Raw genomic sequence first — 59,139 nt, 5'->3', positions numbered from 1 at the left:
CCCCAAACACTATCCATGGTTCCCATTTCTCCTCTGGGTATGTTTTTCTATGCTCAATCCATTTTCTCTAGGAACTTTGAAAATAACCACTCACATTTGCAATCTGAGCTTTCCAGGTTTGGCTGAAACTCAGCCTCCTTTAAGCCTTTATAGATAATAGACTAACGTCCTCAGATACTGCAACATCTACTGCAATCATACACGTGTCCCTTCTCTTCAGTATTGTTTCATCACCTTTTCATGTTTTGTTCTTTAATGGGTCTAGTACTATTTACAAGTCACTTGAGATCAAGATTTCCTCCAGCCTGATTTCCCATCATATGACCTATTTCTGTTGAAAGAAGTAGCTTTCCAGACCACATTTCACACATGTGTTCTCTACCAAAAATAATAATAACAATTATATATGTATGTATATATATGTATGTACATATATATGTATATATATGTATGTGTGTATATGTATATACATATGTGTGCATAATTATGTATGTATGTGTGTGTGTGTATATAAATATATATATATATATATATATATATATATATATATCTGTAATTTTTTTCCTCTTCTCCAGGCAACTTCAAGGTTTTGCTTGGGGAGAAGGTTCAAACTTCAGTTCATATACCACCTTCCCTTATTAAAAAAATTTTTTTTAAGTTTATTTATTTATTCTGAAGGAGAGAGAGAGCATGAGTAGGGGAGGGACAGGTAGGGAGAGAGAGAATCCTGAGCAGGCCCCATGCTGTCAGCGCAGAGCCCAACATAGGGCTCGAATTCACCAATCTGTGAGATCATGACCTGAGCCGAGATCACGAGTCAGACGTTTAACCGACTGAACCACCCAGGTGCCCCCAAATGCCACCTTCCAAAAGCTTTCTGTAACTGTTGCCTAGGAGGGAAAAGACAACTAACATGTTAACCCCTTACTGTACTATTGGATAGGCACTTGTAAATGTTTCTTCACAACCTGAAAAGGTAGACCTTACTGAGCCCTTTTAACAAATGAGGAATCTGAGGCTGGGGGAAACTGGATGCAAGAACACACCTATGAAGTTGGCAAAGCCAAGATAGGAAACTTGCCTACTTCTTTCACTTGGGTTGAGTTGGCAGTAGTATGTGCCTTCTATATAGTCAGTATGGCTGTTTAGCACCTGCTGTACGAGGGATCTAGCAGTTAACAGTTGTTCAATAAATATATGTTGAATGTACAAATCACTAGAACTCAGGAAACACTGCAGTAAATGCAGTAAAGAATGCTGGAGCTGGAAGGGACACAGATTGTTGTCATACAGAAAATTCATGAAAGGGAGGCTTCAAGATATTAGAGTCCACAGCTACTTAGTTGCAGAGATAAGACTAGAAAGAATTCATTTATACACCCAATAAATATTGAATGCTTGCTATGGGAGAGTGCTAGACTCTGGGGAGACAATGCAGCTGAGGAAAGGCACAGGTTTCCCAATTCCTCTCCAGAGCGCTGAAACAGCCCTGCCGGAGACTAAGGTGGGTCTAAATTCCCAGAGAAAAGGATGTGAAGGGAGAACCGGAAGAGATTGTTCCGGACCCCAAGTGAGTAAGGAGAAGGGTAAAAGAGGAGCCACCCTTGACCCCCACGGGCCGTTTGTCCTCCAAGCCACAAGGGGGCGCTGCAGCCCTCCACGTCCCTAGCCCCGCGGGCGCCTCCAGCTCGCCTGTTCCCGGCGGAAATGCCCAGGCGATGACGGAAACCCAGAGGGAGGGGAGAGAAAGAGCGAGAGAGGGGGCGAAAGAGCTGGGAGAAGCGGGCGGGCGGGTGTGAGGCGGCGGGTGGTTAGCCTCTGTAGGGTGTTGCGCCGAAGACCCGCGCCTCACTCCCCCCTAAACTTCCCTCGCCCTTCACCGACTCCCGGAGCGCGCAGCCGGGCGGGCGAGGGTCTCGAGGCCCTGCGCCCGGAGCCGCCCGCTGGCCTTGGGCGGGGCGAGGGGCCCGCAGCCACCCTCCCCGGCTCCCTCCTCTCCCGCTGGGAGCTGGCGGCGGCGTCGGCAGCGAGAGAGGGGAGCGGCGCCCGGGGTAGGGGTGGGTAGGGGCGGGGAGGGGGGAGGGAGGCGGCAGGGAAGGGGGATCGGGCCGCCATGGACGACAAGGCGTTCACCAAGGAGCTCGACCAGTGGGTCGAGCAGCTGAACGAGTGTAAACAGCTTAACGAGAACCAAGTGCGGACGCTGTGCGAAAAGGTAAGAGAAAAAACAAGAAATGTGGGAGCGTTTGGCTGGGTGGGGGCGGCCCCTCCCCTCCCGGGCCCGTCCGCCCTGTGCCCCGCGTAGCCGGTCCGGGTCCCTGTCGGGCTGCGTCTCCCGGCTGGGACGTCCACCCGGGCGGCGGGACGGGCCATTCCATGACCTGGCTTCAGGGGGCCTCCCCGGGCTCCACCTCTCCTCTGGGCCCACCCTAGGGCCCCATTCGGAAGCTCACTTCGCTGGCCTAAGGAGTCCGGTGGAGATGGGCGGGGAAACGTGGCATCAGGAATCCACGCCCTAGATTTTATTGGGGTCACCGCCGCTCTTCTGGGGATTACTGACCCTAACGTTTCACGTGGGGACTGGCGATCTCGGCGCTTTAGAATGCAGGCAAATTAATGCAGTCTCATTTGAAAATGCACCAAAAGTTAACCTGGATGTTATTACTATTAATGAACTTTTTAGTAGACGTAGGAATTTTCTCAGGTGAATCAGGGCCTTCAAAAAAATCACTAACCTGGGATGTGTCACGCGTTTGTTGTGGAGGGATGGCTGTAATGGCGGGCTGATGTTTTAAATAGAGGTTGACTGTGGTTGAAACAGTTGGGTGACTGGTCTTCGCACTGAGTGGCCTTGGAAGCAAAATGTTTATTGTCAAAAACAAGACAGCATGTCTTAGGTTTGGCAACGGTGATTACTTGAAATGATAAATGGGAACGTGTTTTGGTGCACAATAACCCTTTTCAAAAAGTTATTTCCGTTTCTATTCTATCTAAAGTGTTTGGGTTTGTTTTTTGTTTTGTTTTCCCCCTATCCCAAAGAATAACAAAATATGCAGGTGGTTAACTGCTGACAGTTGTTCTTAATTGAGTGATCTTGGGCAACTTTCAGAATTCTGTATCCATTGTTTTCTTAACCACTGGGATCATTTCGCACTCTACATTTTAAAGTCTGGGATTTTTCTTATTCAGTTTTTATAATCGAGACTAAATTTTCACACGTTTTTATGTAGAAGAAGTCCTATAGGAAAGAGTAACAAAGTTATTTATTCTTACTGCTGTGGGGTTTGTATTTTTAAGGCATAATCTGTAAGAGTTGTTTGATCATTTTGTTTGGAAATCAGGACTCAGAAATGCATTGAAGAAGAAAATAATAGGGCACTCTTAAAATTATGCAACTTACGGATGGAGGAGTAATAGCTAATAATCTAGAACAGTGTTTTTAACAAGTAAGGTTGCCAAGGACTGTTATGTATTAAATAATTATAACTCTTAACACGGGAGAATTTCTGTAAATAGAACTGCCAACCCAGTGGTGTTTTTTTTTTTTTTCTTTCTGAAACAAACATTACTTGTAGCTTCAAGTCGACATTGTTTTATTTGATAATCTATAATTTCACGAGTCTTAAAATTTCCATTTTAAATTGCTCTCTCAAGGCCTAGTGTCAACATTCAATTTTGAAATACCTAGTTTTGAAATTAGTTGAGTCGGTTAACCCTGCTGTGAGTATTAGATACAGACTTGAAGTTGTGAACAGAGTTGGTGTTGAATCAGTTTTTCCTTTTGACTAAAATAATTTTAAGATACGTTTATAGAGAAGAGTATTGTACCACTTCCCAAGCACACTTAAGTCACTTTATTTTATTTTACTCATTTAAGTAATTTCTACATGCAACGTGGGGCTCCAACTCACCACCCCGAGATCAAGAGCCACAGGCTCCCCCTGAGCCAGCCAGGCACCCCTCAATCACCCCCTCAATCACGCTTCAGTCTTAATCATCTGAGGAAGTTTTCTGTATTTGTTAAGAGAGATTATTTGTACTTCAGCACTTAAATAAATTGGACTACAGATCTCTAGGACCTTATAGGTATATTTAAGCTTATAAATTCCTCACTCTTTTTAATTTTTTTTTATTTTGAGAGATAGCGAGCACATGGGCAAGAGGGGGAGGGCAGGGAGAGAGGGAGACAGAGAAACCCAAGCAGGCTCCATGCTGTCGTCACGAGCCCAGTGTGGGGCTCAATCCCATGAACCATGAGATCGTGATCTGACCGGAAATTAAAAGTCAGATGCTTAACTGACTGAGCCACCTAGCTACCCCACTACTTAAAAAAAAAAAAAAAAAAAAAGCTCATATCCACTAAACATGAATTTTTAAGTGAAAATAACCCAGCCTTTTATCTGTGGCCTCTACCCCTTAGGTGGAATTGCCAATGGACTGGAGAAGTGTAATATAGTATTTCTTTCTCACCACCCTTTTGAGCAATGCTTACTCTCATGGCCACTGTGGTATTTCTTGGTGGCATATGTATTCTGTCTTCTAACCTTAGTCTTTGGTTTCCACTTTATATCTCTACCCCTAACATTCTTTTTCCTGACAGGTGTGCTGTTTACTTACAATGAACTCTGGTAGTCAGCATATCTGAGTTTAAACCCAGTCTCATTGCACCTCTAATTCCTTTTTTGTAAGACAAGAGTAACATTAAAATACTACCCGGATAGGGGCGCCTTGGGTGGCTCAGTTGGTTGAGCGTCCGACTTCAGCTCAGGTCATGATCTCACGGTTTGTGGGTTTTAGCCCCGCGTTGGGCTCTGTGCTGACAGCTCAGAGCCTGGAGCCTGCTTCAGATTCATTCTCTCTCTCTCTCTCTCTCTTTGACCCTCCCTTGCTTGCGTGTGTTCTCTCTCTCTCTCTCTCTCTCTCTCTCAAAAATAAATAATAAACATTAAACAATTTTTTTTTAATTTTTTTTTCAACGTTTATTTATTTTTGGGACAGAGAGAGACAGAGCATGAACGGGGGAGGGGCAGAGAGAGAGGGAGACACAGAATCGGAAACAGGCTCCAGGCTCTGAGCCATCAGCCCAGAGCCCGACGCGGGGCTCGAACTCCCGGACCACGAGATCGTGACCTGGCTGAAGTCGGACGCTTAACCGACTGCGCCACCCAGGCGCCCCTAAAAAATTTTTTTAAAGATACCACAGATAAAGTACTGACAAGCAAGAAGCCCTCAGTGAGTGAATCTTAGAAAAAGCCAAGTAAAAATAGCCATTTTATCTTGTTTTATTTTTTATTTATTTTTTTAATGTTTGTTTATTTTTGAGAGAGCACGCAGAGAGGGAGACAGAGAATCCGAAGCAGGCTCCCAACCAGGGCTTGAACTCACTAACTGTGAGATAGATGGTGACCTAAGTCGAAGTCCGTTTTACCACATTTTAAATCTGTCATCTCATTTTCTTTTGGGAAAAGATGCAAATTAAATAGCTGTGTTGATGTGACTGTGTTGATGTGAGGTTTTATGTGTAGTGGTTGTATAACCCTGAAAAATATAGTTTCTGTATTTCATGTAGTCTCTGTTATCTGAAGCACAAAGTACTAGAATTAGTAACAATTTTGTGAAGTGACTTTAAACTCCTTGCCTGGTCTACTTAGTACTTCCTCTACCTGTCCAGGTCAAGAATGGCAGGCATAAAGAAGGAATATAAAAGAAAAATAAAATGTTAAACCTAGTTATACAGACCATCTTTTGGTTCAATTCTTTGTGACTACATGGTTTTTTTTGTTTTTTGTTTTTTAATAGGAATCTTTTGGAGTCTAATGAAAATACTCTATAGGACATTGCTTTATATAGTGGTGATTTTTTTCCCTCAAAATTAAATTCCTGTTCTAATTCAGGTTGCCTAAACACTGAAGGAGTCAGCTGAAATTGAAACCAAAGCGGAACTGGTAAAAGCCCTATTTTGAGAGAATGGCAAAAGTAAGATCCATCCATCCAAAAGTAAGGCCATCCAGTACCAAATGGGGAAGAACTACAAAAAATGTGGTCTGGCCTTCCAGGTTCATTTTTGTATAGAAAGAAAATTATTTGCATAAAATAGTAAGGTACATCTTCTGAGAGGACTAGCTCTTAAATTAACAGTCCAGCTTTTGAAGCTAATTGCAAATTTGACTAATGTGCATAGAGAATCAGTTTCTGTGATTCATTTCTGCAACAGCAGTGTGTACAGTAATTTTAAAAGATAGTATGCCTGGAGAGCCAGTCTGGCGCTGTTCAGGACATTGTGTGACTAGAACTATATTTAATTCTTGGTAGCATCTCAGGAAGAGAAACTTTTTAGGCTCTTTTACCCAGTAAGCTTTATTTTATACTGAAGAACCCGGGCAATGATACTATAAGTAGGTAAGGAGATTTAGCTGTGTGCTAGCAGATCTTTATTCTGATGATTACAAAGTGCCTACTTAGAAAAATTTTGAGGCTTGGGGCACCTGAGTGGCTCAGTAGGTTAAATTTCGGACTCTTGGTTTTGGCTCAGGTCATGATCTCACCATTTGTGAAATCGAGCCCCACAGAGAACAGGCTCTGTACTGACAGCAGGGAGCCTCCTTGAAATTCTCTCTCTCCCTCTCTGCCCCTCCCTCTCTCAAAATAAATAAGCTTTTTTTTTTTTTTGAGGTTTGTGTAGGAGTGTAAATATGTAAATCTTATGTTAAACTAATGGATATGTTTCTGGGTTGTGGCCTCAGCCTTGAAATAAACATAAATATCATTAGGATATTACTTACCTCATTAATGTGAAATAGTGTGCTTAAATTCCTGAATGCTTAAAACCATCTTAATGAAGATTAGAGTCTCATAAAAATGAATGATTTTTGTGAGCAAGAAAAATCTCTTGGATTACTTTTTTCTTTGATAGGTTGTAGCTAAAAAATAGTGGTCTTAGTAATCAGAAAGCCTAACTGGTGCTTCATTTTAACTTCTCTTAAGCTCTGGTGGTCCATTTGATAGAGTCTAAAATGCAGTGATGTAGAAAGTAGCTCCTTCCCTTCTAACTGTAACACAGAATGACCTCATTACAGTGGACTATGAGGTTAAAACCCAATTTTGCTGACCGAACCAGTCATTTTCCATGCTTATCTAAGCCAGCCTCTCATAGCAGGCAGGTAAAGAAACTAAACCAAACTAGACTAGCACGAAATGCTAATGATTAGAAAGCAGACTTTTTAAAATCAGTTCATTTCTCAACTCTATATGATGTGTAAAATCATCTCTGTAGGTAGACAAAATGAAGATGTCTACATTACATATTTTTTTCGCATGGAATAGTTTTCTTTGTAGTAGGTGCCTTTTATTCTAATGTGAAGAGCCTGTATGAATTTTTTCTTCACAGTCTTTTCTTCAGGATAAATACTATGAGGGACTTGCTGAATGAAGTCCTTCTTTGGTAAAAGGAAACCAAATACCAGAAGTTGAAGATAAAATTAATGCCAAAACAATTGCTGTGTTTTAAAGTGTATCTGTTTTCTGAACTTAGTTGTTCTAAGAATGGCATTAAAATCATAGATGTAATCTATTGCGTGTAAGAATTTGAGTCTACTTTAAATAGGAATTTTGTTTTGAAGTGATTCCCTTATACTGATTCTTCTTGATGTGAACATAGTTAAATGTGATCCTAATCTTGGTTCTTTAAAATAACTTATATAAAGAAATATTTTCTTCCAGACTGTTCCTTTACTAATGATTAAATCTTGTCTATGCTTCTTGTATGTTTTCAAGTCTAAATTTCTTTAATAATCATATTAATCTAGGGAATGAGGTCAGTTTATTACAGATTTGGTTTCTTTTCTAGGGAATGGTGGGGAGCTCAAGCCTAGACTTGGTTTGCTGTCTCTTATAGTCTGGGACAGTTGATTATGCCTTGCAAACTGCCCTTTTTTGAGCAAGAGTTAAATGATAATCTTGAGGTACAGTCTAAGATAAGTGACTTGCACTACAATGGCATTGTGATATAGCACAATGAAAGCATGCAAAGTTCCATTGAAGATCTGTTAAATAATATTTTATACAAAGGCGGTCATTTTATTTTGGGAATAGGATGGGAAGGTGAGATCGTACCCTCACCTCTTCCATCTTATATGAAATATTTTTTGAAGTGACTTTTTAGCATGTAATTTTTTTAATGTGCCAAAGTAATATGTGGCCTATTCTTTAATTTTTCTCTTTTCATTTCTAGAGAGGAAAATACTTACAAAGTGTCTTCTACTTTTGAAAGATTTCCCACACGACCTAGATAAGGAGCAGAGTTGGCTCTGCAGTCTTGCCTTTGCTTTAGTAGCAATAGAGACACTTCTTCGAGAAATGAGAAAGAAAAGAAAAGAATGGTCGAATAAATGCTGGCATTGTATTTTTTATACCATAGATTCAGCAAATTTTAGTTGCACTCCTGTGTGCCAGACGCTGTTCAAAGTGCTGGAGATTCAGCTGTGAACAGAAGAGGAGACTGATGATAAACAGGTTTAATAGAATGCCAGACGGTGATTCTTGGTAGGAAGAAAAGCAGAGGATAGAAGAGAGTGATGGACTTGAGCTTAGGAGGCTCTTTGAACAGACTAGTCAGAGAAAGCCTAGCAAATTATTCATTAGATGATTTACTTTTGTGATCTGAAAGTGTGTTGCAGGAGTTAGAGGGCACATTCCCAAGACTGCCCTCGTTTTTGACACCAGTTACACGTCCTGTGGGTTCCACAGCCGCTCTCTCAGGTTCAGTAATTCACAGGAAGGCCTCGCAGAATGTACTCGTGATTGCAGGGAAAGAATACAGATTAAAATCAGCCAAGGGAAGAGACACACAGGGCAGAGTTCAGGAGGGCCTGATGTCTTGTCTCCAGAGGCAGAACTGGCACCAGGTCACCCAAAGCCCTCATCGTGAATCACCTTGTTAGACCGTCCAGTGGTCACAGCCCCCAGGCAAAGACACTCTCATGAAGCAGGACATTCTGGGGCTTAACAGTCACCTCCTAGTAGGCAAGAGCAGATGTCAGACCTCTCTTTGGGGAAGGTTCTTAACATATACAGATTTTTACTTCGTAACAAATTTTAGGTGACAAGAACTTGTAATAAATAATTAGGGGGAAAATAATGCCAAAATACATGAAGAAAACATGGGTAGATTTATCAGAATCTTAGAGTGTGTAGGATATGAGGTATTTTCCTACAAATTGAGTTGGTATGTTCTTTGTTGTAATTTCATAACATTTTCTTTTCTTGATTCTGTAAACTCTGAAAATGCAGAGTGTTGACCATTTAATGTTTAAAATCTTCTTTCCCTATTCTTGTAATTTTTACTGGACATTTTAGCATTTTTGTGTAGTCAGATGGTTCAGCTTTTCCTTAAACTTCGTACATAAGAAACACTCGGAAAAGAAAAAAATTCAGATTCCTTAATTCCATCCCAGAAACTGATTATGTTTTGGCATGTCCAAAAATCTGCATTTTAAAAAAAAATATGTATTTTTTTAAATTTATTTATTTTGGGAGAAGGGGGTGAGGCTCAGAGGATCCAAAGCAGGCTCCAGACAGCAGACAGCCCCATGTGGGGCTCAAACCCACAAATCATGAGATCATGACCTGAGCCAAAGTGGGATGTTTAACTGACTGAACCACCCAGGTGTCCCTGCATTTTTTTAAAATGTTTATTTTTGAGAGATCGAGTGAGTGGGGGAAGGGCAGAGAGAGGGGGAGAGAGAATCCAAAGCAGCCTCCACACTGTCAGCACAGAGCCTGACGTGGGGCTCAAACTCACAGACTGAGATCATGACATGAGCTCAAATCAAGAGTCAGATGCTTAACCAGTTGAGCCACCCAAGCGCCTCTACCTTAAGTTTGGATCAGCTACCAACATTTTTTCCTTTGTGTTTTCCATGTTGCAAGATGTCTCTGAGAGCTTCTTTACTGAGATTTTTGCCAGCATCACTTCCTCTGGGATATATTCATTCTCCTTATCACAACCACTTTCTTCATATATGTCAATAAGTTTCCTTATTTATTTATGTCACTATTTATTTTCTAGCTGCGTATTTAGAGCCTCTCCAGCAGCAGCAGTATCCATATCTCATAGATAGCCATTTCTTTGATATATTTTTTATTTGAATTTCATTTTGAGTTTTACCACTTTTCATTTCTTTGCTGCAGTTTCATCATTGTTGACCAAATCCCTCTTTTTGAGTATCCATTTTTGTAAAATGTCACATGAGTTTATTGCTAGAAGATAAGGAGGCAACATAGCTGTACATTTTGCTCTCTGGGTGTAAACCTAATAACAAATGTGCAATGGCCGACCCATCCCTAAAAGTTTTGAAAGAAGTGATGTGATTGTTATTGATCGTGATGATGCACCTCTTGCTTATATAGTAACTTGTATACCAGCAGCAAAAAATAATAAAGTTTATTTATTTTGAGAGAGAGGGAGAGAGCACATGAGCAGGGGAGGGTCAGAGAGAGAGAAAGTCCCAAGCAGGCTCCTCACTGTCAGCAAAGAGCCCAAAACAGAGCTTGAACCCACATACCATGACATCATGACCATAATCAACTTGGACGCTTAACTGACTGAGCCACCCAGGCACCCTGCAAAAAAAAAAAAATTTTTTTTTAAGTAGGCTTCACACCCAGTGCAGAGCCCAGCATGAGGCTTGAACTCACGACCCTGATATCAAGAGTTGGCTGCCTAACCGACTAAGCCACCCAGGTGCCCTAGCAGCAGAATTTTTAATTACAGTAAATATACTGTGGTAACTTAAATTTGAACCTTGTTATTGGGGGCCTAATTTAACTAAACCATGGTGACTGAAATTCATGCATATAGGAACTAATACAAAGTGAGAATTGCCTGTATTAAAGAGAAATTATTGAGGTAGGATTCATATCCACTAAATAATTTTTTTCTAACCCCATTGGGCTACAGCAGTATTTCATACATTTTCGTCACCCCAAAAAAGAAACTCTGTGCCCATTAGCAGTTACTCCCCATTTCACCCTTCCCCCATCCCTTGGCAGCCACTAATTTACTTTCTCTATAGGTTGTCTCTATAAAATGTCTCTATTCTAGATATTTTATATAAATGAAATCATGCAATATGTAGTCTTTTGTGTCTGGCTTTTTTCAGTTAGCATAAAATTTTCAAGATTCTTCCATGTTGTAGCACATATCAGTACTTCATTCCTTTTATTGGCTGAATAAATTTGTATCATATGGATATAGCTCCCTGGTTGTTTTTATAATTAAGTTCTTGCCATCTGGATTTTTTTTTTTGAAGTTTAAAATTTTATTTTTCAGATTTAAAAAGGACTTTTTAAAAATTTTAACACAGAAATGTAGGGAAAAGAACACAGATGCTCTTCACTGTTGCACCCACCTTCCCCAACCACTGCCTTCCTACCTCAGAGACAAACATAGTTTTCCAGACCTTGTTCTTGAGAGGCAAAAAACATCTGTTGGGGAGGGGAGTGTTTTTGGTGTAATGTTATTATTAAAATGGGATCATAGATATAACATCGTAAAACTTTTTTTACTGAACAATGTATCATGACCTATACGCATACACATAACTCATTCTTTTTATTTCAACAGAGTATATGACTTATTTTTATATGTGTTTCCAGGCTTGAAATTGCTTGGCAAACAGACAGATTGACTGTTGCTGAGCTGAAAGGAAAAGTTCATTTCCTTGTATTTAAAAAAAAGTCAGCTGTCATTTATCATTTATGGAAGAAGCTTGTAACTATATGGCTAAAGTCAAAAACACAAGAAATAGCAAGTGTTGGTGAGGATGTGGAGAAAAAAGAACCCTTGTGCACTCTTGGTGAGAAGGTAAATTGATGCAACCACTATTGAAAACAGTATGAAGTTTCCTCAAAAAATTAAAAATAGAATGATCATATGATCCAGTAATTCCACTATTGAATATTTATCCAACGAAAACAGAAACACTAATTCAAAAAGATATATGCACCCCTATATTTATTGCAGCATCATTTATAATAGCCAAAACATGGAAGCAGCTGAAGTATCCATCAATAGATGAATGGATAAAGAAGATGTATGGTATATATGCAATGCAATATTACCCAGCCATAAAAAAGAATGAAATCTTGCATTTGCAACAATATGAATGGACCTAGAGGGTATAATGCTAAGTGAAATAAGAGAAAAACAAATACCATATGATTTCACTCGTATGTGGAATTTAAGAAACAACAACCAAAAGAGACAAAAACAGACTTTTAAATACAGATAACAAATGGGTGCCTGGGTGACTCAGTGTCCGACCGGCTTAAGGTCACGATCTCACAGTTTGTGGGTTCGAGCCCCACATCGGGCTCTGTGCTGACAGCTCAGAGCCTGGAGCCCGGTTTGGATTCTGTGTCCCCCTTTCTGTCTGCTCTTCCCCCACTTGTGCTCTGTCTCTCAAAAATAAACCATAAAAAAAGATTTTTTTTTTTTAAAAAGTGATGATTACCAGAGGGATGGATGGGGTAAGGGCATGGGTGAAATAGGTAAAGGGGACTAAGAGTACCTTGAACATTGAGAGATGTGTAGAATTGTTGAATCATTCTATTGTACCCCTGAAACTAATATAGTACTGTATGTACTAATATAGTACTATATGTTTGAATAAAAAATAGGTCAGATGTCATTTATGGAAGAATCTTGGAACTATAGGAGGACAGGCACCCTGCTTATATTAACTTAGGTCTGTAGGATTTTTAACTTCATTTAATCTCATCTCTTTCATAGATCAGTCTGTTCTGTAGCCTTAAGATGAATTTACCTATGTTTTAGAGCAAATTATTTATGTGTAAATAGAGGGGAAAGAAAATTTGCATACTGACTCTGCCAAAACCAAATACAGTAGCTTTTCATTAATATGGGTCTGGTGATGGGCACCAGCACAAAAACAGAAATAGAATTTCACCTGTTGGGCAGGGGAGATTTTAGTACATTTACATACTATCCATTCCTAAAACATGGGTAGGAGGGAAAATATTTTTTTCCTCCTATTTTATATAAACATCATTCCCAAATTTTTGTTTTCTCAGTTCTCTTCCTAAGATAGATTTGGTTCATAGCAGCAAGAAAGAACATGTCTTAAATGGGTGAGAAAGGAAACCAGTTTAAATGGATGGGTATACAGCATTCCATGCAGCAGTAACAGCTTCCTGCCAAGTGGCATTTACCATCCCCACAGTATACTTTACAGGTTTAAACTTGGTCTTATCTGTGTCCTAGAGATATTAAAGTTTGGGTGTTAAATCATATTAAAAATCACTCGTGGTGGGGGGGGGCGGCGCCTGGGTGGCTCATTTGGTTAAGCATCCGACTCTTTATTTTGGCTCAGGTCATGATCTCACGGGTTCGTGGCTTCAAGCCCTGCATTGGGCTCTGCGCTCAGGCAGTGTGGAGCCTGCTGGAGATTCTGTCTGTCTCTCTCTGCCCCTCCCCTGCTTGCGCGTGCTCTTTCTTTCAAAATAAATAAACTTAAAAAAAAATCATTCATGAGAATTACATATACAATCACAGGTGTATAAAAAGAGTCGACATAGCAGTCCTGAGACCACTATCTGTAGAAAGGCCTCATTTCAGGGTTGCCCTTGTATGGAGTCTGGGAACTTGAATTTGGGAAGGGTTCCCACCATCCCATTATGAATGGCTCACCTGTGCCTAAACTTTGTATGCAAACAGGAGGATTTATGCTGAGCACGTGCTTTCCTCACTTTGGTATATGCTTGGCAAGAGGGTGCCTGTGTGACCAACTCCCAATTACAGATCTTGAGCACGGAGTCTAATGAGCTTCTCTGGTAGACAGCATTTCACACTTCTTGTCACAGCTCATTGCTGCAGGCATTCAGTGTACTCTGAGACTCCCCTGAGAGAGGACTCTTGGAAGCTTGTGCCTGATTTACTCAGGACTTTGCCCCCATGTGCCTTTTCCCTTCGCTGAGTTCACTTCGTATCCTTATGTTGTAATAAAATCTAGCCATAAGTGTGACTATATAATTGAGTTCTGTTGGTCTTCTTTGTGAACCTGTGAACCACCAGGAAACCTGGGGATGGTTTGGGGGGGCCCTGACACACAAAGGTTTTTACATGGAGAATTTTAAATATCAGGTGAACTGTATACTTCTGCCAGTCCAGCACATGATTTCCCTGTAGGCAAGTCAAAGTGATCTTACAATAATATCACTTGGTGAGCCAGGAATCCTGAAAGAAAGGGTGTGAGTTAAAAATCAAGAGTGTTTAAAACATCAGGGGATCTATACAATGGAGATTAAAACTGAGAGGTGGGATGGATTATCACACTGGCCTGAGAAGTACTTTCTTCACTACTATGTAGTGTAGACGGAGTATTGCTGTATTATTGTGAAACATAGATACATTCTATATCATATCTTAACTCACCAGGTAGTTTTGTGAAACCTGTGCTGGGTTAAGATAACCGTATATCCTTAAAAGAACAATTGACTTAGATAATACTTGTATTTTGGTGCTTTTTATTTCTATATTTAAAGTAAGACAGTAAGTGATAAGGGTTGCATATCAAGCAGAATTTTTCAGAGTTGGAACCATCAGTCGAGTGTTGTTTTTTTTATTTTTTAAATAACAGTAATAAATAGAAGACATCAGCTCCGAATGAACATTCTAATGATTTGTGCTGTTCAGTTTGATTTTTCTTTTCCTGAACATAATTGGGAAGCTGTCTTGTGGAGTAAAATTGGTTAAAGTTTCTTTCATTTGTGATTTTAGACATTTTTGAGCTGTTTGTCAGACCCATGTAGGAGATAATTGATAATTTAAAATTTCCTTCAGTTGTAATTGGAATTACACCTTTTAGTGACTCTACCCTCATTCTGTTCGCATGCCAGTGATGGATTGGGGCAGCAGGGAACGTGCGTCTCAGCCAGTGAGCTGTAGCAGAGTGGCTGAGTGGGACTTCTGAGAAAGTTTTCTAAGATAGATAGACTAGGCTAGCATGTACTCTTTAGTCTTTTGTCCCTTTGCCTTCTTGCTGAAATAGGGCACCAGATACAGTGACTAGAGTTCCACCACCAGTTTTTTTATTTTTTTTATTTTTTTTACCACGTTTTTATTTATTTTTGGGACAGAGAGAGACAGAGCATGAACGGGGGAGGAGCAGAGAGAGAGGGAGACACAGAATCAGAAACAGGCTCCAGGCTCTGAGCCATCAGCCCAGAGCCCGACGCGGGGCTCGAACTCCCGGACCGCGAGATCGTGACCTGGCTGAAGTCGGACGCTTAACCGACTGCGCCACCCAGGCGCCCCTCCACCACCAGTTTGTGACCATGAGTTGACAATTGTGTTCGCTGCAGATCACAAGGTAGGCGGAAAGAGCCTGCTGTCCTGGTGACCCTTGAGAAGCTGCACCAGTCCAGGATGCCTACCTCCAGGCTTCTTCTTAACGTGACAAAAATAAACCCAGTTTGTATTCTCCCCCCGCCCCACTGCCAAAAGGGATAATTTCAGTATTATAATGATTATAAAATAATGTACTTACCACACAGCTAAAAATCAACCCCTAAAGAATATCAGTTTGCAAAAGGATAGCTATTTCCACATTATACATGTGGAAGGAAGACTGCATATTTTTTAAGTTAATCCCTACACCCACCGTGGGGATCGAACTCACAACCCCAAGATCACGAAAAGTATATAAGGTTACACAGATTTGAACCAGAAGGGGAGTCCCTATTTCCTGAAAGATTTCTATACATATAATCTCTAACTAACTATAGGCAAAGAGAAGAAAAAACATGGGCTACATTGTTCATAACTCTTGGGAAGGCCTACCAGGCTAATGTAAGCAGAAACAATATTTGGTAGCCTAGAATCAAAAGGAAACCTGGAGAGGGGCGCCTGAGTGTCTCAGTCGGTTAAGCATCTGATTCTTGATTTCAGCTCAGGTCATGTTCTCATGGTTCATGGGATCGGACCCTGTGTCAGGCTCTGAGATGACAGTGAGGAGCCTTACTTGGGACTCGCTCTGTCTCTGTCTCTCTCTCTCTCTCTCTATCAAAAGTAAATAAACTTTAAAAAAAAAAAAAAGGAAAGCTGGAGAACTTAGCTTGGAAATTTTGTAGAAATTAACAAAGAATGAAGCCACAGTCAAAATCATACGTGAGAAATGTTTTAGAACACTGGAGAGAATGGCCCTTTTGGAATAGAACTTGCTATTGTCCCTACTGCTTAGAGTCACTTCAAATTAAAAGTCTGGGCTAAGTGCATCCAATTGGCGTAGATGAATCTGGAGATAGACTTTGTGATTCCTACAATGTATATGCAAACTTGCATTGCAATTTGTTTTACATATTCTAACAGCAGTCCTTATGATTAGTTAATAGGACACTAATAGTCACTGAAAACAAGTTGAAGTGAATGGGAAACATGTCTTTGTAGAAATGTGAACCTGCTTACCCTTACATGATCTCTGTCTTTCATCTTACATGTGGGTCAACAACAGAAGCATTAACATAGAGATTTTGTTAAACTTTTTAGTTTCCTGACCCCTCTATACTCTTAAAATTTAAGTTCCAAAAAGAGCTTTTCTTTATGTGGGTTGTACGATTGATACTTTATTAGCAATTAACGCTGAAATATTAAAAGATAAAGTTTCTTCAACATAGTCTCAATATTAGTTTCTTCAACATAGTCTCAATATTACATGTCTTGGAACATTTGTTTTTGTTTTTGTTTAATTTGAGCGTGTGCGAGAAGGGGAGAGGGGTAGAGGGGGAAGAGAGAAAATCTTAAGCAGGCATTCAGGAAGGAGCCCAATACAGGGCTCGATACCATGACCCCGAGATCATGACCTGAGCTTGAAATCAAGAGTTGGACACTCATCCGACTGAGCCACCCAGACACCACACAAGTCTTAAAAGTATGAAAGCCATCAATAGTCCCCAAATCTCTTTACTTAGACTTAAATAACTTTTTGATAAAATACAGAAAAGTATAACTTTAAGTTACATTTAAGTCCATTACTATAAAAATAGTTACAAGCCCTCTTCCATTTAACAGTTCAAACAAAGATGGCTAATTCAGAGATTTATATTCCCAGACACTGTTGTATAGTTTCTTAGGGTTTCTCAAAACTATGACCTCTTAATGTTGACTACCAGTTAGTGATTTTTTAAGACATAGTTTGTTCTCCAGATATCTTTAGATGATAGATGTCAGTATGTTTCTGTTATCTTGTGTGCTATAAATATTTTCCCAGGCTTCTCCTTTTATCTTTTTGTATGAGAAATTTTTATTTTGTTTGGTGCAGCCCATCTAAACCAGCCTGTTGATGCCAGAGGGTTTACCTGTTCCTCTTTTTATCTCTGGTGCCTGGCCTACAACACACACTTCACAAATGTGTGTTACATGTATACATGAACATTACTCTTCAGGAGTATTTTGATGTGCCAGGTGATTGCTGTGTATGGTATACATCAAAGTGAATGGATTATCATCTTAACAACTGTTGTCCTATGCAGTTACAAATGTTAAATAACTTTTCCTGTTTTTGGTAATGTTTCCTTTAGTAGATTTGTACTTGTGATTAGCTTGTTAAATTACTAATGTTATATGACTTGAGGATTTTCTTTAACTCTGCAAAATCTTGGTTACTTGCTCCTGTTTACTTGAAAAGCAAGTTTTTGCTTGCTAAGTAAATGACAATGATTTTCTCATTTTAAGCCTGTTGCCATTGACCTTTTTTTTTTTTTTTTCCAGTTGATAGTTACATTGCAGGAGTTTATGTTGCTTTTGAAGGTCTTCTGCTGATTGTTTTCTCAATCTTCAGCTGTTTTATAGGATCCTGTTGACTTTGGGATTTGGCTTTTGTAAACTCAGTTCTTCTGTTGAGGAATTTCCTTCTCTACGCCCCTGCTTCCCTGATGCGTTAGTGGTTTGACAGGATTTGGCTGACTTTGCTATAAGTATTTTGCCCTTGTGATCTAAACCAGCTATTTGGAGAACCTAACACTTAAAAATTGGCCAAACAGCTTCTCGGAGTGGAGTTCCTAGACCGTTTTCCTTATTTTAATAGGTGATCATGAAGTAGTTTTAGGACTTATCTTTTTTGTTTATATATCAAATGCCCTTTATATCAATATTAGCATTAATTTTCATATGTGTAACAAAAAACCCAAAAAAAGCGTTTAACCAAAGTAGCAGTTTATATTTTTCTTATATATAGGCATATCTGGAGGTGATATGGTAGCCCTACAAAGTTACTAGGAAACCATAGACACTTGCCGTATTATTTTTCTGTGGCTGCTGTAACAAAATATTACAAACTGGGTGGCTTAAAACAGCAGAAATATATTATCTCACAGCTCTGGAAGCCAGAGGTTCAAAATCAAGGTGTCAGCAGGGCCACACACCCTCTGGAAGCTCTAAGAGAATCTGTCCCTTGCCTCTTAACAGCTTCTGGTGGCTGGTGACATTCCTTGGCTGCATCACTTCATTCCGCCTCTATCTTCACATGAGGGTGTGTGTGCGCTTGTCTGTCCGTCCAAAACTCCCTCTGCCTCATTATGCCTGTTGTGATAATCTAGGATAAGCTCCTCCTGTCAGAATCCACAATCACATCTTTTTCGTGCGAGGATAATATTCACAGGTTTTGGTGATTAGGAAGTGACTATATCTTTGTGGGTGTTTTTTCAGCCTTGCCACATCTTCCAGCACTCTCTTCTGCTGTTACCAGGGAGCAGCTCTTGTCCTTGTGGTCTGAGGTGGTTTTTGAAGTTCCAGCCATCCCATAAAGCATTCCAGGAAACAGGATGGAGAGTGATGAAGGACATGCCTTCATTTCCTTAAGGAAATTTTCTGGTTCCCACATAACACTTCTTACATCTCACTGACCAGAACTTAGTCTTGTTGCTATCTGTAGCTACATAGAGGCTGGTGCTATGGACTATTTGTGTCCCCCCAAAATTTATAGATGAAGCCTAATTACCAATGTGATGGTTTTTGGAGAGGGGGCCTTTGAGAGGTAGTTAGGTCATGAAGGTAAAGCTCCCATGAATGGGATTAGAGCCCTTATTTAGAAGAGACTCTGGAGAGATGACTTCCCTCCTTCTCTCCCTCCCTCCCTCCCTCCCTCTCTCTCTCTCTCTCTCTCACTCTCTCTCTCTCTCTCACTCTCACTCTCTCACCACCATGTGAGAATACAGCAAGAAGGCATGCCTCTGCAAAACAGGATGAAGGTCCTCACCAGGAATTGAATCTGCTGGCACCTTGGTGTTGGGCTTTCCAACCTTCAGAATTGTGAGGAAGCAGTTTGTGTTGTTGAAGCCATCTAGTCTGTGGTATTTGTTGTAGGAGCCTGAACTAAGGCAGCTGAGAAGTAGAGTCTTTGAGCTGGGAGCATGGCTACCTTGACTATAATTAGTTTAATTATGGAGAAGGAAGGGGAGACTAGTTATTGAGGTTAAGCAGTCTTTGCCTTAGATCACATTACATTTTGTTAGCTACATTTTGTTAGCTACTTTGTTAGCTATTTTGTTGTTTTCCAAAGAAGATGTATAAATGTTCGTTCCTACCAGTAGGGTATGAGAATAGGCTTGCTAACAGTAAGTGAATGTCTTTTTTGCCAATCTTACGAATGGAAAAGAAGCATTTTTAAAAAATTTTTTTATTTATTTTTGAGAGAGGGGAGGGGGGAAGGGGCACAGAGAGGGAGACACAGAATCTGAAGCAGGCTCCAGGCTCTAAGCTGTCAGCACAGAGCCCGACACGGGGCTCGAACCCACAAACCGTGAGATCATGACCTGAGCCAAGGTTGGATGCTTAACCAACTGAGCCACCCAGGAGCCCCAAAGAAGCATATTTTTTTCAATGTTTTATTTATTTTTGAGACACACACACACACACACACACAGCATGAGCAGGGGAGGCGCAGAGAGAGAGGGAGACAGAATCCAAAGCAGCTCCAGGCTCTGAGCTGTCAGCACAGAGCCTGACCCCAGGCTCAAGCTCATGAAGCATGAGATCATGACCTGAGCCAAAGTTAAAGGACAGGAAATAATCAGTAACTAAAAAAAGAGGCACAGCCCAGGGCTATGATCACCAAGTGGCACAACGAAGTACCACTCCTTACTGTACCCTGCCACTCCAAGCCATATGAATAAACTAGCAAAATCCGGAGGGTTTTCATTGACATCCCTCGTCTCTGAAAAGAGACAGCTAAGTGGGATCTTGATCTGATCCTCTCTTGTCTGAGAAATAGTGGAAATGGCTATTGGAAAGAAATGGGAAGCGAGTGGTGGGCATGACAGTGACAGAACTGAATGTGTCATGGCTGCCCAAACTAAGACAAGACATTGGGAAATATGTCCAAAGTCTGAGAGTGTACCCCTATGGGAGTGGAGTGAGCCCTAAAAAACCTCAGAAGCAAATGCAGTTTGTAGGCATTCTAGACCCCACACACCCTCTTGTGAGCCCTCTTACCTTCTCTCTTGGCTACATAAAGAAGAATTGAAATTAACTACCTCAACATTAAACCTGTGGTTCAGGGGCACCTGGCTGGCTCAGCTGGAAGAGCATGCAACTCGATCTCACAGTCATGAGTTCGAGCCCCACGTTGGGCGTCAAGATTATTTAAATAATTTTTTTAAAAAACTTTAAACCCTTGTTTCATTGGGGAAAACAAACCAGTCTCATGTGGTAGAGTGGGAGTTAATAAATCACCTACAGTATATTGGCATAAATAGAAAGTTTAGACAACCACAAAGAACAGCATGGCAAGCAAATTACAGCAAGCAAGAATGGAACATAGCTTGGGAAATACTGTACAAAAGATCCAAAGAAAAAATAAAAGCAAACCTTATCCCGAGGAACAGGAAGAAATTACCCAGATGTGCTCAAATTATAAAACAACTGACAGTGATGTGGATTAAATAAAAGAAGCTTGAAAAACGATAGCATAGGAGGAGATGAATAGAGATTTAGGAAACATTGAGGGCAAAATCAGTAGTAATACAAAAGAAGCAGAATAGATGTAGCAGGAAAAAATCTACCTCCAGAAAGTTAAGGTAATCACAAGGAATGCAAGTGACAACAACAAAAAAACAAACATAATTAAAAATAATTCAGGTAATTAAATTTTTTTTTAATTTTAAATTCCAGTCTAACACAGTGTTATATTAATTTCAGGTGTACAATATAATGATTCACCAGTCCCATACATCACCTCGTGCTTCTCACAAGTGTACTCCTTAATCTCCCATTGCCTTATAACTTCTGAAATAGGAAATTCAAATAGAGCAGATTCCATGTCATGACAAGAGAATGTCCCCTAACTTAAGAAATGATGATATTTATAAATCAAAGGAGTGTGATCTTACTAAGTTTTAAGAAATCTTACTCTTAGGCTTCCAGAACTGTGAGAAGTAAAATTCTGTTGTTTCTAAGCTACTCAGTCTATGGCATTTTTTTTTTTTAATTTTTTTTTCTCAACGTTTTTATTTATTTTGGGGACAGAGAGAGACAGAGCATGAACGAGGAGGGGCAGAGAGAGAGGGAGACACAGAATCGGAAACAGGCTCCAGGCTCCGAGCCATCAGCCCAGAGCCCGACGCGGGGCTCGAACTCCCGGACCGCGAGATCGTGACCTGGCTGAAGTCGGACGCTTAACCGACTGCGCCACCCAGGCGCCCCAGTCTATGGCATTTTTATTGTAGAATGCCAAACAGACTAAGACATTGGTAATTACAAGATTTATAAGGGAAAAAAAATTATTCTGGAGTGTATATGAAAAATCCAAGAGAATCTGTAAAATTTTAAGTGGCACAGTCAGTTGGGCGACTGACTTAAGCTCAGGTCATGACCTCAAATTGTTGAGTTTGAGCCCCACATTAGGCTCTCTGCTGTCAGTGCAGGGCCCTCTTCAGATCCTCTGTCTCCCTCTCCCTGCCCTTTTCCACTTGTGTTCTCCCTCTCTCTTAAAACTAAATTTAAAAAAAAATTTTTTAAATAAAGTTTTAAGTATTCTAAGTTATGAGTATTATGTAAAAATCTGGCATAAGAGATATTTTTAAAATCCCAGGACAGTATCAAATATAGATTATCTTGGATTATGTATGACAGCTGCAATAACAAGTAGACATTATTAGACAATTAAAAGACACTTGACCAGGGGTGCCTGGGTGGTTCAGTTAGTTAAGCGTCCGACTTGCACTCAGGTCATGATCTCAACAGCTTGTGAGTTCAAGCCCCGCGTCAGGCTCTGTGCCCTCAGCTCAGAGCCTGGAGCCTGCTTCTGATTCTGTGTTTTGCTCTCGCTCTCTGCCCCTCCCCCGCTCACACTCTGTCTCTCTCTCAAAAATAAAAATAAAAAAATAAAAAACTTGACTGAAGAATAAAGGGGATCTGAAATAATTGTCAGTACTATATTTATCAGTGTAAAAACTTCATATTCTAAAGATGCCTACTCCAAATATATAAATTCAGAGCAATTTGAGTCAAAATCTCAACAAAATTTTAATAGGCCTCGACAAATTAGTTTTAAAATTCATATGGCAGGTTTAATGAAAGGACCAAAACCAAATAATTTTGAATAAAAGGAGTAAGGAAGAGAGCCTCAGTTCTCTGTTACCATCATTTCTCATAGAATTAAATTAGTCTGTTACTGATGCAGGGGTAGTAGACCAGTGAGAAGGGAATCTGAGGCAAGGTTAAGATGCTGACACTTTATTCAGGGACTGTACAAGCCCAGGTAGCCCAAAAATCAGGTGAGAAAGCTGTGAAGCAATGTGATATATGATGCATTACCTTGGGAGGTGAGGCTTCTGCCAAGTCCAGATAAATCATACCTCAGAGAAGTCCATGAAAGGAAAAACCAGGCTGGCAATTTATTTCCCTCTTCCCTTCTTTACTCCCTCTTCCCTTCTTTACTCCCTCTTCCCGCTGGTCAAGGTGCACTCCAGATGACCCCCACCTGTTTCCGGATTGTGCATCCTGCCTTCAGCACTTGCTCAATAGACCAGATCCCACATCCCCACCATGTGTCATTCCATGCCTGGAAATAGAGGAGCAACTTGGCATAGTTAGGGCTCAGCATGAGGACCAACCAAGTCCACAACTTCACCTTAAATTCTAGCCAGCTCAGGGTACCATCAGTGATGACAGCAGTACAGTTCAGAAGACAGGCAGCTCCTTTTTTTTTTTTTTCTCTTTTTTTAAAATATTTTTTAATGTTTTATTTTATTTTTGAGAGATAGAGCATGAGCAGGGGAGGGACAGAAAGGGAGACAGAATCTGAAGCAGCCTCCAGGCTCCAAGCTGTCAGCCCAGAGCCTGATGCGGGGCTCGAACTCATGGGCCATGACGAGATCATGACCTGAGCTGAAGTTGGATGCTCAACCGACTGAGCCACCCAGTCCCCCCCGACAGGCAGCTTCCTAAGAAAAAGAATTATAAAGGAATCTGAGAAAGTGTACAGGGCAGTTTCCAGTACAAATAAGAAATCAGGAAACAGAATGTTGGTCTTTACAAAAGGCTGGCACTATATAAATAGTGCTGGACTAGCTGAGTAACCACTAAGAAAAATAAAAAGTTCCCAAAGGCGCCTAGCTGGTTCAGTCGGTAGAGCATGTGACTTTTGATCTTGGGGTTGTGTATTTGAACCCCACTTTGGGTGTAGAAATTACTTAAAAAGAAAATCTTTTTTAAAAAATGAATCCCTACGTTATAACAAATTCCAGCTGAGTTCAAGATCTGTTAAATGTGAAAAGGCAAACTGGGATAAAAACACAGGAGTGCTGTAGGACCTGGGTGGTTCAGACTCCATCTCAGCTCAGGTCTTGATCTCGTGAGTTCAAGCCCAGCGTTGGGCTACGTGCTGGGTGGGGAGCCTACTTAAAAAAAAAAAAATACAGGAGTGCCTTTTTGGACCTAGATGTGGAGAACAATTTCTAAAACAAGACCCAAGCACCAGAAACTGTAAAGGAGGAAAAGAAATAGATTTGGCTGTCTTCGAAACAATAAAAGAAACTTAACTAGTGACACTAGAAGCGAAATAAAAACACCAGCCCCAGATTGAGAGAAGATATTTAAAATGCGTAAAACCAATAAAAGGTGAATATTCATAATTAAAAAAAAAATTGGTACAACTCTATAGGGAAAATATAAACAACCAAATAGAAAATTAGGCTAATTTTGTGAGTAGGTATTTCACCAAAAAAAAAAATTCAATAATTTTTTTATGTTTTCAGTAAACATAAAAAGCTACTTTAAAAAAAGTGTACCTATTAGAGTTGCAAATTAAAAGATACTATTTCTGACCCATTGGCAAGAATGTTAAAGCGTTGACAGAGATGCAGAGCAGCAGAAACTTCTGTATAGACATTGAAAATTCATGTTTTTAAATGCTCTTCAGATGATCACATCTGCCAAGGCAGAGAAATGTCTGTCCCTAAAATTCTACTCTCCTACAGTCTTAAGCTCTCCTCTACCAGGTCCTACTGTAAGCTTCATCCTTAGTGTTTGACTTTTGTTGCCATGTCATTTTCTCTACCTTCACCTTACTTTGTATGTCTTCGTTGGTCCAGTTCTTCCCTCTTATTCTTCGTGGTTTTCTGTTCCTCATCTACCATAGATCTGAAAACTCTATAAATAGCTTATTAAAATTTTGCACATAATTAAGTAACTAGGCCCAAAAGAAGGCCTAAGAGACTCTTCTGGCAGGTTGGTAGGGAGGTACATAAACTTTTATCATATCTGTTTTATTACTTTAAGAGGCCTTTTTAATTTTCTCTGTTTCTGGGCTCTTTTTCTATTAGGCAAAGTTGCTGGCTAGATGAGACTTAATGAACTTTAATTTAGCCTGTTTATTTACGTATTTTGCCATGGTTTACACATAAATCCTGTCCTTCAAGGCCTTCTAATGCTGTGTTTTTGGTTTTTTTTTAATCTTTATTTATTTTTGAGAGAGAGAGACACAGGAGTGCGAGAAGGGGAGAGGAACAGAAGGAGACACAGAATCCGAATCAGTCTCCAGGCTCCGAGCTGTCAGTGTAGTGCCTGACACGGGGCTTGAACTCCTGAACCGTGAAATCATGACCTGAGCTGAAGTCAGCCACTTAACCGACTGAGCCATCCAGGAGCCCTGACTAATGCTATGTTTTAATTTGACTCAAATGTAAAATAGTTGGAATAAGGAAGTTGAATGTTAGCCTATGAATTGGTGTAAGAAGTACAAAACATTTGAATAATTGGTAACTTTTCTGTATTGACCTTTTAAAAAATGCAAATAAGATTATTTTTTTAAATGAAAGATTTCTTGAGATGGAATTCCTATTGATACATTTCTAATAAATACAGTGCATTCAGAATTCAGTCAGCTCACTGACTTTTTAGTGTATTGCAGATATACTAAATATTACCACAATATTAGAACAATATTAGTACATTTTCATTGCCCACAAAAGGAACACTGTACCTCTTAGCTTTTATCCCCTAATCCTTCAGCCTTAGGCAACCATTAATCTTTCTGTCTCTGTATATTTGCCTGTTCTGAATATTTCATGTAAATAGAGTCATACAACATATGCCCATTTGTGACTGACTTCTTGCACTTAACATGTTCAGAGTTACAGCCTGTATCAATACTTTTTATTGCTGAATGATACTCTATCAAATGAGCAATACCATATTTTATTTATCCCCTAATCATTTACTGGACATTTGGGTAGTTTCCACTTTTTGGCTGTTAAGAATAAAGCTGCTATGAACATGTGTAAACTTAAGTTTTCGTTTCTCTTAAGTATATGTCTGGGAACAGAATTGCTGGATCACATGGTAATTCTATGTTTAACATTTTGAGGAACTGCTAGACTTTTCCACGGCAGCTGTGCCATTTTACATTCCCACCAACAGTGTGCGAGAGTTCCAATTTCTCTGCATCCTCAGAGACAGTTGTTACCTTTGAAATTTAGCTATCCTAGTATATGTAGTGTGGTGTCTCATTGTGGTTTTAGTTTTATGATTTTCTAAGGTATCTTTTTTCTCCATATTTTCTTTTAACAGGCTAAGGAAATTTTAACAAAAGAATCAAATGTGCAAGAGGTTCGTTGTCCTGTTACCGTGTGTGGAGATGTGCATGGTCAATTCCATGATCTTATGGAACTCTTTAGAATTGGTGGAAAATCACCAGATACAAACTATCTATTCATGGGCGACTATGTAGACAGGGGCTATTACTCAGTGGAGACTGTGACTCTTCTTGTGGCATTAAAGGTATGATTAATGAAATTCAATTTTGTTTTCAAGCCTCAAACCAGCAAAAGACGAGCATGACAGTATTGCATATCATCTGTTCTGTTTTACGATCCATTCAATTTATAGCCCCTTAAAATATAACCATTGGTTTTACATCTTGTAAAAAAGAGAAAAATGAAAATGTTAACATTTAACTTGTCCTGCCTACTCCTGGTAAATCATTTCCCTTTGGTAATTCGCAGCTGAAGTCTTAGGATCATTTTTTATTTAGTCAGGTATCCCTCATAGTCAGGTAGTATAAGTTTGTTTTAATTCTTGCCTTGAGAAGTCTGTTATTCCTGTGTCTGTTTTTTTCTGTCACACAATACGTATCTTCATCACTTCATAGCTTCAGCTAGTGTAAGTGTGGTATCTAATGTTTCTGACCTCTCCAAATGTGCCTTGCTTGCATATGCTTTGAGATTAAATGTTATTTAACACTTCGTCTTGTTACTTTTTTGTCCCCAAACTCTTCAGAGATTCCATGTTGCCTACAGAATCAAACCCTTTGGCTGGCCTTCTGTAGTCTAGCTTGAATTTGCTTGCTAGTAGTTGGTAGCATAAACTCCGTATTTCAAATCAGAGAGTTTCAAAACACTCTGCCCATCTTCATTATTTCCTTATTGGATTTTCCCACAAGATGACTCTGATTTCTTACCCCCTTCTGCCAAGAGTCAGCTTAAGTCCTACATTATTCTTGAAGCCTCCAGCCATTTTTTTTAGCCTTGTTCCTTCTACTCTTAAGTACTAGGAAAATTACTCTTCCACTCCTAATTTATATTACCATAGTGGTTTATTGCCTTGTAGTATTTACGTCTAATAGCTCCTTAGTAAGATTAGTCCCTAAACAGCGTAAGTCACGTATTGCATTTATGTGGACCTGGCACCTACTTTTAAACACTGAGCTTAATGTTGGACACATAATGGTTAGTTAATAAATACGTATAAATTGAAGTATGCGCATGCAGCTTTTTGGTTAATTTGCTTTACAGAATCTGATGCTTTTTCATACTTCTTATCAGGCACACTCCTAACTAAATAGTACGCTTATAAGGTATGTCTCTGTGTATTTTTATGAAGAGGAGACTAAATACATTTGAAATCTTGCCCAGATTTGGGAAGGGCCTATTTTTGTGTTTTTGTTAGCAAATACAGTCTTTCCGTGGGAAATAAAAATTGAAAGGAGAGAGACAAGTTACTGTATAGAGTAGTTTGTCTTGGGTTCAAATCTTTGACCTTTGGTGTCCATTTAGCAGTAAGATATCGTAGTGTCTGGAAAGACCTAGAAGACTAGTAATTATTTGAGGATGAAGAAGACATTAAATACCAAGCATCATATATAATTTTATTAACAGTAATATCAGTTAATAAGATTCCAATGAAGGTGGTATAAATAGTAATGAAGAAGGACCATAAATATTTCAAAGGTCAGTCAAAGAATGAGAAGATGTTTAACTCTGAAAAAGAATTAGCATTTAATGTAATAGCAAACAAAAGAGCCATTTAAAGAAATAGCTCAGAAATTTGCTTAAGATTAACACTAGTAACAATATGCTTTATTCCATGAATTTTTTTTGCTTTTCCTCCAGGTGCGTTATCCAGAGCGCATTACAATATTGAGAGGAAACCATGAAAGCCGACAAATTACCCAAGTATATGGCTTTTATGATGAATGTCTACGAAAGTATGGAAATGCCAATGTTTGGAAATATTTTACAGATCTATTTGATTATCTTCCACTTACAGCTTTAGTAGATGGACAGGTGTGTATGTGCTTATATGGTGGGGGGGGGCGGGAATAAAAGAAAAGCTGTGTTTTTGGTTTTTTGTTTTGTTTTTTTAAGATTTTCTAATAGTAATTTAGGGTTTTGATTTACATGACATGCTACCCACCTCTCCTTAGCTTTTTCTGCTTTTCCTTATAATTAAAATTTCAGAATATGGAATTGGGGGTAAGTTTTATGCACATTGTAACCAGAAGATTTCCCTGTTGTTCTCAGATGTATAAATATTTTGGCCAAAGTATTTGCCAGTATGCTTTTTTTGTTATAGATAAATACCATAAATAAATGCTTAAGACCCTGATGTGCAATACTAGTAAAGCAAAGCTGTTTTTTAAATTTTTTTTTTTTTTTTTTAATTTTTTTTTTTTCAATGTTTATTTATTTTTGGGACAGAGAGAGACAGAGCATGAACGGGGGAGGGGCAGAGAGAGAGGGAGACACAGAATCGGAAACAGGCTCCAGGCTCTGAGCCATCAGCCCAGAGCCTGACGTGGGGCTCGAACTCACGGACCTCGAGATCGTGACCTGGCTGAAGTCGGACGCTTAACCGACTGCGCCACCCAGGCGCCCCCAAAGCTGTTTTTTAAAACTAGCTCCACACATACACAGTTTGCTGACTACCATTAACTTTTTATTCCTGTTTTCATGGTAATTGCAAGAAGTAATATTGTGTATTAGACCTTCTCACTAAGAAGGGCATGCTTTCAGGCACTTGAGTAGCTCAGCTGGTTGAGCATCTGACTCTTAATTTAGGATCAGGCTCAGGTCATGATCCCAGGGTCGTGGGATTAAGCCTGTACTTGGGCTCCATGCTGACTGTGGAGTCTCCTTAAAATTCCCTCTCTCCCCCTCTGCCCCCTCCCCAGCTCATACATGCATTCTTGATTTTGGCTCAGGTCATATCTTATGGTTCGTGGGATCGATCCCCAAGTCAGTCTCTGTGCTGACAGCACGGAGCCTGCTTGGGATTCTCTCCCTCTCTCTCAAAATAAATAAACATTTAAGAAATAAAGATAAAAGCAGAAATTGGTACCAAAAAACCACTAGGAATGATAAGGCATTACTATCAATGTGAATGTGCTTACTGACAATCACAATAACATAGGGTACAGATTTATTCTATTGAACTTGAAAAAATAGATGAATTTATTTTGGCAAATTAGTTTTTAAGGAAATTAGGCCAGTGTAAATAGACTACCAAACTTAGAAGGAATTGGAAAAGTAACCAGGTCTAGATAGTTTTATAGGCAAATTCTGCCAAAGGTACATCTGTGTTCCAGAGGTTAGGCAAAGATGGAGAGCTTCAAAATTCATTCTTTGAGGCTAGTAGTATAACCTCAATACCAAACCAGACATGGCAAGCACCAAAAAATAAAACTCAGTTAAGTAGTAAAATAAAATAATACTAATTGAATAAAGAAACTTACATTGATTATACTTAATCAGCAAAACATCAGAAATCTCATCAAAATCAGGAGAAAAATGCCCTCTTAAAGCTTCCCTAGAGGATGGGTCTGGGAATAGATATTTTACCCACCCACCCCCCAAATTTGTATTTCTCAGTTTTGTTTCGGAAGTTCTAACCAGTGCACTGATCAATAAAAAGAATTAAAAGGAATAAACACTGAGAAGAAATTAACAAATATTTTTGCTAACACGATTATGTACTCCGAGAACTCTTAAGAAAGCTGAAAAATGGAGCAGGAATTGATAGTCTTTGGTATATGAGAAAAAATTTTATATGTCAGAAAATGTAATGGTGAATCACAAGAATGGAACTCACATCCACTAGAGAAGGGAAAAAAAAACCCTATACAAAATATTTAGGAATGTAAGGGGAAAAAATTTTTTTTAAGTTTATTTGAGAGAGGTGGCATGCACGTGAGTTGGGAGGAGCAGAGAGAGAGGAAGAGAAATAATCCTAAATAGGCTCTGTGCTGTCAGAATATAAGCTGATTCAGGCTCAATTTCAAGAACCGTGAGATCATGACCTGAGCCGAAACCAGGTCAGATGCTTAACCAGCTGAGCCACCCAGGCGCCCCAAGAAGAAATATTTCAAAGTATCAACTATCTCTGATGATGTGATTTTTGTTTCCTTTTCCACTGTATTTTATAAACTTTCCAAGTATTATTAAACTTTTGAAAAGAAGAGCTCTTAGGATTGACATTTATAATAACCATTATTGGCTCTCTGTTAACTTTCAGCATTTAACAAAACACTCTTTTCTCTCTCTTTTTTTCTTTTAATTCATAAACAGATATTCTGCCTTCATGGTGGCCTCTCTCCATCCATAGATACACTGGATCATATAAGAGCCTTGGATCGTTTACAAGAAGTTCCACATGAGGTAATTTTAGTTTTAATTTTAAAAATAAATACAACCATACTGTAGTAAAGCTAAAGGAGTTAAACTTAACTGTCAATAATTTATGACATGTACTTAATTTTCTTGGCCAGGGCCCAATGTGTGATCTGTTGTGGTCAGATCCAGATGATCGTGGTGGGTGGGGTATTTCACCACGTGGTGCTGGCTACACATTTGGACAAGACATTTCTGAAACATTTAACCATGCCAACGGTCTCACACTGGTTTCTCGAGCTCACCAACTTGTAATGGAGGTATGTCCTTTTCTTGCACGATGATCTTTATTTCAAATAAATCTATATCTCTATAATAAGGCTTCATGAAATAGTCCTCCCTATTACCTAAATTAATGAAGAAAATATTTGGCTGGTTTTAGCAGGTAGTACTAGTTGGCCAGAGAAAAGTTGCAAAAGTATTACCAAAAAATTTCCTTGTATCCTACACTCAGATTCTGCAAATACAAAAATTTTCACATATTTTCATCTTTGCTTTAGCATTCCATCTCTACCCTCCAGCTTCCCTTCCTCCATGCACACATTACTTTTTTTTAAACTTACTTGAATGCCAATTGAAGATATGGTACTCCTTTATCTCCAAATTTCCATGTATATTTTGCAAAAATAAAGGTTTTTCTCTTATATTATGACAGTATAGTTCTTGCAGTCCAGAAATTTGCATTGATATATTACTATGATCTAATCTAAACACCTCATTTGAGTTTTTCAGTATACCACTAATGTTCTTGATAGGAAAATTTAATTATGTATGAGCATGTATAATCCAGGATCGTGCTGTTTGGACTCCTTTGATGTAGAAATAATTCCTCAGATTCTCTGTTTTGCATAATCTTTACATTTTTGAAGACTACAAGCAATTTTATTTTGTAGACTGATGTTTCCTTATGATTCGGGATATGCATTTTTGGCAGGCATATTGCAGAATAATGTGATATGCTTCTCAGTGCATCATATTCAAGTCATGGAATCTATTTACCCTATAGTTTGTTGGTGGTATCTGCTTAAATCAGTTAAGGTAGTGGCCACCAGATTTTTCTACCATGATGTTACTGTTTTATAAATACTAAAGGAATAGAAACAGAGTTTTATCTTTTCAAACCAGTAGGGAGTAGCTTCAAGATGTTAGAAAAAGGGGCCTCTGGGTGGCTCAGTCGGTTGGGTGGCCGACTGTAGCTCAGGTCATGATCTCACAGTTTGTGGGTTCAAGCCCCGCATTGGGCTCTGTGCTGACAGCTCAGAACCTGGAGCCTGCTTCTGATTCTGTGTCTCCCTCTCTCTCTGCCCCTTCCCTGCTTGCTCTCTTTCTGTCTCAAAAATAATAAACATTACAAAAAATAATAAAAAAAAAAATAAAGATGTTAGAGAAAACTTCAACCCAATTGAGGCAGGAGGAGTGAGAATATGGTTAATAAGGACTATAAATTCATACAGTAAAAGATAAACCTAATTCTATCAGTAATCATGAGAGAGAGATGTGAATGGATGAAAATTTTTATTTCCCTAAAATACTGAAAGTCTGAAGTAGATAATCAAAATTCAGCTGTTAACTTGGGATGAATCTAAAACATAATGAAAAAATAAAGAGTAAAACTTAGAAGTAAAACATGACAGTGCAGCCTAGAAAGAGGGAAAATAGTATGTTGGCATATCAATTAGATAGTTATCCAAAGTCAATTAATAATGTGAATCAAATAGGCTCTAAGATAAAAGGTATATTTTGAAATAAAAAGAGGTCATTACTGATAAAAACTGGCCTAGTGATCTAGGGAAGAAATAATTCTAGGTTTTTGTTTACCTAGTAATAAACAGATTCTAAACATAAAGCAAAAGTTGATACAATTTATAAGGAAAAGTTATGTGAAGTCTTCCATCATTGTGGGAGAAATTTTAATACACATTGTAGCCAAGAGCTGAAGTATAGATCTAAGTAGAACAGCACCATTACTGAGCCTCGGTGTCACAGAACCCTGTGCCCAACAGTTGAGTATTCAGTGCAGGTGCACAGTGTTAAGGATGGATACCATATAAGGTAGCATAGAAGACTACGTTTCCACCAAGAATATTTATAATTTTTGAATTTAGTTTTCTAAACTTACCTGTGTCAATATTATAATTTTATAATGAAATATTTTGTGTTGTTTTTTTAATGCTGCAGGGATACAATTGGTGTCATGATCGGAATGTGGTTACCATTTTCAGCGCACCCAATTACTGTTATCGTTGTGGGAACCAGGCTGCTATCATGGAATTAGATGACACTTTAAAATACTCCTTGTAAGTAACTTGATGTTAAATACAATTTTTAAATTGTATATAATTGCTTTTAGAAGGAAAACTTTAAATGTAGATAGATTTCTGGTGCTCCTGGGTGTCTCCCAGTCAAGCTTATAACTCTTGATTTGGCTTAGGTCACGATCTCCCAGTTCTTTGGATTGAGCCTCGCGTCAGGCTCTGCACTGCCAGCTTGGGATTCTGTCTCTCTCCCTGCCACTCCTCTGCTTGCACATGCTTGCTTGCTCACTCTCTCAAATAAACTCTTAAAAAAAAAAAAAAAGAAGATTTCTGCTTCTCAAATAGTGGAGTAAGGAACTTGGCAAACCCTCTTCCCAACAGAGACGATCATTTAGCTCGAAAAAGTGATTTTAAACAATTATTACATGCTTTTGAATATTGTCCTAAATGCATGCAGCCCATAGAGAAACATTCTAAAAAATCTAAATCTCAGTAATAACAGCCACAATCTGTGGGATTTGAGCCATAGTGTGTTCCCTCCCTATTTCCAGATCCCTTGTACAGAAACTACTCCATATTTTTTTCTCATATTTTTGCATTATCATAATTACTATTTCATATAATCTCATGCCCTTAAAGAAGAATGCTCTGGACCCTGCTCATATTTTTTTCTGGTTTTAATCTTTTAGCCTCTGGACCCTGCTCTGGACCCTGCTCATATTTTTTTCTGGTTTTAATCTTTTAGCCTCTGTTAAACTACACAACAAAGTTATTTCAAAGTCCCCTCTCTGTAGGCACAGGCTACTTATTGGTCAGAGGTTGTGCTGAAGCCTCCTTGGTTAGTGAAATGTTAGGGCCCACCCTAAACTAGTAAGATGCATGGAAATATATGTGGCTTAGAAGTTGCTGTCACAGTCGAAAGAATTTACATTTTGGCTCACAGTTCAACAAAGCACCAGTATGTTGGGGGGTGTGTGTGTGTGTGTGTGTGTCTGTGTGTGTCTGTGTGTGTGTCTAGTCCTGAGAGGGCACAAGCTTAAGAATGACACAAAGTGTAGTTTTCCAGACTGTCAGAGATGTATGTGTTTGGGATTTTAAGCCTGGCTTCCTAGGAGTTGCTTCTGGGTCAGAGGAACTTGTTTATTGGCCAGTAATTGATTAGAGATTGTGTTTAAGCCCCTAGTACCATTGAGGGTTATACCCATTTGTTGATTAGTTTCCTAGGGCTCCTGTAACAACTTACCACCAAGTGGGTTCCTGAACGGAATTTATTCTCACATATGTGGAGGCTAAAAGTTTGCAATCAGGGGGTTGGCATGGTGATGTTCCCTGTAAAGAATCCTTTCTTGCCTCTCCCTAGCTTCTCCTGGCTCCTGGAATCCTTGGTTTATAGATGCATCTCTCACTCTTTGTCTCTGTCTTCACGTGGCACTCTCCTCTGTGTGTTCCTTCTGAGGATACCATCAGATTGAATTTAGGGCTCAACCTAATCAAGTATAACCTCACCTTATCTGATAATATCTGCAAAGACCTTATTTCCAAATAGTGTCACGTTGTGAGGTTCTAAATGAGTATGAATTTTGGGGATAAACTGTTTGACCCAACACCGTCTCTGTGTGGCTTGGGAATGTTTTCAAGAATGCCCCAAGGGCAGCTAAGTGGTTCAGTTGGTTGATTGTCCAACTCTTGATTTCAGCTCAAGTCATTGTCTCATGTTTGTGGGATTGAGCCCTGCATCGGGCCCTGTGCTGACAGCACAGAGCCTACTTGGGATTTTCTCTCTCCTCTTTCTGCACCCCCCCTTCCCAGCTCACACACATATGTGCTCACTCTCAAATGTTTAAAAAAAAAAAAAAAGAATGCCCCCAAATGCTACACTAATTATTCCTGTTGTAGGTATAGTTAATATATATGCATAGTCTTCCTGTCTCCCAGTGTTGACTGTGATCCAAGGAAGCCAGGAAAGGCTCTTCTTTGCCCTTTGGTGTTTTACATTTCTTAAAAGTTCAACTGTACTACAAATACATCTGTATTTTTTGCACCCACATGCAGCTGGTTTTTAAAGCAGTTATGAAGATGAAATTATAGTGTCATTTGCAATTACTGTCATGTATGTTTCTTAATTGATGATAACTTCAGTCTAAAGGAAGAGTATGAATAAAAAATGAGAAGGTTGGCTCCTGGGTGGCTCAGTCGGTTAAGCGTCTAACTTTGGTTCAGGTCATGATCTTGTGGTTCCTAAGTTCAAGCCCCACATCCGGTTCTGTGCTGTCAATGCAGAGCCTGCTTTGGATCCTCTCTACCCTTCTCTCTCTGCCACTCCCCACTCACACTCTCTTAAAAAATAAACTTTGGGAGCACTTGGGTGGCTCAGTCTCCGTTAAGCATCCGACTTCGGCTCAGGTCATGATCTCGCGGTTTCTGAGTTTGAGCCCCACGTCGAACTCTGTGCTGACAGCTCGGAGCCTGCTTCAGATTTTGTGTCTCTCTCTGCTCCTCCCCTGCTCACACTCTGTGTCTCTCTCTCAAAAATAAATTAATATTTTAAAAAATGAGAAGGTTAACAATCTACACACTCTCCTCAGCTTCTTTAAGGGCATGAGATTATATGAAATAGTAATTATGATAATGCATTTTGGAGATTGTAACATAACATCAGTAGCAAAAAAAGGAAATGGAAAGGAGCTTACTATATAGTAGAAATGTCTCTTAGGGGCGCCTGGGTGGCGTAGTCGGTTAAGCGTCCGACTTCAGCCAGGTCACGATCTTGCAGTCCGGGAGTTCGAGCCCCGCGTCAGGCTCTGGGCTGATGGCTCAGAGCCTGGAGCCAGTTTCCAATTCTGTGTCTCCCTCTCTCTCTGTCCCAAAAATAAATAAACGTTGAAAAAAAAAAAAATTTAAAAAAAAAAAAAAAAAAGAAATGTCTCTTAAATCACTAGAATTTATGAATCTTAAGTAGAATTCCATAAGTTAAGTGATGTATGGTTAAGATCTACAGCAACCAATAACAAAATAATTTAGGAAAAATAGCTAAAGTTATTAAGGGAATTTAAATGGCACACTAGAAAATATGCTTTTATTATTTTAATGTTCATTTATTTATATAGCACAGGGGAGGGGCACAGAGAGGGAGAACCCCAAGGAGCCTCTCCGCTGTCAGCCCAGAGCCTGACATGGGCCTTATTCTCAGCAACCTGAGATCATGACCCAAGCTGAAATCAAGAGTCCAATGCTTAACTAACTGAACCACCCAAGCACCCCAAAATATGCTTTTAATAAAAAAGCAGTTAAAGTAGGAACCAAGAAACAAGACAAAAAGTGGCAGGTATAATCCAGTCATATCAGTATGAAATGTGAATGAGTGGTTTGAGTAATGCACTCAAAAGACAAAAATTATCAAGATTGTTTTTTTAAAGATCCAGCTTTATGATGTCTACAGGAAACATAGATTAAAAACAAATAGGTTGAAAATAAGTTAAAAAAAAAAAAAAAGATATACCATTGCTAACAGCAACCACATGACTGCTGACCTGGTTATACTAGTATCAGACAAAAATAGATTTCAAAATAAAAATTGTTACACGAAGACATTTCACAATGATGAGAGTCAAACCATTAGGAACATATACCAGTATTATGGAGCAAAACGAACAGAACTGAAAGAGGTAGTTCAACAGTACTTGGAGACTTTAACATGTATGGAACATTTTACCCAAATGTGCCAAAACTCATGGGATTTGATGAAAGCAGTATTTGCAGGGAAATAAATAACTGTAAATGCCTATATTAAAAATCAGATTTTTAGAAAGATCTCAAGTCAGTAACCTAACTGTACTTTACAGACCCTAGAAAAAGAAAAGCAAACTAAATCCAGTGCAAGCATTTGGAAGGAAGTAAAATGAAATAGTAGACAAATAGAAAAAAGTCAAAACCAGAAGTTCTTTCCAACAAAATTAAAAAGCCTTGACAGGCCAACCAAAAATGAGTAAAGATTCACAATACCAAAAATCACTGCAAGACCCTACTGAAATAAAAAGAATTAGAATACAGTGAGTAATGGTATGGCAACAAATTAGGTAACTTGGGTGAAATGGACAAATTCCTAGAAAGACAAACTGCCAAAATTGACTCAGAAAATCGGAATAGTTGTAAACAACATAGTAAAAATGGGAAACAGCACTGCTCTACCGCAGTGTCTTCTTCATTAACTTCAAATCCTTTAACTATTTGCTTTCTTTTTTGCCACATATAGCCTTCAGTTTGACCCAGCACCTCGTCGTGGAGAACCTCATGTTACCCGGCGCACCCCAGACTACTTCCTGTAAATTCCTCCTGGGAAAAACCTGCCTTTGTATGTGGAAGTATACCTGGCTTTTTAAAATATATATATTTAAAAACAAAACAAAAAAAGCAACAGTAATCTATGTGTTTCTGTAACAAATTGGGATCTGTCTTGGCATTAAAACCATATTATGGACCAAAATGTGCCATACTAATGATGAGCATTTAGCACAATTTGAGACTGAAACTTAGTACAACACTATGTTCTAGATCGGTCAGTCTTAACAGTTTGCCTGCTGTATTTGTAGTAACCATTTTCCTCTGGACTGTTGAAGCAAAAAAGGTAACTAACTCCTTCATCTCCTTTTGCACTTACTTGGAAATTTTAGTTCTAGTGTTTAACTGGCATGGATTGATAGAGTTGGGTTTTATTTTTAAGAAAAATTCGCAAGCTAACTTCCACTTAATCCATTACCCTTTATTTTATTGAAATGTATAGTTAAATTAACTGAAGATTCTTGGGAGTATGTTGTCATAACATTTAAAAGGTTTCCCTTCATTTAAACTAAATTACTGTTTTATGTTGATCTGTATATTTGTCATGACAGTGCTTGCATCCTATTTGGTGTACTGAGCAAATAAACTTTCCATTTTAAACAGAAACAAATTGGTTTACTGTGGTACACTTTAAATGAAAGTTCTGCTTTTTTGACAATAAAACCTCTTGACCTGTGATGAACAGTTGTGTTGAGGTAATTTAAGTATAATGTTCTTTGTATAAGGCTTATTTTCGGAAGAAAAATTGAACTAGTAGGCTGTATCTTTTAGACCATAGAAAAGCCATTTTTTCTTTCTAAACATGATTTCAGTAGGTAGTTCGTGTTAATGTATTGAAGTATGGATTGTATGCGAAGACTGTAGAATATTCTAGGGGCACCTGGGTGGCTCAGTTGACTTAAGTGTCCGACTTCAGCTCAGGTCATGATCTTGCGTTCCATGGGTATGAGCCCCACGTCAGCCTCTGCTGACAGCTCAGAGCCTGGAGCCTGCTTTGGGTTCTGAGTCTCCCTCTCTCTCTGCCCCTCCCCCAGTCTCTCTCAAAATTGAATAAATGTTTAAAAAAATGTTTTAACTGTAGAATATTCTATAGCTAAGAAGAATCTTTTAAAAACCAAAATACAGAGGCACCTGGGTGGTTCAGTCTGTTAAGCGTCCAGCTTTGGCTCAGGTCGTGATCTCACGGTTCATGGGTTCAAGCCCCACATCAGGCTCTGTGCTGACACCTCAGAGGAGCCTGGAGTCTGCTTCAGATTCTGTGTCTCCCTCTCTGCCCCTGCCCAGCTCACACTCTCTCTGTCAAGAATAAACATTTTAAAAAGTAATAATTTAAAACATATATATATAGATAGATAGATAGATAGATAGATAGATATAGGGGCACCTAGATGGCTCAAATCTCTTAAGTGTCTTGACTCTTGATTTTGGCTCAGGTCATGATCTCATAGTTCAGGAGTTCGAGCCCTGCATTGGGCTCTGCACTGACAGCACGGAGCTTCTTGGGATTCTCTCTCTCTCCATCTCTCTGTCCCTCCCCCGCTCATGGTTGCTTTCTCTCGCTCGCTGTTTCTCAAGAATAAACAAACATTAAAATATATATGTTATCTTTATCCATTTCTCTAAATGAAAATAATCTCCAAAAGAGTTTAGTAGTATAGTGATAGCACTATTATTAATGTAGAATATAAACTCCAAGTAGAGGGGGGAAATATGGAGTCAGTGTTGAGAATGAGTGTGGGAGAATGGAAGACCCAGAAAACTAAATTTTTTGAGTTCTCTAGTTAAAGAAAGAGAGTCAAACTTGATTTTTTGGAACCCAACTATATCCTGATTACAAGGCACACACCAAAAGCAAAGTCAGACAATGTTGCGGAAAAAAAAGATGAAATAGATCAGGAAGATCCTAAACAAAGGAAATCTGGAATAGCTATATCAATATTAAAATAGACAAAATTTAAGAACAGATCAAATAATGTTAAGCCACAATTCTAAACCTGTATGTATATACCAAAATAGCCTCAAAATATAAAAGTAAAAATCCTTAGAAATCAAACTGACACACTTTCATTAAAACAGATTTCAACTCAAGTCAAAGATGTAAAGTATTGAATAACACCTTAATAAGATTGATATAATAAACATCTAGGTCTCTGCACCCTAACAATACACCTTTTTGTCAAGTTAATATGGAAAATTCATAAAAATTGGCAATAATTAGGCTCTAATATTTGCAAATGGCATATCGGACAAAGGGCTAGTATCCAAAATCTATAAAGAGCTCACCAAACTCCACACCCGAAAAACAACCCAGTGAAGAAATGGGCAGAAAACATGAATAGACACTTCTCTAAAGAAGACATCCAGGTGGCCAACAGGCACATGAAAAGATGCTCAATGTCGCTCCTCATCAGGGAAATAAAAATCAAAACCACACTCAGATATCACCTCACGCCAGTCAGGGTGGCCAAAATGAACAAATCAGGAGACTATAGATGCTGGAGAGGATGTGGAGAAACGGGAACCCTCTTGCACTGTTGGTGGGAATGCAAATTGGTGCAGCCACTCTGGAAAACGGTGTGGAGGTTCCTCAGAAAATTAAAAATAGACCTACCCTATGACCCAGCAATAGCACTGCTAGGAATTTACCCAAGGGATACAGGAGTACTGATGCATAGGGGCACTTGTACCCCAATGTTTATAGCAGCACTCTCAACAATAGCCAAATTATGGAAAGAGCCTAAATGTCCATCAACTGATGAATGAAGAAATTGTGGTTTATATACACAATGCAGTACTACGTGGCAATGAGAAAGAATGAAATATGGCCCTTTGTAGCAACGTGGATGGAACTGGAGAGTGTTATGCTAAGTGAAATAAGCCATACAGAGAAAGATACCATATGTTTTCATTCTTATGTGGATCCTGAGAAACTTAACAGAAACCCATGGGGGAGGGGAAGGAAAAAAAAAAAAAAAAAAAAAGAGGTTAGAGTGGGAGAGAGCCAAAGCATAAGAGACTCTTAAAAACTGAGAACTGAGGGTTGATGGGGGGTGGGAGGGATGGGAGGGTGGGTGATGGGTATTGAGGAGGGCACCTTTTGGGATGAGCACTGGGTGTTGTATGGAAACCAATTTGACAATAAATTTCATATATTGAAAAAATAATAATAATTAGGCTCTAAAGCAAGTCTTAAAATTTTTCAAAAAATTGATACAACACCAAATTCTGACTACAACGTAATTTAGAAAATAGCAAAATTAAGACATGATACTTATGTAGAAAACCTGAAAGACTCCACCAAAAATTTGCTAGAACTGATGCATGAATTCAGTAACATTGCAGGATACAAAATCAACGTACAAAAATCTGTTGCATTTCTATACACCAATAATGAAGCAGCAAAAAGAGAAATCAAGGAATCGATTCCATTTACAATTGCACCAAAAGAAGTCAAAGATCTGTACTCTAAAACCTATAGAACACTTATGAAAGATGGCATGAAGAAATGGAAAAACATTCCATATTCATGGATTGGAAGAAAAATAATAAAATGTTTATACCACCCAAAGCAATCTACACATTTAATGCAATCCCCATCAAAATACCACCCACATTTTTCACAGAACTAGAACAAACAATCCTAGCATTTGTATGGAACCACAAAAGACCCCAGATAGTCAAAGCAATCTTGAAAAAGAAAAGAAAAGCTGATATCACGATTCTGGACTTCAAGTTCTATTACGAAACTGTGCTGATCAAGTCAATATGGTACTGGCACAAAAACAGACACAGATCAATGGTACAGAATAGGAAACCCAGAAATGGACCCACAACTATATGGCCAACTAATCTTAGACAAAGCGGGAAAGAATATCCAATGGAAAAAAGTCTCTTCAACGAATAGTGTTGGGAAACTGGACAGCAACATGCAGAAGAATGAAATCGGAATACTTTCTTACACCATACGCAGAAATAAATTCAAAATGGATGAAAGAACTAAATGTGAGACAGGAAACCGTCAAAATCCTAGAGGAGAACACAGACAACAACCTCTTTGACACTGACCATAGCCACTTCTTACTAGATAATGTCTCCGAAGGCAAGGAAACAAAAGCAAAAATGAATTACTGGGACTTCATCAAGATACAAGGCTTCTGAGCAACGAAGTAAACAACAAAACCAAAAGGCAACCTTCAGAATTGGAAAAAATATATGCAAATGACACTTCCCATAAAGGGTTAGTATCCAAAATGTATAAAGACCTTATACAACTAACACCCAAAATACAAATAATCCAGTTAAGAAATGGGCAGAAGACATCAATAGCCATTTTTCCAAAGACATGCAGATGGCTAAATAGACACACGAAAAGATGCTCAACATCACTCATCATCAGGGAAATACAAATCAAAACTACAATGAGGCCATCTCACGCCTGTCAGAATGGGTAAGATCAACAACACAGGAAACAACAAATGTTGGTGAGGATGTGGAGAAAGGGGAACCCTCCCTTATACTATTGGTAGGAATGCCAACTGGTACAGGCACTCTGGAAAAAAGCATGGAGATTAGTTAAAAATAGATCTACCCAACAATCCAGTAATTTCACTACTAGGTATTTACCCAAAGGATACAAAAATACTGATTTGAACGGATACATACACCCCAATGTTTATAGAAGCATTTTCAACAATAGCCAAATTATGGAAGGAGCCCAAGTGTCCATCAACTCATGAAGAAGAGGTATTATGTATGTGTATACACACACGTGTGCGCGCACACACACACACACACACACACAATGGAATATTAACCATAAAAAATGAAATCTTGCCATGTACAATGATCTGGATGGAGCTAGAGTGTATTATGCTAAGCAAAATAAGTCAGAGAAAGATATCGTATTGATTTCATTCATATGTAGTATCTAAGAAATCAAACAGATGAACATAAGCAGGTGGGGGAGAAAGAGAAAGGCAAACCATAAAACAGACTCTTAACTATAGAGAACAAACAAGGCTGCTAGAGGGGAAGTGGGCAAGTTAAACTGGTGAGGAGTATTAAGGAGAACACTTGTGATGAGCACTGGTTGTTGTGTGTAAGTGATGAATCACTAAATTCTACTGAAACTAGCATTATGCTATATGTTAACTAAATGGAATTTAAATAGAAACTTGGGGTGCCTGAGTGGCTCAGTTGGTTCAGTGTCCACCTCTTGAATTTGGCTCAGGTCAGGTCATAATCTCAGGGTCATGGGATTGAGCTGTCCTTTGGGCTCCATGCTGAGTGTGGAGCCTGCTTAAGATTCTCTCTTCTTCCGCCCCATCCACCCCCACCCACTGCTCTCTTAAAAAATTAAATAAAAATGAAACTTTTTTTTTAAAAAGCAAAAATATAATTTTTGGATGTATCTATTCTTTTTACTTGAAATTTTAAAAATTAGGGTCAAAGATGAAATAAAGGAAATTTTTAACTCTATAAAATAGAATTTAGAAAAGTTAGTTATGGAAACACATTTTTAAGGGCACCTGGGTGACTCAGTAGGTTGATCATCTGATACTTGGTTTCAGCTCGGATCATGATATTGCAGTTTGTGGGATCAAGTACTGCGTTGGGCTCTGCACTGACCACCTGGAGCCTGCTTGGGAGTCTTTCTTTCCCTCTGTGCCCCTCCCCAGCTTGGATGTTCTCTCTCTCTCTCTCTCTCTCTCTCTCTCTCTCTCTCGTAAACGTTTTGAAAAATAAGTCAAGGGATTCACAAACAAAAGGGTGGGGGTGCCTGGGTGGTTCAGTTGGTTGGGTATCAGACTTTGGCTCAGGTCATGATCTTGCAGTGTGTGGGTTTGATCCTGCATTGGGATCCATACTGATGACGTAGAGCCTGCTTGAGATTCTCTTTGTCTCCCTCTCTCTGCCCGTTCCATGCTCTCTTTCTCAAATAAAATTTTTAGAAACTTAAAAAAAATAATAAAAGGGTAAAAATTATGACATATGCATAAAACTTTGAGGGAGGACAAAAATTAAGTCCACTTAAAATGGAGTCAGCAATCCCTATCAAATAACACCAGCATTCCTTCACAGAGCTATAACAAACAATCCTAAAATTTGTATGGAACCAGAAAAGACCCCAAATAGCCCAAGTAATCTTGAAAAAGAAAACCAAAGCAGGAGGCATCACACTCCCGGACTTTAAGCTGTATTACAAAGCTGTAATCATCAAGACAGTATGGTACTGGCACAAAAACAGACACATGGATGAATGGAACAGAATAGAGAACCCAGAAATGGACCCACAAAAAATGGCCAACTAATCTTTGATAAAGCAGGAAAGAATATCCAATGGAATAAAGACAGTCTCTTCAGCAAACGGTGCTGGGAAAACTGGACAGTGACATGCAGAAGAATGAACCTGGGCCACTTTCTTACACCATACACAAAAGTCAACTCAAAATGGATGAAAGACCTCAATGTGAGACAGGAAGCCATCAAAACCCTCGAGGAGAAAGCAGGCAAAAACCTCTGACCTCAGCTGCAGCAACTTCTTAACACATCTCCAGAGGCAAGGGAAACAAAAGCAAAAATGAACTATTGGGACCTCATCAAAATAAAAATCTTCTGCACAGCGAAGGAAACAATCAGCAAAACTAAAAGTCAACTGACAGAATGGGAGAAGATATTTGCAAATGAAGTATCAGATAAAGGGGTAGAATCCAAAATCTTTAAAGAAGTTATCAAACTCCACACCCAAAAAACAAATAATCCATTGAAGACGTGGGCAAAAGACAGGAATAGACACTTCTCCAAAGAAGACATCCAGATGGCTAACGGACACATGAAAAAATGCTCAACATCACTCATCATCAGGGAAATACAAATCAAAACCATAATGAGATACCACCTCACACCTGTCAGAATGGCTAAAATTAACAACTCAGGCAAGGACAGATGTTGGCGAGGATGCAGAGAAAGAGGGTATCTTTTCACTGCTGGTGGGAATGCAAACTGGTGCAGCCACTCTGGAAAACAGTATGGAGGTTCTCAAAAAATTAAAAATAGAACTACCCTACGACCCAGCAATTGCACTACTAGGCATTTATCCAAGGGATACAGGTGTGCTGTTTCAAAGGGACACATGCACCCCCAATGTTTATGGCAGCACTATCGACAAAAGCCAAAGTATGGAAAGAGCCCAAATGTATATCTAAGGATGAATGGATAAAGAAGATGTACACACACACACACACACACACACACACACACACACACACTGGAGTATTACTTGGCAATCAAAAAGAATGAAATCTTGCTATTTGCAACTACGTGGATGGAACTGGAGGGTATTATGCTAAGCAAAATCAGTCAGAGAAAGACAAATATATGACTTCTCTCATGAGGAATTTAAGATACAAAAACAGATGAACATAAGGGAAGGGAAGCAAAAAGAATATAAAAACAGGGAGGGGGACAAAACATAAGAGACTCTTAAATATAGAGAATAAACAGAGTTGCTGGAGGGGTTGTGGGAGGGGGGATGGGCTAAGTGGGTAAGGGGCATTAAGGAATCTACTCCTGAAATCATTGTTGCACCATATGCTAACTAATTTGGATGTAAATTTAAAAATAAAGTAATTAATTTAAAAAAATGGATTCAAACCTAAGTGACCATCAAGTTCACAGACTGCTATATACATCGGATGTTAACATTTATTTATTTTTGAGAGACAGAGCAAGACAGAGCACAAGTGGGGGAGGAACAGAAAGAGAGGGAGACACAGAATCCGAAGCAGACTCCAGGCTCTGAGCTGCCAGCACAGAGTCTGACGTGGGGCTCGAACTCACAGACTACAAGATCATGACCTGAGTAGAAGTCGGCTCCTTAACCAACTGAGCCACCCAGGTACCCCTGCATAGGATGTTATATATAAACCTATTAGTAACCACAAATAAAAAATCTGTAATAGATATGCAAAAAATAAAGAGGAATCCAAGAATATCATTAGTGAAAACCGTCAATTCACAAGGGAAGAGAGCAAGAGAAGAAAGGAAAAGAATTACAAAAGAAGACCTTAAAATGAGAAACAAAATATCAATAAGCATGTATCTATTCAATAGTTATTTTGAATGTAAATGTAAAAAGACATAGGGTGACTGAATGGATAAAAAAAAACCCACCTCTATGCTGCCTACAAGAGACTCATTTCAGACTTGAAGACACCTGCAGATTGAAAGTGAAATGATGGAAAAATATGCAAGTGTAATCAAAAAGAAAGCAGGGATAGCAATATTTATATTGGACAAAACAGACTTTAAAACAAATACTGTGACAAGAGACAAAGAAGGACACCATATAATAATAAAGGGAGGGGCAACTGGCTGGCTCTGCTGGTGGAGCATGCAGCTCGTGATCTCAGGGTTATGAGTTTGAGCCCATGATGGGGGTAGAGATTACTTACAATCCTTAAAACAAACAAACAAACAAACAAAAACCTAGTAACAATTAAGGGAACAGTAAGAAGATATAACAACTGTAAATATTTATGTACCCGATGTGGTAACACCCTAATACATAAAGCATCTGTTAACAGACACAAAGGAAGAAATCGATAGTAATACGATAATAGTAGCAGATTAAAAAAAAATTTTTTTAATGTTTTATTTTTAAGACAGAGCATGAGTGGGATAGGGGCAGAGAGAGAGAGAGGGAAACACAGAATCCGAGGCAGGCTCCAGGCTCTGAGCTGTCAGCACGGAGCCCGACGTGGGGCTCAAACTCATGAACTGTGAGATCATGACCTGGCCAGAAGTTGGACACTTAACCGACTGAGTCACCCAGGCGCCCCAATAGTAGCAGACTTTAACACTCCCTAACATCAATGGATAGATCATCCAGAAGAAAATTAACAAGGAAACAGTGACTTTAAATGATACATTGGACTAGATGGATCTAACAGATATAGTCAGAGCATTCCATCCAAAACAGAATATACATTCTTTTCAAATGCACATGGAACATTCTCCAGAATAGATCACATTAGGCCACAAAACAAATTCAAAATTCTCAACGAATTAAAAAAATTAAAGTCCTATCATGCATCTTTTCTGACCACAATGGTATGGAACCGGAAATCAATCACAAGAAAAAGTCTTGGAGGGGCACCTGGCTCAGTCGATTAAGCAGTTAAGTATTTGACTTTTGGTTTTGGCTCAGGTCATGATCTTGCAGTTCCTGGATCAAGCCCAGCTTTGGGCTCTGTGCAAAGAGTAGAACATGATTGGGATTCTCTCTCTCCTCTCTCTTTGCCCCTTACCAGCTCACACACCCATGCATTCTTTCTCTCTCAAAATAAATAAATAAACATTAAAAACAAATCTGGAAAGAACACAAATACATGAGGGCTAAATAGTGTGCTACCAAATGGGTCAACCAAGAAATCAGAGAAGAAATTTAAAAATACTTGGAGACAAATGAAAATGAAAACACAGTGGTCCAAATCTTTACAATGCAGCAAAAGCAATTTTTTTTAATGTTTTTATTTATTTTTGAGACAGAGAGAAAACACTAGCTGGGGAGGGGCAGAGAGAGAGGGAGAGAGAGAACCCCAAGCAGGCTCCACTGTCAGCACAGAGCCTGACATGGGACTTGATCTCAGAAACCGTGAGATCATGACCTGAGCCAAAATAGAGTCAGACTTTAAGCAACTGAGCCACCCAGGTGCCCCAAGCAAAAGCAATTCTAAGAGGGAACCTGATAGCACTATAGGCCTATCTCCTCAAAAAGCAAGAAACATCTGGGATGCCTGGGTGTCTCAGTTGGTTAAGCGTCCAACTTTAGCTCAGGTCATGATCTTGCAGTTAGTGGGTTCGAGCCTGCGTCAGGCTCTGTGCTGACAGCTCAGATCCTGGAGCCTGCTTCAGATTTTATGTCTTGCTCGCTCTCTCTCTCTCTCTGCCCCTCCTCTGCTCGTGTTCTATCTCAAAAATAAACATTAAAAAAAAAAAAAAAGGCAAGAAACAACCTAACCTTACACCTAAAGCAACGAGAAAAAGAACAAAGCCCAAGACAGTAAAAGGAAAGAAAAAATAAAGATTAGAGTAGAAATAAATGAAATAGAGACTAAAAACACAATGAAACTGGGAGCTAGTTCTTTGAAAAGGTCAACAAAATTGATGAACCTTTAGTAAGACTCATTTAAAAAAAGAGAGAACTCAAATAAATAAAATCAGAATTGAAACAGGAAAAGTAACAATCGACACCACAGAAATATAAAGGATTGTAAGAGTAGTGTTACTAAAAATAATATGCCGGGGCGCCTGGGTGGCGCAGTCGGTTAAGCGTCCGACTTCAGCCAGGTCACGATCTCGCGGTCCGTGGGTTCGAGCCCTGCGTCGGGCTCTGGGCTGATGGCTCAGAGCCTGGAGCCTGTTTCCGATTCTGTGTCTCCCTCTCTCTCTGACCCTCCCCCGTTCATGCTCTGTCTCTCGCTGTCCCAAAAATAAATAAACGTTGAAAAAAAAATTAAAAAAAAAATAATATGCCAACAAATTGGACAATCTAGAGAACATGGATAAATTCCTAGAAACATAAAATCTTCCAAAATTGAATCAGAAAGAAACGGAAAATTTGAACAGACTGATTGCTAGCAAAGAAATTGACTCAGTAATCAAAAATCTCCCAGCAAAAGTCCAGGACCAGATGGCTTCACAGGTGAATTCTACCAAACATTTAAAGAAGAGTTAATACCAGGGCACCTGGGTGGCTCAGTCTGTTGGGCGTTTGACCTCAGCTCAGGTTCCATCCCCATGTTGGGCTCTGTATGGACAGCTCAGAGCCCTCCCCTGCTCATTCTGTCTTTCAAAAAAAAAAAAAAAAATTTAAAAAATACTCTCTCAAAAATAAAAAAATTTTTTTTTAAATAATGAATGAATGAATGAATGAATGAATAAGAATAAAGAAGAGTCGGTACCTACTGTCTCAAACTATTCCAAAAAATACAAGTGGAAGGAAAGCTTCCAAATTCTGAAGCCAGCATTATCCAAATACCAAAACCAGATAAAGACCTCACAAAAAAAGAAAACTAGAGGCCGATATCTCTGGTGAACACAGATGTAAAACTCCTCAACAGAATGTTAGCAAACTGAATCCAACAATACATTAAAAAGTCATTTACCACAATCAAGTGGGATTTATTCCGGGGATGCAAGGGTGGTTCAATGTTTACAAATTAATCAATGTGATACATTCTATCAACAAGAAGAAGAATAAAAACCATATGATCATTTCAATAGATGCAGAAAAACCACTCGATAAAGTACAGCATCCACATCCATTTATGATAAAAACTTTCAACAGAATAGATTGAAAGGAAATATGCCTCAAAATAATAAAGGCCATATGTGAAAATCTCACAGCTAACATACTCATTGGCGAAAAACAGATTTTCCTCTAAGATCAGGAAAAAGACAAGAATGTCCGCTCTCACCACTTTTATTCAACATTGTACTGGAAGTCCTAGCTGCACCAATCAGACAAAAAATAAAAGGCATCCAAATTGGTAAAGAAGAAGTAAAACTTTCACTATATGCAGATGATAGGATACTATATAGAGAAAACCGTAAAGACTCCATCAAAAAACTACTAGAACTGATAAATGAATTCAGTAAGGTCACAGGATACAGTGTTAAATACGGAAATCCACTGCATTTCTATACACTAGTAATGATGTAGCAGAAAGAGAAATTAAGAAGACACTCCCATTTAAAATTTAAAAATTTAAACTCCCATTTAAAATTTTAAAAAAGAGTAAAATACTTAAGAATAAACTTAACAAAAGATGTATTCTAAAACCTGTTAAAAACTGATGAAGAAATTGAAGATGACACAAACAAATGGAAAAATATCTATGCTCATGGATTGGGAGAACCAATACTGTTAAAATGTCCCACACTGCTCAAAACAATCTACAAATATAATGCAATCCCTATCAAACTACCAACAGCATTTCTCATAGAACTTGAACAAATAACCCTAAAATTTGTATGGAACCACAAAAAATCCCACATAGGCAAATCAGTCTTGAAAAAGCAGCACAAAACTGGAAGTATCATAATCTCAGATTTAAAAGCTATAGTAATCAGTAAGTTTATCATATAGTAAACAGTATGGTACTGGCACAAAAATAGACATACAGATCAACAGAACAGAATAGAGAACCCAGAAATAAATCCACAGTTTTATGGTCAATTAACTTACAATGGGAGAGGCAAGAATATACAATAGAAAAAAGGCAAACTCTTCACTAAATAGTACTGGGAAAACTGGACAGTACATGCAAAAGAAACTGGACCCTTTTTGTATACCATACATGCAAAGAAAATTCAAAATGGATTAAAGACCTAAATGTGATACCTGAAACCATAAAATCCCTAGAAGAAAACATAGGCAGCAATCACTTTGATATCAGCCATAGAAACACTTTTCTGGATAGGTCCCCTTTGGCAATGAAAACAAAACCAAAAATAAACTATGGGGATTACACCAAAATAAAAATCTTTTGTACAGTGAAGGAAACCATCAACAAGACAAAAAGACAACCTAGTAAATGGCAGAAGATATTTGCAAATGATATATCTGAAAAGGGGTTAATATCCAGAATATATAAAAAACTTATACAACTCAATACCAAAAAAACAAATAATCGAATTAAAAATGAGCAGAGGATATGAACAGACATTTTTCCATGGAAGATGTACGGATGGCCAACAGTATTAAAAGGTGTTCATCACCACTTACCATCAGAGAAATGCAAATCAAAACTACAATGAGATATCACCTCAGTCCTGTCAGAATGACTAATAAAAAACACAAATAACAAGTGTTCACAAGGATGTGAAGAAAAAGGAACTGATGGAAATGTAAGCCGGTACTACCAGCCATTATGGAAAACAGTATGGCAGTTCCTCAAAAAATTAAGAACAGAATTATCATATGATCCAATAATTCCACTACTGGGTATTTACCCAAAGAAAATAAAAACACGAATTTAAGGGGCGCCTGGGTGGCTCAGTCGGTTAAGCGTCCAACTTCAGCTCAGGTCACGATCTCGCGGTCCGTGAGTTCGAGCCCCGTGTCGGGCTCTGGGCTGATGGCTCAGAGTCTGGAGCCTGCTTCTGATTCTGTGTCTCCCTCTCTCTCTGCCCCTCCCCCGTTCATGCTCTGTCTCTCTCTGTCTCAAAAATAAATAAACGTTTTAAAAAAATTTAAAAAACACGAATTTAAGAAGATATGTGCACCCCTATGTTTATTGCAGCATTATTTTTTCAACGTTTTTTTTTTTTATTTTTTTATTTTTGGGACAGCGAGAGACAGAGCATGAACGGGGGAGGGGCAGAGAGAGGGAGACACAGAATCGGAAACAGGCTCCAGGCTCTGAGCCATCAGCCCAGAGCCTGACGTGGGGCTCGAACTCCCGGACCGCGAGATCGTGACCTGGCTGAAGTCGGACGCTTAACCGACTGCGCCACCCAGGCGCCCCATTGCAGCATTATTTAAAATAGCCAGGGTATGGTAGCAACCCAAGTGCCCATGGATGCACTTAGATGAATAGATGAAGATGTGGTGTATAATACAATGGAATATTACTTGGCCATAAAAAATAATGAAATCTTGCCATTTGAAACAATATGGATGGATCAGAGGGTATAATGCTAAGTAAAATAAGTGGGTCAGAGAAAGGAAATACCATATGATTTCACTCATATGTGAAATTTAAGAAATAAATGAATGAAAAAAGAAACAAAAAAACAGACTCTTAAATACAGTCAACAAACTAGTGGTTGCTGGAGGGGAGGCGGTGGGTGAAATAGGTGAAGGGGATTAAGAGTACACTTATCTTGATGAGCACCGAGTAGTATACGGAACTGTTGAATCACTATATCGTACACCTGGAACTAATATAACACATCAATAACTGATGTTGGTGAGAACATAGAGAAACTGGAGCGCTCTTACACTGCTATCAAAAAATGTAAGAAGGTATAGCCCCTTTGGGAAACTTGGCAGTTTCTTAAGCATAAAATTACCTTGTGCCTAGCAATTTTACTCGTACATATCTACCCAAGAGAAACTACAATACATGTTGACACAAAGATAAGTATGCAAATATTTATAGCAACATCAACTATAATAGCCCAAAACTGGAAACAATCTAAATGTCCATCAACTGCTGAATGGATAGACAGAAATGTTATATTCATACAACAGTAAAGTACTATTAATAAAAAGGAAAAAAAGGGGGGGGGGCAGCTGGGTGGCTCAATTAAGCCTTTGACTTCAGCTCAGGTCATGATCTTGTGGTTCCTGGGTTCGAGCCCCGCTTCAGATTCTGTGCTGACAGCTCGGAGCCTGGAGCTTGCTTGCGATTCTGTTTCCCTCTCTCTCTCTCTGCCCCTCCTCCCCCTCTCGTACTCTGTCTCTGTCTCTCAAAAATAAATAAACATTGAAAAATAATGGGGCGCCTGGGTGGCTCAGTCGGTTGAGCGTCTGACTTCGGCTGGGGTCACAATCTCGCGGTCCGTGAGTTCGAGCCCCGCGTCGGGCTCTGGGCTGATGGCTCAGAGCCTGGAGCCTGTTTCCGATTCTGTGTCTCCCTCTCTCTCTGCCCCTCCCCCGTTCATGCTCTGTCTCTCTGTGTCTCAAAAATAAATAAAAACGTTAAAAAAATTAAAATAAATAAATAAATAAATAAATGAGGGGTGCCTGGGTAGCTCAGTCAGTTAAGCATCCGACTTCAGCTCAGGCCATGATATCGAGGTTTGTAAGTTTGAGCCCCGCATGGGGCTCTGTGCTAACAGTTCAGAGCCTGGAGCCTGCTTCAGATTCTGTGTCTCCCTCTCTCTCTGACCCTCCCCTGTTCAAGCTCTGTCTCTGTCTCAAAAATAAAATAAAAACATTAAAAAAATTTTTTGTTTAAATAATTAAATAAATGCATAAAATAAAAAGGAATAAACTGAAATGTATTACAACATGAATTTCACAATGTGCTAGTGAAAGAATGAAACATGAGAAACTACATATATTCCACTTATATGAAAATTGCAGAAAAAGATACATTTATAGGGACAGAAGTAGATTAGTGTTTGCCTTGGGGTGGCCAGTAGAAATGGGAAGTAACTGTAAATAGTCATGAGGGATCTTACTGGAACAATGAAAATGTTCTAAGACTGATTTATTGTCATAGCTGTTTCATTTGATAAATTTTCCCAAAAATCTCTTTTTCTTTTTAACGTTTATTTATTTTTGAGACAGAGAGAGACAGAGCATGAATGGGGGAGGGTCAGAGAGAGAAGGAGACACAGAATTTGAAACAGGCTCCAGGCTCTGAGCTGTCAGCACAGAGCCCGACGCGGGGCTCGAACTCATGGACCACGAGATCATAACCTGAGCCAAAGTCGGATGCTCAACCTACTGAGCAGCCCAGGCGCTCCATCTTTTTTTCTTTTTTAATTAAAAAAAAATTTTTTTAACGTTTATTCATTTTTGAGAGACAGAGAGAGACAGAGTATGAGCGGGGAAGGGGCAGAGAGAGAGGAAGACACAGAATCTGAAGCAGGCTCCAGGCTTGGAGCTGTCAGCACAGAGCCCGACACAGGGCTCAAACTCATGAACTGTGAGATCATGACCTGAGCCGAAGTCGGACGCTCAACCAATGAGCCACCCAGACACCCCATCTTTTTTTTTAAATATATTAATTTCCACACCCAACCTGTAGCTCGAACCTGCACCCTCAAAATCTAGAGTTGTATGCTCTACTGACTGAACCAGCCAGGCACTCCCAAAAGTCTTTTATTTGTACCCTTGAAATGGGAAAATGTTATATATAAACTATACCTTAGTGAAGCTGTTTACAGAACAAAATAAAACCTGTGCAATGTAGAGGCAGCTGGGTGGCTCTGTCAGTTGAGTGTTGGACTCTTGATTTCAGGTCATGGTCTCACGGTTCATGGTATGGAGCCCCACGTTGGACTCTGTGCTGACAACTTGGAGCCTGCATGGGTTCTCTCCCTTTTTCTCTCTCTGCTCCTCCCCAACTCATGCTTGCTCATTCTCATTCTCTCTCTCTCTCTCTGTCTCTCTCAAAGTAAATAAGTATACATTTAAAAAAACAACAGGGGCACCTGGGTGGCTCAGTCAGTTAAGAGTCGACTTTGGCTCAGTTCATGATCTTGCAGTTCATGAGTTTGAGCCCCTCACTGGGTTCTGTGCTGATGGCTCAGAGCCTGGAGCCTGCTTCAGATTCTGTGTCTCCTCTCTCTGCCCCTCCCCCGCTCACACACTGTCTCTCTCTCTCTCTCTCTCTCTCTCTCTCAAAAATAAACATTAAAAAAAAAAAACAACACAACAAACTTGTGCAATGTAACCAAACCAGTCTTTAAAGGGAAATTTATAACTAAGTGCTTGTATTATAATAAAGGAAGAGTTTAATATTAATGAACTGTTTACTACTCCATAAAATAAAGTTAAAAGATTACAGCAAATATTAAAAGAAATAAAATATTCCAAAGAAAAGATCAACAAAACCAAAGCTGATACTTGAAGACTAATAAAATATGAAGGAAAGGAAGACACAAATAAAAGCCTGAGTTTTGCAAAATAGAAGATTCAAAAGGGAATAAAAAAATTAAAAGGGTACTATGAATACTATTTGCCAATAAATTGAAAACAAACAATGAGCAAATTACTGGAGTATCTTGACCTTATCAAAACTGACTAAAAAATAAATGGAGTCTAAATACTCATCTTACCAGGGGTGCCCGGCTGGCTCAATCAGTAGAGCATGCAACTCTTGATCTTGGGGTTTTGAGTAGGAGCCCCACGTTGCGTGTAGAGATTAAAAATAAAATCTGGGGGCACCTGGGTGGCTCAGTTGGTTAAGGGTCCGACTCTTGATTTCAGTTCATTTCAGCTCAGATCATTTCATGAGCTCACGGTTCATGTGTTTGAGCCCCGAGTTGCATTGGGCTCTGTGCTGACAGCATGATGGAACTTGTTTGGGATTCTCTCTCTCTCCTTCTCTCTCTGCCCCTCCCTCACTCTCAAAGTAAATAACTTAAAAAAAATAAATTTATAGTCTGCCTTCAAGTGATATCCCACCACTTCACGTACAGAACCTTTCACTAGTATGCTTCCATTGATCCCCTCACACTTTCTGCTACCGTTGTCTTACATCTTTCTTTTACAAGTATTAAAAATCCCATAGAACATTATCACTTTGTTTAAACAGTAGACTATCATGTAAAGTGATTTATATAATAAGGAAAACCTTTTATGTATGTACTCAGGTCAATCTATACCATTTCCAATGCACTTAATTCCTTTATGTCATATTTCCATCTCGTATAATGTTTTTTTTCTTCTGAAAGGTTTACTTGAATATTTCTTGTAAGGCAAGTCTGCTGGTAATGCATTCCTTCAGCTTTTGTATATCTTAAAAAGTATTTGGGGCGCCTGGGTGGCTCAGTTGGTTGAGCATCCGACTTCCTCTCAGGTCATGATCTCACAGTTCATGGGTTTGAGCCCTGAGTCGGGCTCTGTGCTGAATGCTTGCTTGGAGCCTGAAGCCCGCTTGGGATTCCGTGTCTCCTTCTCTCTCTGCCCCTCCCCCGCTCATGCTCTGTCTCTCAAAAATAAATAAATGTAAAAAAAAAATTTTTTTTTTAAGTATTTGTTTCAGCGCACCTGGGTGGCTCAGTTGGTTAAGCAAATGACTTCGGTTCACATCATGATCTTGGGGTTCGTGAGTTCAAGCCCCTCATTGGGCTTGCTGCTGTCAGCATGGAGCCCGTTTTGGAGCCTCTGTCCCCTCCCACTCTCTGCCCCTACCCCACTCATGCTCTCTCTCACAAAAATAAATAAAACATTAAAAATTTTTTTAATAAAATTTAAAAAATAAAATAAAATAAAGTATTTGTTTCATGTTCTATTTTGAAAGATATTTTCTCCATTGTCCCTGCGTACCTGTATCGGAGAGAGGGTTTTCCTCCGTGCTTGGTCTGTGTGTTGTGATTTCAGCCTGCTGGTGCCTGGGACCGGGTGCCAAGTTCATGGCAGGAGCAGGAGAGATGCCCTATTGTCCTAACTCCGCCTCCATCTCAGGCAGGCCCTTTGTGCTTTGACTTCCCAGGTGAGGTTTTCTCAGGGTTCCTGCTCTTCCTACCTGTGGCAACCAAACTCCGCCTTGTATCTGTGGTTGGTCTAGGGTGGCTGTTTGCTGCGCCGCCCCCAGCAATAGCCAGCATCTGTTTCGTATCTGTATCCAGCCCTCCCCCAGGAATGAGAATGTTTGCTTCTACTCTTCCCCTGGGAGCAATAAATCTTTACCTATGTCTTCGGAGAGGCAGATGGATCTTCCTTTTACTGCTTCTCCAGCCAACAGTAGATCTATGCCAGCGTCCTGAGGTCTTCGTACTTGGTGAACCGCCTATGGTTCCGCCTATGGTCCTCTACAAAGAGGCTTTGTAGAGGAGAAGGATCCTAGAAAGCTAGTGGAGCTTTAAACTCATTCCTCCACAGCCAGCAATCACCTCCTCATTTGCAACCAGGTTGGCCTTTCCTGGTCTCCTGCACCTGTCTTTCTCCCCTCCACAAACACCTGGCGAATGAAGGCTGATAGTGAAGTGCTTTCAGGTGAGTGGAAACTCCCTTTCTGTCTCAGACCACCGGCCAGGACTGGCTTTGAGGCGGATGCCTTGTTCAGCCACATACAGCCCACACCTAGAAGGTCCTCACGCTTGATTTAATGCTCGCTGTCACCATCTGGAATTCTTCACTTTCCAGCGAGGTTTCCCACATTTTCATTTTGCACTAAGACTCACAAATTAAATAGCCAATCCCATTCCAAAGTGATACAGCGGCCCACGCTTGGCCTTTAAAAATGTTAAAATCTTAGCTGGATTTGTCTTATCTGTTTGTATAGCACCCACAATTCTACCGAACCTCTTCCTGTCTCTCCTTGTAGTGGATTATCCCCCTTTGGAATTCTGGTTCTGTGAATCCTTTGCAGCCTCAGCAATCTGAGGCTCAAAAATGTTATGGTTTTGTGCATCATCCAGCTGCTTCTTGTTAGAGAAAAACATTCTTTACAGCTTTATCCTAAGTAGAAGGATATGTACGGTTTAGAAGGATATGTATTATTTTTAGGATCTGTTTCAGCTAGCAGAACAATTAACTGATTAAGACTAGTTCCCCCCCCCCATCTCCTGTCACCTTTATTTATTTTTAATTTTTAAAAATGTTTTAATGTTTTTTTTTTTTTGAGAGACAGAGCATCAGTGGGGGAGGGGCAGAGAGAGAGAGAGAGAGAGAGAGAGAGAGAGACAGAATCTGAAGCAGGCTCCAGGCTCTGAGCTGTCAGCACAGAGCCCGATGATGTGGGACTCAAACTCACAAACCATGAGATCATGACCTGAGCTGAAGTCGGTCGCTCAACCGACTGAGTCACCCAGGTGCCCCTGCCCTTTTTTTTTTTTTTTTAATCTTAAGCCTGTTGATATCATTAAACAGTTTATCATGGAAATTATACAGAATTAGAAAGAAGAGTATAAGGTACCCTAATGTACCTTTTATTAGGCTTTAATATTTATTCAGCTATATGCCCACCTACTGTCCTCTCCCCATTATTTTGAAGCAGATTTTTACCATAATTCCTATGATATTGCAGCATATATCTTTAGAGATAAAGATTCTTTTCTTTCTCAACCACAATGCCATCATCATACCTAAAAATAATTCCTTAATTATGTTTCTAATTTTTCCAACTCATTTCAAAGGGACTATAGTATAAAAAATAGTATTATTAACCAAGAATCTAAAGATTTAAGGTTTGTGTCCTTTCTCTCCATCCAGGGGAAGAAATTAGTTTTGTAACCAAGGAAACAACCATCTATCATTAGCGCTTTAGCAGTACAACTAATAGTGTTTTTTCTTTGCTTAAAGAAAAATATATTGCTATGCAAAGAAATAGCCCCAATGATGTTTGTGTTAGAAATTGGGGACACAGGAGGAAACTTTATGCCGCAAATTTTAAAGGCCATTTGCTAATTACTAAAATTTGGCTTTTTTTTTTTTTTTAATTTTTTTTTTTCAACGTTTATTTATTTTTGGGACAGAGAGAGACAGAGCATGAACGGGGGAGGGGCAGAGAGAGAGGGAGACACAGAATCGGAAACAGGCTCCAGGCCCTGAGCCATCAGCCCAGAGCCTGATGCGGGGCTTGAACTCACGGACCGCGAGATCATGACCTGGCTGAAGTCGGACGCTTAACTGACTGCGCCACCCAGGCGCTCCTAAAATCTGGCTTTTTAAAAGAGAACAAAGATTGTTTTTTTTTTAAATATGAAATTTATTGTCAAATTGGTTTCCATACAACACCCAGTGCTCATCCCGACACAAAGATTGTTTTTTAACGATAATATTTTCTGTCGTCTGTATCCTTGGAAATGGATGATGATGGACAACTGAAAATAGAGTCTATGAAAGTCTGCGATCAGAACAGGTAAATACGGAAGTGTTTGTTCATTTTCTATTGTATTTCTATCTGCACTTGAGTCTATTTCAAAGAATAGTGGAAGCTTACTGACTCTTTGAAAGGAGCCCTAAGACATATTGCCAGCTACAGAAGCCAAAGAATCTCCCCAGAACAGCAAAAGGCATTCACCCTAAGGCCATTTCAACCTGTTAGGGAAAATATCCTGAATGTTTCTTGTACTAGTTCTCCCTTGCCACATAAAAATTTACCCACCGCGGAGCTGGCTACCACAGTTCCTAAGTAGCACAGTTTCTTGTTAGCTTTCACAATATCAGTTTTTCAAGGGGTCTAAAAATGTGGGGTCCCTTTTTGCTTTTTTAATCAATTGTACATAAGCATAGAAAGTCCAATAGGACATACTTTTAGTATACAAGTTTAGTCACACTTATTTCTGGGTATTATGGGTTATTTTGTTTTCATAACTTTGTAAAGTTTCGAAACCCTTTGAGGACATCCGACTTCGGCTCAGGCCATGATCTCACGGTTCGTGGGTTGGTTGGAGCTCCACATTGGGCTCTGGAGCCTGCTTTGGATCTGTCTCCTTCTCTCTCTGCCCCTCCCCGTTCATACTCTCTCTCAAAAATAATTATTTAAAAAAATTGGGGGGGGGGGTCCCTGGGTGGCTCAGTCAGTTAAGCATCCATCTTAGATTCAGGTTATAATCTTGTGGTTCATAGGTTCAAGCCCCGTGTCGGGTTCTGTGCTGACAGCTCACAGCCTGGAGCCTGCTTTGGACTCTGTGTCTCCCTCTCTCTGCCACACCTCCCCTGTTTGTTGTCTCTCAAAAATAAACATCTTTTTTTAATTAAAAAAAAAATTGAAACCCTTTCACAATCAATTTGAGTCTTTTTTTTCATTAAATTTTTTTTTAATGTTTATTATTTTTGAGAGAGAGAGAACAAGCAAGGGAACAGTAGAGAGAGAGGGAGGCACAGAATCTGAAGCAAGCTTCAGGCTCTGAGCTGTCAGCACAGAGCCCCACACAGGGCTCAAAGTAACAAGCTGTGAGATCATGACTTGAGCTGAAGTCGGATGCTCAACTGGCTGAGCCACCCAAGCGCACCCCCTCTTTTCATTTTGTTTTCAATGTGAGATATTCCAGAGACCAAAAAAAAAAAAAATGTTAAAGGTGAGACAACTTATTTTTTTCAAACATATATTAAGTATATACTGTATACTAAGTACTTCTGGAGGGAGAAAAAGATACAATTCTTGCTTTTAAGGAACTGTTTGGGAAAACAAAAACATACCTATAGTACAGGGTAATAAATTCTACAGAAAAGGTAGAAGGAGCACTAAAGAGGGGCCAAAACACAAGAGGAGTCAATTAACTTTCTTAAAATGTTCATTTATTTGTTTTGAGAGAGAGAGTGGGGTTAAGGCAGAGAGAGAGGGAGAGAATCCCAAGCAGACTCTGCACCACCAGGGCAGAGCCCAACGCGGGCATCTGTGAGATCATGACCTGAGCTGAAATAAAGTTCCCCAGAACAAGGAGCTTCTTATAC

General features: G+C 39.3%; 1 protein-coding gene across 1 annotated transcript; it reads left to right on the top strand.

Moving 5' to 3' along the window:
• The first annotated feature begins 1,805 nt into the window (after positions 1–1,805).
• PPP2CB (protein phosphatase 2 catalytic subunit beta) lies at positions 1,806–37,658 on the top strand. The gene is made up of 7 exons (XM_043560969.1): positions 1,806–2,215; positions 26,084–26,293; positions 27,904–28,077; positions 30,358–30,447; positions 30,558–30,719; positions 32,638–32,756; positions 36,967–37,658. The coding sequence occupies exons 1-7, from the start codon at positions 2,114–2,116 to the stop codon at positions 37,037–37,039; spliced, it is 930 nt and encodes a 309-aa protein (XP_043416904.1). The 5' UTR covers positions 1,806–2,113; the 3' UTR covers positions 37,040–37,658.
• Positions 37,659–59,139: the final 21,481 nt, after the last annotated feature.

The sequence above is a fragment of the Prionailurus bengalensis genome, chromosome B1 (assembly GCF_016509475.1).
Source record: "Prionailurus bengalensis isolate Pbe53 chromosome B1, Fcat_Pben_1.1_paternal_pri, whole genome shotgun sequence".
Classification (NCBI taxonomy): Eukaryota; Metazoa; Chordata; class Mammalia; order Carnivora; family Felidae; genus Prionailurus; species Prionailurus bengalensis.
This window is presented reverse-complemented; position numbering and strand designations above follow the sequence as displayed.

Bases quoted from the DNA above. Each gene is read 5' to 3' on its own strand.
- PPP2CB (XM_043560969.1), top strand. From the start codon at position 2,114: ATGGACGACAAGGCGTTCACCAAGGAGCTCGACCAGTGGGTCGAGCAG. The intron at 30,448-30,557 runs GTAATTTTAGTT...TTTCTTGGCCAG, and splicing joins TACAAGAAGTTCCACATGAG to GGCCCAATGTGTGATCTGTT. The intron at 30,720-32,637 runs GTATGTCCTTTT...TTAATGCTGCAG, and splicing joins CTCACCAACTTGTAATGGAG to GGATACAATTGGTGTCATGA.